Source organism: Apaloderma vittatum, unplaced genomic scaffold, assembly GCF_000703405.1.
Source record: "Apaloderma vittatum isolate BGI_N311 unplaced genomic scaffold, ASM70340v1 scaffold1527, whole genome shotgun sequence".
NCBI lineage: Eukaryota > Metazoa > Chordata > Aves > Trogoniformes > Trogonidae > Apaloderma > Apaloderma vittatum.
The window spans coordinates 1-70,599 of record NW_009724311.1 but is presented as its reverse complement, the minus strand read 5'-3'; the positions used below and the strand labels follow the sequence as shown (position 1 = coordinate 70,599).

Genomic DNA, 70,599 nt, shown 5'->3' with positions numbered 1-70,599 from the left:
AACCCCTGACATTCTGTGATTCTGTGATGGTCAATGCAATTGCTCACCACCTGCTGATGGATGCCCAAGCAGCAATCTGCGCCCTCCCCAGGCTGACTGCCCCCCTTTATATACTGAGCATGACGTTCTCTGGTATGGAATATCCCTTTGGCTAGTTTGGGCCAACTCTCCTGGCCATGCTCCCTCCCAGCTTCTTGTCCATCTGCTTACTGGCAGAGTATAGGAAACTGAAAAATCCTTAGCTTAGGATAAGTACCACTTATCAACAACTAAAACATCGATGTGTTATCAGCATGATTCTGGCACTAAATCCAAAACACAGAACTGGATCAGCTACTAGGAGGAAAATTAACTCTCTCCCAGCCAAAACCAAGTCACCATGCTAATACTTTATTCTTTACACAATACTTTAAAACTGCATCAGAAATAGTAATGAGTAATTACGTATGTTGTACTTGAGAGTTTTATGTTTGGGGAGTTCTGGATGAGTAACCTTGCTGTCCTTTTCATGTCGTTCTTCAGGCATGGAGTCGTCACTGAGCAGCCAGTCTCCCAGTTACTCTCCAAGGCAGACTGAGAGCTCTTTCAACTCAAGCTGTGACATGGTGAGTGCTGCCTCTTCACGTGTGGCTTTGCAGGGGTTCATCTGAATGACATCTGTATGCTTGAGTGCATCTAAGGGTGGATGTAGCTGGAATCTTATTAATTTTGTTTTGTACAAAGCAACTTCATGTGTGAGGAAGCCAAGAAATTATTAGCTGTAAAATTTCCTAAGTAGTTTAACAGACATGTCGTCTGGTTGCTTGATAACACAGGGCCTTATGGAATTACCATAACATGACTATGGGAAAGATGCTAGGCAAGATATTGCGCTGCTCCTTGATGAAAGGCAGGAGGGTTTGACACGCTATGTGATTTCAGCTACTGTTAAACATAAAAATGCCACAATGTAAGAATACAAATCCTACTTGAGAGTGAAGGTCTGCCTTGCACACCTTCTCTTCAGCAAAGGCCAGGAGTATGCCCTTGGGTAAAGAGTGAAAAGAAACCCAAACAACAAAAACCGGACAGTTCTCGCCTTTCTGTGTATTTCATTAACTTAGTTACTGGTTAGTCATTAACTTAGTCCTTAGTTATTGAACTATTTAAACATTTGCATTCATGCAATTCTATTCAAATAGTCTGAAGAGGAAGACACACCTAAAGAGAAGGAATATCTGAGTGAACAGTCCTTGAAGGTGGATGATGCCAACCTAGTCTCAGCCTCAGCATGCACAGAGCCCCCCGAGACCTCGCGCACCAGGACTGTGCCTGTCCAGCCCGGCAGTAGTATGACTAGAGAAGAAGCGAACTGTGTCCCGGAGAAAGTCACTATTTTATGTGCTGCAGAGCAGGAAAATAAAAAACTCACCGTCCCATCTGAGGGCAGCTCATTACACCAAGCCCTTAAAAGAGAGCCTGTCACTGGCAATGCCAGGTGTGACGTTTGGTCACAGACTGAGAGCTCTGTCACAGGAGTAGAGAAAGTGGATGTTGCCACCCAGTGTGACACCGGAGGGGTGTGCAGCTGCGGGAGATCCCTCCTCTCTGCCCACAGCCCCAGGGGGTTCCCTCCTCCCAGCGCTGCAGGCGCCGCTGGAGGGCACAAAACGCCAGCCCATGAGGCACTGCAGCCCGCAGGCACCAGCAGCACCGCAGAAATAGCGACCTTCTCTCCTGAAGCCGAGTACCTGAGTTTGGCTGGCAGGAGGACTCTGGAAGTGCTGAACTACATTGATACAATGAAGGAGAAAGATAAACAGTGACCAGCTGGAATGGCACACAGGGAATACAGATTTTGTCCTGTTCTCAGCGTGTTTCATTTAATTTGCGTAGTTTGATTTTTTTCCTAGCCTGGTTAGACAAAATATTTTTTTTCTGCTTATTTGCTTTAAATTGTTATTAACTGTGGATCTCTATCTGCCTACTGCTATCTCTATGGATTTCAATATTTCTCCAACTATTAACATAGGATTTTACAATAGCCTAGTAAATATAAACTTTAGGAAGTAGACTGGCTTTCCCAATGTATCTCCTATAGGATTCTGTGGTTTGAGACTGACTTTACTTCTCTTGAAGGTACTGGAAAGATTCTGTTTAGTTTCAAAACATAGTTGATGTGGCTCTTAGTTCAGAAGTATTGTCCGATTCATCCATTTTAACAGAAAAACTAGCCTTTGCCAAATGTTTGTACTAAATAAAAAAAAAACGGGAAACAACAGAAAATGCATGTCTGCACGCATAGACTAGAATGTAATTTTAAACAAACTAATTTATTAACAAAAGGAAAAAAAAGTGCTTAATTTTCCTTCCATAGCAGATCTGTTGATTCATTCTCTGGCTCTTAATACTGACAAATATTTTATAAGTTTCTGTATTTTGCATGTAGAGCAAAAATTCTGAAATGCTTTCCTCTTAATTTTAGTATTTGTGTGAAGCTACAAATCACAACAAATAAAAGTTTCCGATAATATTGTTTCTAGGTTATATTCTTTCCTTCAAGTATTTCTGTGCATGTGTGTGTGTACTTTTCTGCACTTGGAAGAAAATAACGTTGTCTTTCATATGTATAAATTGCAAGCAGTTTGCACAGCGGGAAGCGGTTTGCACAGCCAGACTTCTGAAATGTGTAACTATCATTTAGCCAACTCACCATCCACTTCCTAAAGCTTAACATAAGTGGATTTTCTTTTTTTAGGATGCCTCAATTCACTGTCAAAGTGAGCTCCCTAGTAATTTCCTTTTTTTTTTTTTATTTGCAATGTTTATCTTCTTCACAGGAGTTATAATTTATCTGAATAACAACTATGATTTTCTGAAAGCTCAGCCATTACCATGGTTTGTAAGGCGCAGTTGCTGTCTCAGCGTTACGAAGCCTGTTCAGGTTGTGCAGCAGCAGCAGCCCACGCTGGCTTGAGTTAGGACATCCGTCAGGTGTCTGTGGTCCCAGTAATCGCCCCACAGCCCCGTGGAAAAAAACTTGGGGGTACTGGTGGACGAAAAGCTGGACATGAGCCACCAATGTACGCTCGCAACCCAGAAGGCCAATCGCATTCTGGACTGCATCACTAGAAGTGCGGCCAGCAGCTCCAGAGAGGTGATTCTGCCCCTCTGCTCTGCTCTGCTGAGACCTCACCTGGAGTGCTGCGTCCAGCTCTGGGGCCCTCAACACAACAAGGACGAAGGAAATGGGTCAGTTGGAGGAGGGCCAAAAAAAAATTATCCAAGGGCTGGAGCACCTCTCCTATGAGGATAGGCTGAGAGCTGGGGTTGTTCAGCCTGGAGAAGAGAAGGCCCCAGGGAGACCTTACAGCAGCCTCCCAGTACCTGAAGGGGCTACAGGAAAGCTGCGGAGGGACTGGTCACAAGTGTGTGTGGTGACAGGATGAGGGGCAATGGTTTTAAACTAGAGCAGGGTAGATTTAGACTAGATATCAGGAAGAAGTTATTTACTATGAGGGTGGTGACACACTGCAACAAGTTGCCCAGAGAGGTGGTGGAAGCTCCATCCCTGGACACATTCAAGGTCAGGCTTGATGGGGCTCTGAGCAACCTGATCTAGTTAAAGATGTCCCTGCTCACTGCAGGGGGGTTGCACTAGATGACCTTTAATGGTCCCTTCCAACCCAGCACATTTTACGATTCTGTGACTCTGCTATTCTACGAAGCTGTTCAAAGTCACTGGGTCTGTCAGCCTCTGGGGGTACACTGTGGCAGAGGCCAGTGAATGGTATGTTACATCTAAAAGCTCTAGCACTGTATACTTTAGATTTGAGGGGTTTTTTTTTTATTAGACTGGCAGATGTAAAATTGCCACATGACCAGGGAGCTCGCTGGTGGTTGTGTTTGAGAGGTGCTGAAGCAACCCAACCTGAGGTAAACTGCCAGTAACTTGCAGTGGAAGTTATGTTCTTGATTTCTACGAGTAGCATCATTGCAAGGACTTTTAAATTTTGTTTTATTTTATAGTGGAGTTAACTACTCAAGTTCAGGGAGATGTTCCTGCTCTGCAGAGCTAACCTCTGAGCAGGACATATTCCCAGCTTGTTCCTGTGAACCTGTGGGACAAAGAGTGCAACTCAGAACTGGGACAAGAGAGCTAGATGCACCGTATGGATGTGTATGTAGGGGGTTTCAAAGGAAGCAATACCTGTTTATTATGTTACTTCTCATAATCTAGAGCCTTTCAATGGCTTTCAAATAACTTATTTTCACTTCAGCTACTAATAGAAGCTTTCAAAATCTGGCCAGTTCTAGCCTAGATTGCACTATTTCCCAGTAAGGACTGAAATGACATAGCTCAGTGGCAGACACACATTTTCTGACTGACTGTACGTAAGAGCTGCAGACGTGTTTCTAATGCGGTAATTCACCACTTGGGATATGTCAATCATTGTAGATAATCATGTTCCAAAGCCTCTGGATGAGAGCATATAAAATCCAATTACCTTATGATTTTTGCCTATAACTGCAAAGCAATCAGAAGAAATAAAACTATCTTTGTAGTGGTACGTGTGCTGGCAATTACAATTAATAAGACAAGCATGCACTTTTTAGACACTAGGGAACTATTTTAAAGTATTTGCATTACTATTATTGCATTAGAAGAGAACCACACTTTCTGCTTATCTCTATGTGAGTCTCCCTCTCTGCTCAGGTGCTTGCTTCCATCTGATTTTTTGGTGACTTTTGGGAAGAGCTGAGTTTGGTTTTGCAGGAATCTCTTCTCTCTCTCAGTGGTAGCCTCAAATTGCGCTTTCCTCATCTCATACTCCAGCAGCCTCTGCTATTAATTAATCTGCCGGTTTTTGTAACCTACAGTAATGACCATCATCCCACACAATCAGGCACCAGGAGCAGTATCTGGTTTTAACTGTGTTTGGTAAGCATCAGTTATAAGTTGGGTTTTGTCGGGGAGAAAGACAGAAGAGTACTTGTAATTAACCAAAACCTGGGACCATTTAGTTTAACAGTGGCACTTGAATGCTTCTAATCAAAAGAAAGTCTCTCTCACTGAAAATGTTACTTAGGCTTCAGTCCCAAGCAATTTTAATATGCAGCTGGTAACTTTTTTTCCTATAAAATCTGCTCTAATTACAGTAACCTGCAAAGTAAGGTTTTCTGGGCAAGCACGACAGATGCTTTGTTCCATTACGAGGGCAGTTGCTGGACATTGTTATGCCAAGAGCCTCCACAAACTTTGTAGAAATTCTTATTTCATTTTCAAGCAGGATTATCATTGTGGGAAATGAGAAGCTTAAGCCTTCATGAAAGTGATTATTTCTCAGGTGGAAACTGTTTGTGAATTGGCTTTTTAAAGGTTTTAGCAGGCAGCAGATTCAGGAAGGATGAGGTTTCCTGGAAAAAATATTCAGAACTCTGCATCCAACATGAATGACTTTTCTGCAACACTTCTGCAGCCTCTTCTCACTGAGAGCCTCTGATGAGTTAGAAGTGACAGCCCCAGTTACCCGTATCAGAGCTTACTTCTCCAGGGCTGGCAATACAGAACTCCAACAGGGTCTTATAACTCTGTGAGCTGAATTCTAAACACTCGCTCTCTCACTTAGCCACGCTGCTGGAAATTCACACTCTGCACCCTGACCGGTCTCTTGGGGTGTTGCAACTCCCTGAAAGCCAAGGGAGAGCAGCTTGCAGGGAGCTCCTGTGGGTGCTGATAAAGCGGTGCCATGTGAGGTGATGGGGGATCTTGGCCTGAAAGAGGGGAGCAAAGATAAGGCAGGAGGCTGCAAGATACTAGTGCAACCATTGCATGATTTCATAGACTTCAGAGAAAACATTTCCACATGAACTGTTCGAGCACACCTGCAGAGAGAGAGCTGTGACCTACCGCTGCTGTGTCCCACTCAGCACCCAGGGGGCTGACCTGGCCAAAGGACCCAGAGCCGTGGCCAGTCATAGGACAAGCCAGTACCTCAGATTGCAGAAGATTTACTCTGTCCCCAGGATGGAGTAATTCTCAGGGAACGGGAGACCTGGAGGGAGATTTGGTCTCCAGAGAGGCTGCGCTCCTTCCAAATGGATGAATTTTCAGACAATCCTAGACCAGCTGAAGCTGACAGGGATCTCCAAGCTCACCCAGTCCAATCCCCAAACAGAGCAGGGCCTGCTGGAGCAAGATGCTCTGGGCCACGGCCAGCTGCTACCACCAGACCCCCAGGCTGGGGTTGCAGGGGATGAACCAAGCCAGGTAGGTGCCCGTGGGGAAGCTGTGCTCACTCACAGCAGCTGCCGCCCATGAAGGCAGTTGGTGCCTGCAGGAGTTTCCTCCCTGTGCTGAGAGCGAGGCTGGAGCCTGGGGCTGGAGAAAAGGGAGCTGGGAGCATGTGAGCAATGAGCCTGCGTGCTTCTGCCCTGCTCTGCCCCCACCTCCTGGGAGCACCTCACCTCCTGCCTCCACTCATCCACGTTTCCCAGCAGCAAAGAAGAGCAGCAGTGTTCAGTGTTCCACCCTGGAACCAGCTTGTCTCCAAGTGCCACAGCAGCAGTGGCAGCCCTGCAGCAGCGCCTCGGGGCTGGGCTAACAACAGGCACTGATCACTCTCCCACCAGGGACCTGCGGGGAGTGCCAATGCCCTCAGTGTCTCCCTGTGAATCTCACCCACTACAAGGAAACCTGACATATAGAAAGAATGTAAAAGCTATCTCAGCTGATATCAGGCTGGGGGTGGCAGTCATCTGCCACCCAGCTTACAAAAGCTTTGCTTGTTCTTGTGACATCCTGAAAAAAAACCTCAACCTGTTAGAGAGACTTGGACTGCTTATCAAATGAGCAAAAGGAAAACCAATTTCTGCACAGATGTGGCACTGCAAGCAGCAAATACAGGCTGTAAAGGATTCCCACGCAGCTGATCTTCCAGAAGGTGACAGTGCCCAGTACCTGTCCTCCTGGCCTCAGAGGGGAAAACGAACAAGCCTCGCTGGCACCCAGGGTGAGATATCCCAGCTCTCTTCTCATTCAGTGCCCAGCTGGCAAGGAGAGACTGCCTCTGGGAAGTGATGCTGTGTCCTGACTTGCTCAGAAGCAGAAATCCATACTGAGGTGCTCAAGCAGAAGCTGATGCATCCTCAGCCCACTGTTCATCTTCCATCTTTGCTTCCCACTGAGGACAACTGGACAGTGTTCCCTGTCATCGTGTGGTGGTGTGGCAAAAGGCGCCATGTCCCAACACTGTCACTTCACTGTCCTCCATACCACATGCCCTGCTTTCTTCCTCTGGCCCCTCTTAGGGACTTTTCCTTACTTGTTCTGCCTGTATTTCCAATTTCAGTTCCATGTATCACCTTCATTATAAAGTTTAGCTAACCCAGCTCCCTCTGGCCTCAAACTGCTCGTGCATCTCCAATCATCTCCCTGAAGGGCCCCAAAACACTCACGACTCCTTCAGACATGGATTTTCCCCACCTCTCCACCCTCCTTTCATCACCTTTGATGAAATTTAATCAAGTGCATAAACTCTTGCCGGCAGGGATGGACAAAAAGTTCACAGTTTTACTGAAAGTTTTTGAGGGGGGCAGGGAGGGGGATCTTAATTTTTCTTTCTCTCATGTGAGCCCTGCCAAGGGATGTGCTCCCCAGCACCAGAACACTGAAGCTTTTGCATCCTCAAGCTGCTCTGTTTACTCAACATGACCTCCTGCAGAATAATCCAGAAGTTTTTCCTTTCCGTCGTCCCTTTTCTACTTGCAATAAAATGCACTTAAGCTCATCCATGTGTGATGATGGTCTTCACATCTTCTGAAGCCATGGGCAGGTCATTTTGGATGCACGCGCTCTCCCCTTTCTTCCTTCATACAATATACATCTTGCTGCTCTGTATAAGACACATTGCTTTTATTTTCAGCATTATGTATTCTATTAGAACTTTTACGGGTTATCACAGTACCCAAAATCAGTGTGTTAGCTAAGGCAGAGACCTCACTTGTCTGAAAAACAGATGGAACTTTGTACATCCCTGAAACCCAGACCCAAAGTTCTTCTATAAAACCATCTAACTAAACAAAACTCCCACCTCCCTCCTGAGGTCTCAGAGGGCATTTGTTCCATTTTTTTCCTATCAAAATCAATATTTCTGGCAGTTCCGCAGTTAAGTCCCAAGAGGCAAAAGCTTTCCAAATTTCAGCTCTGTGCAGAGCTTTTCAATTTATTACACACATGCACAGGTACCAGGTAGGTCAGAAAGGTTAACTGCGTGAAAATGTGTCCCGGAGACCAGCTGATGAACAGCCCCCGATGTGGCTGATGGAACTGCTTATGGGAAATACATGTGACTGTTTGCTCATGGGTTTCAGCTGGTAGCTTGTCGTGCTGAACGTGTTAATCTCTCCACCAGGAGAAGGGTTGTGATGCCATTCATCTTGGGTCAAGCGAATGTGCTGGAAGTGAGACTCCAGCAGCTGAAGAGCCCAAGCGCATTCATGCAGGGAGCTCTGTGTGGGCAGGGGTGGCTGGTGGAGGGATTCCAGCTCAGGAGATCATCACCACAGGTCTCTTCAACCAGCCCAGTGCAAGACAGCAGGGGACCGCTGAGATCAGAAAAAAAAAAAGATTTTTTTTTTTTAAGCTTACCTTTATCTTCCCCACCTACTTCCTAGAAACAATAGCAGCCTTAAAGACAAGCAGTTCGGGCCACGCAGAGAGCAAAGGCCATGCAGCACTGAATGGATGGCTTTGGTTCAGATGCAGCATTACCCAGCCTTGATGCCTGGGGGATCTGATCCAGAAAATGCTCACAAAGATTTGGGAGCGAGTACTGCTACTGCCTGCAGTTCAGTTGTGCAGAAATCAATCCATCAGTAGTTGTTTTGCGATAGTAACTGGAGCAGAGGGAAATGGAAAAAGGCAAAAAAATTGAGTGTTTGACAGCAGAGCCACCAGCTTTTCATTATTCCACAAAGCTGCCATGGGGTTTTGGTGACAAGTGATCTGTATCGCAGCCACTCATCACCTCTATAAGCGCTATCGGCCAGAAACCTAAAAACATAACCTGTCAGTGCACAGTGATTAGCTTCCTCTCTCCTCCCGGAGATAAGCACTGCCACAGGTAGAGGTTTGCTGAGCAGTCCACGGCTCCCAGCGCCTCCCCATCAGCTGTGCTGCCACCGGCTGTGATCTCTCTGCATCCCAGGCTGAAAAGCTACAGCTCTGTCAGAGGCAACTCTGGATCTGGCAAGGGTTCAATCATGGTACCTGCTGTAGGTGAGGTAACAGGACCAATGTCCACTGGGTCCAGCAGGTTCGATTCCTCTGCCACGCTGGGGAGCACATCTAGGGCAGCCCCCAGCATGGCATGGCCACAGTCCTGCTGCCCTTTGTTAACTATCAAACTGGTCTAAGCAATTTTCTTAGTAAAACACACAGAAAATAGCACCTTCTGCCCTTTCCCCTGTCGATAATCAAGTCTGAAGGTCTAAATTGCTGTTACAAAACTGGTCTGTATTTTGGCAGAGAACATTGAAAACCCATGGGGGGACATCAGGACAGTTGGCAGCTCTGCATAGCAGCATTCAGCTCTGCAAACAAATCCCCCACAAAGGAGGGGACATTTGTCCAGGGTGCCATTCTCACAGAAACACACTCTGGTTTGAAATATATCATGTCAAGACTATATTCAAAGTTATTCTTATCTTTCACTTATTTCAAGCAAGCCCATGGACTATTTTAGCTCATTTTGCTGAGCAATGCAATTTTGCAACTCTAAAAGGTGACCCGAATACCCGAGCAAATGAAACCTTGAGAAAGACTCTGTAATGAAGTATCTCACCTTTTATTTTGTTCATTTACACTTGTGGCACTGACAATTCTTTGAAGATATTTATTTTTAATGTAAAGACCAAACTTCATTAAAGCAAACAGAACAGAAGTCAATTAAATAATTTTACATCACTTAAGTTTCAGAAAATGTACAACACTTTCATATATTATAGGCTTGACTGGTTGCAAAAGGAAATGGCACGTTTGACATGGTTTAGAAACAACTTGGACAACCCAACTATTAGTTTTGCCAAAGCCAGTTTTGTACTGAATGCCGTAACACACGTCCAGTGATTACGGTATGCCTGATGGGGCCATGTTGGTGTTATTATTCAACATGGAATTATTACTACCAATTTGGTCTCCAATGATGTCTCACACATTCTATGCAGAATTTGACACAGAAAGATCCAGTGAAGGGGTTTGTAGGGGTGTGAGATTCCTAATGGAAAGCAGAGATGTGCCTCAGGCCACTTCCCAGTGATGCCCTGGACCAGCAGGACACTGAGCACATGGAGAATATCCAAGCATACGAATAATCCTATCTATTTCATGGGGACTACTTGAACGCTTAAAATCGAACTGGTGGCAGGCATGCACTAGGCAGGGCCTGCGGTGTAACGCAACAGCCCAGCACCACGAAACCATCGTTTCACACCTGCTGAGGATCCACAAAGTTTCTCCTGCAGAAGTCATGATGATCGTCGTACATTCAGTCCTCTCCAAAGTCTGTGTAATGTTTAAGGCAGCAAGAGAAGTTTGCCTTTATTTTAACACTTCTAGAAACTGACATTTCCTTTAGAAATAGGTGGACTATATTCATAATTAATCGGTACACCCCTTATTTATATAAACGTGACGAAAGGCCAAACTAAATTTTGACAAACTGCGCCTCAACAGAATTGAGGAGTGCAACCGAACCAGAGTTGAAGCTTTATAATTACACATGCCAGATCACTCCCCTGTAACATACTGTCTAGGGACAATGTGAAAAAGTGGGGATTTAGATGAAATCTGTACTCTTGAGGCCTGATGCTGGTCAAGCTTCCCCTGGTGTGAGTGAGCTCTACTGAAGTCAACGAGTGAGCACCTCTGATGGGAGGTGTGAATAAGGTTAAAAACATGCTGCTGGTTCACACTTACAGGTCATTGTGGCTAAAGTATATTCTCATATACAGAACTCTGGAACACTGTTAACACCCATTTACAAAACACTACAGTGATGGTTATTGGCACATAAAAAACTTCTTCTCTATATGAAAACATACACAAAATAGATAAGACCTGCCATTTTTTTTTCAGACTTTTAAAATCTATATATAGTTGCCTTTAAGGAGTTTTAACCCCCAGTATCACAAACAACAATATTTCTTTAACAATGTTCACCTAGATTTTACTGTGCTGACATTTGTAACACTGCCACAACCTAGACCACTTTGTGAATTATGCTTAACTGTACCGTACACAAGGCGATGAAGATCGATAGAAAACCACTAAGATTTCTGCACAAAAATGTGACTTGTTAAAATCCAGAGAACGACTGAGTCACTTTATAGGCAGCAGCTACATGTAAGCTGTAAATGTTACCCGCAGTAAAAACACATTTTGCCATAAAGCACATATTGTGGCATTATCTGCTTCTGGCCTGGTACACAAAGCGCGGTTTTCTTCTCAATGCAGAGGAATGGGTTTGGTTAGCTTGACTCTCAGAAAAAAAGTGCACAAATATCTTACTCTTTAAAGTGCTTTGCAGAACTGTCTATTCTGCCTTGAGTTCTACCCCGAGATCTCTCTGTGCTGTGAAGACTCTGCCTGTTTCTCATGTTGTGATGTTCAGCTTACGAAGCTTCTTATGCAAGTACAAGTAAAATTTCAAGAAGACCATGTTAGAAGAGAGCCGATGCTGAGAAGTGGAAAGCTGGGTATAAAGCTGCAAAGTGCAGGGTCTATCTTTTATTAGCTCACTATGTGCCTGTGTGACTGCACCCAACACCCTCGTGGCTGAAGGAAACACCCTTGCTCAGGGCCTGTAGCAGCCCCTCAAAGTCCAAACTTCTCCCCAGTGCTCAATCTGATTGAGTAACAAGGGCAAAAGAGATTTCACCAAGGAAGAAGGTACTTTGCAAACTCTGTTGCCATGTTCTCACCTCCGCGTAGGCGTTGGAGAGAGGCCCCTTGGCCTGACAGCCCCGCGGCTCCCCTCCACGGGAGCAAGCACAGTCTGTTGGTCCCACCATCCTCCCACGTGGGAGATAAGTCAGAGAATGCTCCTTTCGGCCACGACACCTGCCTCTACTGAAACAGGACCACGTGGGGCTTTTGATGCATCACTTCTCCCCATTCAACCCTAACTCCTGCACCAGTGAAAAGCCGCATTTGCCAACTCACGAGTCGGACCCATGATCCTTAGGGTGTATCCTCCCTTCTCCCAAAATTTCCAGCAGGGCTGTGACTGCAACTCACAAGGCAGCAACGTCTATGAGAGCGATCCATTTAGGGTGTGTGTGGAGTGATACAACTTCAGCCCTCCAAAGGGGTCCTGGGGCCTTGCCTTGTTTCTATGTCTATTTTCAAACCATGTTTGCTTCTCTTGTTAAAAGATAATTTGATCAACAAAGTGACAAGGGGAAGAAACAAGTGGAAAATTTACCCCCCAATTCTTTTCAGCTTCAACATGGTGAACAAACTACTATACATGAACTAATGTAAAACAAATTTGAAAAGATTAAAAATGCATCAGGATGTATTTCCTTTACTCTTGATCACAACATGTAGAGTCAGTAGAGTCAGTAGACTGATCAGAATTAAAATATCTCAAATTGTTTTGTATAATCAATATCCTCTACTCTACCAGCAATATTACTCTAACATTCCTGATGCACAGAATACCTGAATTAAATGTGCAATCTGTGTGAAGAAATTATTTCACATCTTCTGCAGAAAGCTTTCAATAAAATGATATTGTGCTTAGACCTACTATTTATGCTACTTTATAAATTAAAATCCTGTTATAAGAAATTATTCAGCTACATCGTATTTTTATTCTTTTATCTGGAATGTTACTAAGTCTACCTTTAGCAAAAAACTCTTTAAAACTTAAAATATGCACAAATATAAAAAATCTTTGCAAAATAGAAACATTTATTTAATTTTCTCCATACACTAGAAATGTTCACAGAGTCTAAAAAATAAAACCTAATTGAATAAGTTTAATTTCAAGTATTTGATCTCATTTTTATTACACATGATGCTTGGTTCAGTGTTTCTAAGGTATGGAATGTCATCTTGGTCTAAAGCAACCCTGAAAGGAAGACTTAACTCTCTGTGGGTGGGAAAGAGGGAGTGACGATAGAGAAGCTGATATATTTTGCACCCTTGTGTCAGGAGCAATGATTAATAAAATGCACGTGTTTCAATCATTTTGCCTTGAGAAAAGGGGCAGGGGATGCAAACCTTCAGACAACTGCTTTCAGCAAGATCGAACTTGTTGTGCGAGAAAAGGCGCCCGGTGCTGCGCGGAGCCGAGCGCCTCTTTGGAGAACCTCTGTGAAATAAGGCTGGCAGGGAGAGATGGTCTGCTGCTGCTGCTACAAAGCCCCAGCACTGCCTGTAAAACAGAAGAGGCTGATCTTGTGACAGGGATCCTTTCCTCGGACTTTGCTTTAGTTATGCCCAATAAATGCAGCAGTTTCCTCTCCCTGTGGACACAAGTGCAACAAGGCACAAGGGACACCCTCCCCGGCTTACACCTCGCTCCAGCAAAACACATCAGGCAAGGGGATGTCCATGAGAGGAACAGTGAGGGTGGGCTTAAGCTTTTGGGGATAAACACCCAGTAAATGCCAGTAAATACCCACTTAAACTTATCACCCACATAAGTACAGGTTCGGCGTTACACCCTTACTCACACGCTGTGCTGGGTAAGGAAACTCTTCCAAATAAGGATCTTTAAACACACATTTTTTCAGCTTCAGGAAGAAACCAGTTTCTCCTTAAACTATTTTGTTCTCATCTGTGCCAGATACCCCTTTTTCCTCATTTCAGGTGCTGCACCTTTGGTGAAGGCTTCAAAGAGGTGACAGCCTAACACGAGACATCCCATGGCGGGTGCACTGGTAGAGAGGTCTGGAGACCTGAGCGTTTTCAAGAGCTGGTGCTTTCAAGCATAAAAATATTGTGCACTTAAAAAGGAGGCAAACTGGAAAGTGTGAGAATCCAGCCACCTCACCTCACGAAGGAGATGTTCAAGGTCGAGCCATTCTTTTCTTTTAGTCCCAGTCAAGTCACAGAAGGATGCTTTAAAATATTTCCTTTCCAAAAATATTTCTTTGATAAATGAAGTAAAAAGGAAAATAATGCAAAGTACACCCAATTGCTGAAGGTCAATAATTGGAGAGTAGGAACTCCCTCCACAGAAGATCAGATAACACAATCTCAGATCTCTTTACATCAAAAAAAATCCACATTATCCAATAAAAATAATTTAGTAACAAATATCCGGTCCCAGTTTTGATAGTAATTCTACATTCAAAATATTTTTCAACCAAAGAAAAGCCCACAAAGAAATCTATAAAAGCTAATGAACTCAACAGCTTCCATCTTTACACAATGAAAAATGAATGTATTTTCGCCACATAAATGGGGGGCAGTCCACAGGCAGAGGAGGTTTTCCACATTCTTTCATGAAGCAAATGTTTCAAAGATAAGAATTTGTTTGTTGACAACTTCAAACTTGTATCTCTGAAGACTTAAAGCAGTGAGGACAGCGCAAGGGAAAAAAATCCCATAATATTATAATAGCTGCATAAAATTAAATTTGCCAAGGCAAGCAATCATGGCAGGTGAATAAAATACCATTCATATTTCCATTACCATGCTAAAGGCAGCCAAGCTGATGATTGTGTCTGACATTTTCTTGACAATTTTGCAATGCTTCAGTAAGGCAATTAACACGAGATGTAGGCTTCTGCCCATTGCTAATATTTCTCTTTAGATACAGCATGACACTGGTTGACCAAGGGCATTTGAAGGAAAAACGTGCTGGGATTCATTTACTCTGCACATACGAAGATAATCTGAAGGCAATAGGATTCTTTGCGAGCAGAAGGCGCAGGAGGGATAACCAACGTGCATTTAGCAGCACAAAACCTCTCCCCTCCTTTTCTTTCTTTTAGCTAATGATATTTTGTGTTCAAAACTAGGCACAAACTCAACCGCTGAAATGCACAAAAGGAAAACAAAAAACATTTTTTTCCAACTAATTGAAGCCTCTACATTGTACCTAACAACATATACCAGCTCATTTGGCCACATACTTAGTTGTTTTCCTGCTGTCAGGTAGTTAATTCTGGCAGTTTCTCTCACAAACACCAGCCCCTGACTTGAGAGCAGCCGTGGCCAGACAGGCCGGTGGACCACAGATGGATACCTTCCCTAATGAACCTCCACTCAAGTGTCTATGGCTCTCTAAACGTTATCTCAAATAAATAAAAATGGAAATTCTCTCAGGGTAAATTTGAGGAATGTTTCCTCCAAAAGATAAAGCAGATATTTGTATTCTCCTAATCAGTTAAACCTTTCAAATGGTTACTGTTACAGCAGCTTATGTGTTCATCATTCACCGCATTGACGGCAGCGCTATTTTCTAGGCTGCTATGGGATGGGGATTCGACAGATGTCGGCTTCTTTCTGACTAGCTACTCTATTATTTAATTATTTTTCAGTACTGAAGATGTAAGGACAACCACTGATCACCCAGGACAGCCTTCTGTACTCGTCTGGTACAGTGCACCCTACTAAATATCTCAGTATGGTGCAGTGTCACACACACTTGTTGCATTCACATAATTGTGGAATTCAATCTCTTTTGGAAGCCATTGCTTTTAGTTATCAAGAAAACACCAGCATATTGAATTTCCTCCCCAGTGGAGCATTTTTGAACATGAAGGCATTTTGAACTAGACAGTAGAAAGGAGAACCAGACCAGAAGCAGGGCAGTGAGGTCATCAGAGAGCTGCTTTTCCCCCAGAAGGCTTTTAAATGATTAAATACATCAGCAGCTGAAAATTATTCCACATCAGAAGCATCATTGTCAGAAAGATGGTAATTGCTTCCCTTCACCCGAATATACTCGATATACCTCCCTTCATCAGAATCTGACATACCACATGTACATAGCCTGTTTTCAAACAAAGATTCAATTTCCTCTAGCTTTTTCCCTTTAGTCTCAGGAAGGCAGCCGTAGATGAAAACCAGTCCCAAGACAGCAAACCCTGCGTAGAGGAAGAAGGCTCCTGCAATGTAAAACAATATGCACAGTCGGTTACAGAAGTTCCCATCCCTTCTCCGCTCCAGAGCAGAGCAAGCAGCAGGAGCAGAAGGCTGCAGATATGAAAGGAGAGAGTAAAAAGCAAAAGTTGGAGCAGCGTCGTTAAAACAACGAGCTGCAGGGCCGTGGGCGTAGGAGAAGGCTGCTTTATTGCATCGCTTCACAAAGGAGTAAATTAACAATGGCAACTTCATTTCACATGGAAGATAATATACATCTTTTTTTGGACAGGTCATTCTGCTGTTAAAACAAATAGCAATTAAACGGTTGCTTAGCCAATTAAAAATCAGATATGAAAGGCAAGAACTGCCTTAGTTTATCCTAATAGCAAAGGATGCACTATGACAACCCTCTAAAATGAGAAACTTTACAAAAAAGAAATAGTCAGGATTAAAATAATGCTTGTGACTACTACCTCTAATTATTATTTAAAAGTCCTCTGTGGAGACAATTAGCAGTGAGACAGAACTTATCCCCCCTGCCACCCACCTTACCTAGGGAGGCAGAGAAGGTATCAAAGTATCAACAAACTTTCAGTCTGCAGAAAAAAAGGCTCCAAGGAGACCTTATTGTGGCCTTCCAGTATCTCAAGGGGGCTACAAGAAAGCTGGTGAGGGGCTTGTTAGGATGTCGAGTAGTGATAGGACTAGAGGGAATGGATTAAAGCTAGAGACGGATCGGTTCAGATTGGACATTAGGAAGAAGTTCTTCCCCATGAGGGTGGTGAGACCCTGGCACAGGTTGCTCAGAGAGGGGGTGGACGCCCCATCCCTGGAGGTTTTTAAGGCCAGGCTGGATGGGGCTCTGGGCATCCTGATCTAGTGGGGGATGTCCCTGCCCATGGCGGGGGACTGGAACTAGATGATCTTTAAGGTCCCTTCCAACCCTGACAATTCTACGATTTACATGCTATGTATTCCTAGACTGATGACTCAAAGGAATGACGAGCAGAGCTGAAAGGCTCTGTACTAGTGATGATGTGAAGGTCACATCAACTCTCTAGCAGCTTAATGTAATTTAAATGATTTGTACTGGAGTGGCTGAACAGTAATCTGACAAACTCTCCACAGGCTCCAGCTGACAGGACTTAATCAACAGCTGGGAGTGGGGCAGTAGCATCTTAAATCGCTGTTTCCACAAGGACCATCTGAGATTGGCCTTGGATGCCATCATGAACCGGAAAATTGCAGATGCTTTGGGAATCAGCATATTCCATTAAGTTAAAAGTGGGTTTTTTTCCAGCATCCCTGTTTTAATCACCTGTCTAGGTTCTCAGTTAAGGACACACAAAAATATTTCTTACTAAAATTGGACCAAAGTCTACGAGCCAGGCAGGTTGTATCAGATCTCTGGTCTTATTAAACCACAACGGCTTGAGAACACTGAACTCACAGCTGACATTTCACAGCAAACCAACTGAACGACCCACAATTGGCAGAAAAATCTACCCACCGATTGCAGTACTGCATACACGGACGCATACAGTTTCTTACCATAGTAGGTCAGATATTCAGCCGTATGCAAAAACGTCAGGGACACGAGAACGTTGAAGACCCAGTTGACTCCAGAGGAACATGCGTTTCCTGTACTTCTAGCCCAAAGTGGGTAAATTTCAGAATTGACAGTCCAGGGCATAGGACCCATCCCTAAGAATCAGGAAAAAAGAACAGTCTCAGCTTAATGGCTGGACTCAAAACTAAATTTAACATGTAGCCTCAGCATTTGACATTTTACCTTTACAATTTTTAACTTAAAAGCAAAATCACACATTGCTTACCAGGTGCAAAGAAAACCAAGTACAAAATAAGGCCCAGAAGTGCTGTCCAAGAGTATGGAGTGGGGCAGAAATTGTATGCCCAGAACAAACCTTCCTTTTTGAAAACTGTTTCATTTGAACATCTGAAAAATAACAAAAAACTTTGTATTAAAGAATTTTCAGGGAAATGTGTGACACGTAAATATAAACATGGCATCTGCTGTCTTACGAAAAGCTGACAAATGTACAATTACGATGAAAAAAAACTTCATTCCTGGTAACTTATCAAGATCTTTGAGCCAAGTCCTATATTTAGAAATGTGATTTTTCCCAAGCTTAGAAAGATTAACCAGCAGAATGTTCCTGAATATAAATACCTGCCTTGTAGCTACTGAGCTCCTTCAAATGGCTAGTCTCGACTACGCAAGTGGTCTTATCAAAGCCAGTTCACATGAATATCATCACACAGTGCAAAAAATGCTGCAGCAGCAGGACTTCAACCTAAAGATGCTGCACGCAAGGATTTAAGGTCAAATGGAAGTTAGTCCTTACGTCTTTGACATGCTGCACACTTTGGGTGTAATCAGCAATGCCTACGAAGTCTGCCAAGGTCAAGTGCAGTTATAAGGAAAAGAAGTCTATACTCTCTTTTCTACATAGAAAAATAATTTAGAAGAAGGTAGCATTCCTAATTAGACAATGCAAATAAGAATCAGACCAGAGGCAAACCGTGCCTGAGCTACTGAAAGAAAAAGTGTCTCTGTTCCAAGGACTATTTCAAGTAATAGGTATGGAAACAAGGTATTTCCATCTCACTGTCAACAATACAATATACTTTAAAGGAATGCTGGCAACTTTTTGTTAGACTCTTTTTTTTTTTTAAAAATCAGCATTTGTTTAAATGGACAGGAAGTCATAACTGTAACTAGAGAAACTTTTCAGCTCCAATCACATAATTTGCTCCAGTCAAAAAACCACATATGTTTGAAAGAGAAGACTTCAGCAGACACCACCCTTTCATATGCAAACAATATTATATTCTTGAAGAGAAAAAAATCACAGAGAGCTGAACATCTGGATTATAATTTCCAGATGAGCTGAGCACTTCATGAAGGATACGACCTTCCTGACAGTAGGAAAACCAGAATGAAGATGCCTGAAATGGGTGACAGCTGCGCAAGGACTGGCAAGATGGTGGAGCAACAGACTCCTCAAAATGTTTCAGAGGACTTACCACCATTGCAGTTGACTTCCAAAACAAATTCAAACAAAACCTTCTCTAATTTTGCTACTAAGAAATGACCAGCCAGTCCCAGGTAGAACAGGAATGTGCTAGGCTCCAGTGGCCAACCCATCACCACCCTGGGGCAGAAATCTTCCTTATGCTGACACGGATGTACGAGCAGAACAACATATAAAGCAGGATACCACCATGAAGTCCCAAGCCTAATTTCAGGATGGCTGGAAATCCAATGTTCAAATACTTAGAGACATTACCTCGAGAAACCCTTGAAAAGCCCAGCCAAACCCTAATGCTGCCAAGACTTCAGCAGCATTTGTGCATTTGTGCAAGATTTGTGTATTTGAGCAGCACCGGACTGAGTGGAGCCAGCGCTCCTCGGTGAAATGCCAAGCCCTTGACGTGCTGCTGTCAAAGCGGTCGGTGCCGGTGCGCACCCTTCCACTCTGCCGCCCTTTCTGCTCTCCCTTGCCAAGGTTCCCCAGAAATCTCATCTCATCCAGCATATACAAATTCATTTCAGTCCTGAGGTGAAAAACACAGAGAACAGGCCAACTGAATGTGTCTCTCAAAGGTGCATCCCTTGTACAACAGGCTCGTGGCCTCCTCTGCTGCCTCACCACCGGACCACCCATCCACCTAAGATACCAGTGGCTTAAATGATGGAGATTTTTCACCTTTCCTCAGCCAAAAGTATTGCTGCAAATTCTCCATCTTGCTTCTGAATGTGCTGGTTTGGCCCTGACTGGAGGCCAGGAGCTCATCAAAGCCGCTCTATCACTCCCCTCTGCTTTAGATGGACAAGGGAGAGGGAAGATATAATGAGAGGCCCGTGGGTTAAGATAAAAACAGTTTAACATAGCAAAAGTAAAGACTGCACATGGAAGCAAAGATTATTCTCTACTTTCCATCAGCGGATGATGTCTGGCCGCTTTCCCAGGAAGCAGGGCTCCAGTACGCATAGCGGTAGCTCCAGGGGACAAACACAAACAGCAAATGTTCCCCCACCTCCCTCTTCCTTCTCGCTTTTATATCTGAGCTGAAGGCATATGGAATGGAATACCCCTTTGGTCAATCTGAATCAGCTGGCCCGGCTGTATTCCCTCCCAAGATGTTGCCCACACCCAGCCTACTGTTGGGGGAACGTTGGAAAACCACAGCCTTGGTGCTGTGTGAGCACTGCTCAGCAGTAGCCAAAACACTGGGCTGCTATCAACACCCTTTTAGCTATCGCTCCAAAAACACAGCACCGATAGAGCTGCTGTGGGAAGATTAACTCCACCTCAGCCTGACCCAATACACTAAGCATCAGCCCAGGTTACTTCTTCTGTCACTTTGCTCTTTCATGGCTCATTTCAGCTTTTCTTTTTATGTCACAAGCACAAGACACATATTAATTCCCTGTTAGTGTCCACCCTGATGGTTCCTGACCACGGGACGTACTCATCACCGTGCGTGGGGTTCATCAGGCTTGAGCTGTGTCCCAGGTGCAGGATGTACAGAAGGCTGAACTATGCTGGAGAACCATCCATATGTTTAAACTGGAAGTTCCTTACATGTTAAGAAATTGGTGTTTGAAACATTAATTACTGATGAATTAGTTAATTACTACACTCAGCCCTGTGCCCGCTCTGCACCTGCACCACTGCGAGATGACAGGATTACTCAGTTTTGCACCGTTCTAACATCACTTTCGCTTCTTTTGCTGTTACTCTAATTTCACTTGCAGGTGTTTGGTAATGAATACGAGCTGATTAGCATTTTAAAACATCCTGATGCTGAGACTGGTTTCTCCATTCTGCCCAGCCAGATCAGCAGCTCCTCAGAGAGGAGCCTCACACTTTCTCTCGAACACTACCGTAAACAAAGATGTATTTGTTTATTGTCTTACATCCATCTCCATCAGCGCAAACCAACCTGCTGATTCAGACAGACACCACCGCCGGGAGGTCTGGATGTTTCCTTCCCCTAACATCTTTCCCCAGATGTGTCCTACTTTTGACAGAGTGGAACACAAATGATACAAGAGAAAACCAGATGTCTCCAAAGCCTCCTGTAGCTGAAGCCATTCATCTATTCTCTGCTTTTGGCCCATAACTGAGAGGAAATTCTGCTGCAAGAAAGCAGATTCAGTGCATTGAAACAGGAAAAATGGCTCAAGAGACTATATCTAACAGAATGTAATAAACTGTGCTTTCTTTATTGTGCTTTCTTTACACTTCAGTAGTAAACCAGTACGGTACACAGAGAAAAAGCAGATACCTGCACTCGCTGGTGTCTTGCAGTGCTGGGTACATTCAAAAATCACACTCCTTCAAGGATTTGTTCAGCTCTGTTACTGTGCTAATTCTACTGCTACACTACTATTTCTACAAGATCTTTTATTTTGCTGAAAAATATACTAATAATTACGATATAATGTACTAAAATTTTGAATTTTGTCCTGCATTAAGTGAGCAGCTGTGATGGAAAGTTGATGAGCAGCTACCCATCATCGCTCCCCAAACTGAAACACACAGAGGAAAACGTCCTGTATACGGCTGTTGTGGTTTAACGCCAGTCGGCAGCTCAGCCTCACACAGCCCCTTGCTTCCTTCTCCCCAGTGGGATAGGAGAGAGAATCGGAAGATTTTTAAAGTGAGGAAACTTGTGGGTCGAGATACAGACGGCTTAATAGGTAAAGCAAGAACTGCAGCTCAAGCAAAGCAAACCAAGGAATTCCTTTACCTCTTCTCATGAGCAGGCAGGTGTTCAGCCATCTCCAGGACAGATAAACTCCGTCCCAGCCAAAACTAGCACCAAGTCTTAGGAGGGAAATGATGCAGAAACGTACCAGTGCAGAGAGTTTCTAAATACCAATGGACTGGGTAACAGTGATATCAGCATAAACTGTGAAAACACACCACACCATTTCCTCTGAAATTACTGCCAAAGTGAAAACACGACAGCACTACAGTGAAAATCTTTACTGTGAATTTCTTTCGTTATGCGTTTTCCACAGATAATTTGACACATAGCTGTTCTAATTAGTGAAAAACCGACCTGCCAACAACTGATGCAAACAAAATCAATGGACTGGAAATAAATCAGAACAGCAGTAGATTTCTAAATTACAGGCATTATATACTTGGTTTCATGATCACAGAATCCATCTTTTATCAGATATGGTCTGTAGTTCAGAAGATCTAGAGCTTTGGTCTCCACCTCATTAAATTACCCTTATACGGCACATAAAAGCAGGTAAGAGAAGAAAGGCTGGTGTGGGTGGTCTAAAATGTTATTGCTAATAACAAAAGGATGAAACAGGTTAAGACCATTTTCTTGATAATCAATTCTAAATTTTCCTAATACTTGAGCTAATTCGGCTGTAGACATTCTCATTTGCAACTCCAAAAACCACAGCCAGGAAAAAGGCTAGGCAGTACGTAGCACAGGCAAGTAAGCACAGAACAAGACAGATACCCAGCTGGGTTTCTCCTCATATTTTTGCCTTGTTGTACAGGACCGTGTAGCCCTAAAGATATGGCTTTGGTGGGAATTAAATGTTTCATTCTGAACAGTTCATATATTTTTAATATGAAACCTGCTGACTTCTCATTGTCTTTTAAGTCCTTTAGAAGCATCTTAAATGGTTTTAGATTAAAAGTCTTAAAAGGTCAAAATTCAAATCGAATCAGGGTAAGGAAATAAATTACTTTTTAAGAAAATCACTAATGTGATCATTCATCTCCTTAAAATGCTTGTTAGAGCAGGCATATTTCAAAACTACACATTCTGCTCTGATATAAACTTCAACACAAATTACTGATGGTACAGAAAGATTTTAAACCTACTTCAGTTTCACTAATCCCCTATTTCTTTGTTCTAACAAAACTACTTAAGGACTGATCTTATGCCAGACTTTTGTGTCCAGGTTATCGAGATGATGATAATCTGCAATTTACCAACTCAGTCTCTGGTGTAATGCAAATATATTGGATCTAAATAAAAAAAAACCTCCTCTAAAGAGATTTTTAATGTCTCCTGTGTAGGGCGCTGACTTTTATATCATGCCAGCCCAACTGAATGATACAAATTTATGTCAAGCTTATTGACTCATTTTTTACCTGAAAGCCTGCTCATGGAAAGGACAGAGGACCAAGCAGACAGAATTTAAAGTACCTGCTGTTTTGATTGAGAACAGTTTTAGTGGAAGATGCTTGGGAAAAACTAAGATTATATATCCACAAGCAATTATTCATCCTGTGGAAGCACCTGCATCTTAATATTTGGGCTCGTTCTCTCCAAGCCCCTCTTTTTCTGCTAAGGATATTTAGTTGTCTGAACAGACCACTAACTTTTTTTAATTACTTGAACTTTAACAAGGCACCAGATCAACTGAGTAATAATTTAGTGGCAGTCAGACATGTAACTAAGGGGAACTTTGCAGAATGTCTTGATTCTGTCCCTCAAGTGGCCTCTGTAATCCACCTATATGCATTAAAAATAATTGCATTATCATAACACACAGAAACCAGTGAGATCATAAAGTATAGTTCCACCATAAACAGTATATTCTGATTTGAAGAAAAATCTCTGCTTCTTTCAGCGCTTGATTTTTATCTATACATAGGGTAAGACACTATCTGAAACATCGAGCAAAGCATAACTCTTTCCTGAAGGCGAACAGATTAATCTAATCCCAACTAATGTCTGAATCAACACTTCCTAAGCTTTCTTGCAGTTCCCTAGCTACTGGCTTCTGTGCCTCAGAGAATATGCACTGTAGCTCCACATCTCTCTGGAGAAGTCTGCATCTACCGCTTTGACTTTGTAGTTTACACAGAGAAATAACTCATCCATTAAACCAGATGTTGCTAATAATATGCAGATGAAGCTTCTTACACCAGATGATGGCAATTGAAAAAAACCAGAAGAACAAACAGATGCAGCCTTGAAAAAATGTACCCATAAAATTTCATGGTATTCAGCTAGACATTGCTTAACCTTCATTATATAAAACTATCAGCAGCATTTTGGGACACTCATTGAAGCCATTTGCTATAACTGGAAAAGAGTTTTTAAAATATTTTCATGCACTTCAAAAACTTGGCAAAATAGTTTAATTCATAGAAAAAAAGCAAACTGCACCTCAGCAGATTGCTGAAGAATTTGCATATGACTGAAAACCAGTCTCTGTCACGCTGAGGCCCCCTGATATAGGATCTGGATTGACAAGCCAAGGTCAGTGGCATGAGGTTCAACAAGGACAAGTGCCAGGTCCTGTCCTTGGGCCACAACAACCCCCAGCAGCGCTACAGGCTTGGGGAGGAGTGGCTGGAGAGCTGCCAGGCAGAGAGGGACCTGAGGGTGTTGGGGGACAGCCGGCTGAACAGGAGCCAGCAGTGTGCCCAGGTGGCCAAGAAGGCCAACGGCATCCTGGCCTGGATCAGGAATGGTGCTGTCAGCAGGAGCAGGGAAGGGATTGTCCCCCCCATACTCAGCACTGGTGAGGCCACACCTTGAATCCTGTGTTAGGTTAACAGTTGGACTCAATGATCTTAAGGGTCTTTTCAACCTGAATTATTCTATGATTCTCAGTCATTTCAGAACACACATTTGCATGAGACTTAGTATGCTCTTCTGATTTACCTCTATTCCCGGCCATCTGGTTACAGACGAACATAATTTTTCTTTACCTTATTGTATATTTAGTTAAAAGTCTTTAGAGAGTTTGAATTAAAACATTTGCATTTTCCCAAGCTGAGACACTTCAGCTTTGCAACTGCATCAGAGTTTGCCCAATGAATAAAGTGTTGGAGATGTTATTCAGTCTGAACAGACTGAACAACAGAGTACCAAATGATTGAAATCAGAAGTATTTTTTTCCCCCACAACAAATGGTTTTCCAATATTAAACACATCAAAGGGATTCTTCACTGTGTGATGTTCTGGATGTGTCAGTATCGTTGTAGCCACGTATTAGTGGATTCCGAAGGGTGGAGAAGATAGTTGCTGTGTCTCTTGCCAAAGGCAGCAGCTCAGGTGTCTGACGGTGCCAGCCAGGACATTCGCCAGCTGCGGGTCTGAGCAAGTAGCTTTTGTGTTTGAGATTAGACAGATTTTTGTATGTGTGATTAGATAACTCTAATCTCACAACGAAAGATGTTCAGCCTGGGATTTGTTTCAGGGCTGAAGGTTCTCCTTCATGACCTTTAAAGGTCCCTTCCAGCCCAACTCATTCTTGATTCTATTGCTGTATCCTACTCCTGTCCTCTTGAAATTCAGCCTGCTACTCCATTGGACTTCTTTTACCCTGCACTGGTGGCTTCCAAGTCCTGCTGGCCACCTCCAGGCTGCTGGCTACCTTTTCCCACTCTGCTGCACGCCAAAACTGTTTCAGGCTTCATATTTCATAATATCTACCAGGAGAGGAGGGAGACATATCTCTGCTATTACCAGAACACTGAATGACAAGCATCTCTCATCGTCTTTCACACTCTCCTTACCTTGAGAAATGGACTTAAACCAGGAAAAGGCAGAACAATGCTTATATCTAGTGTTAAAGCCCAGTCACCTTAGATTTCGCAATGCCCAGTACGCACACATGCACGCCAATCCCAGCTATAGCACACTTGAAAACCAAGAGCAGAAATCAGCAAATACCTGGTTTTCTTGACAGAACATACAATTACCTTAATCACACTACACATAGACCGACTTATTTTTCTTCCCAAAGCTTCTTCATACTCTTCTGAAGTGTCAGATGGCGATAAAAGTGTCAGGAAACATCTGAACCTCTCTGTGCTGTAGAGAGTGCCCTATCCTAGTCCTAATTCTGATCCTGAGTGGATGCACTTGGTTTATCCCAGTACAAATTAAAACTAACGAGTAATCATTAAATTGTATGATTTAATAATAATTCAAACATTTTATTAATAATGCATAAACTTATTAGAGGTCACATAACTATGAAAAATAATCATTTTTTCACTTAACAAACAACTAGCAGTCATACCTATAGAATTTTAATGGCCAGACTTCAAATTAACAGAGGATCAAAATGCAAAATCTTAATTAGTTTTGAGTATAAGCATCTCAGCTGAATATCAATGCATTTCTACCTGTGATCATTTTAACTAATGTAATCTTTAGACAATAGGTCACAGTTTTGAAATATTGTCATGTGTTTCTTTTTAGCATTGGATGCTTTCAGGTACAAAATTATTTGTTCCACTGAGGGAAAAAAAAATATGGCTTATTTCTTTATTTTTTTGTTGAAAAAGTAAAAATGGACCAAATTTTTAACAACAGAGACAGAAAGAAAGATTTTGTTTTATTTTGTTTTGGTTTTGTTTAAAAAAATCTTTTCATATTGTTTTCTGGAAAACGATTATTTAAAATTTTTATTTATGTATTTAAAGAAAATGAGTAATTTCTAAAAACGATTTGAACAAACCCCTCAAATATCGATATAAATTGCTGCACAAACTGAGTGCTCAGAGGTCCAGTCCATATCCCTGTACATCCAAGTCTAAGACTATATTCAACAAACAGTCAGCAAAGGTAAATTGGACAACATCCAGCTAAGGACTTCACTGGTTGAAATTGCAGCTGTAAAATTAGATGTGGTATTCTCAAGTTAAGAAACCATGACAAAAACCAACTTATTTTGTACACCCAGGAGACTAAAGTTTGAAACTGCAAAATTCATGGACACTAACAGCAGTGAGTGACAATTCTAAGATGAAAAATGAAATACTAGTGTATATGGCAAATATACAAAAATACCATCTAGTAATTCTTTGTGGACAGACTTCATAAACTTGAGTAAATAGTTTTAAGACAGAGGGGGTTTTTTAATATATATTTTGAATATCTTTTTCTCAATTTAAAGACTGATTTACTAGCTTGATATGTTGATACTTAGTTGCATAAAATCTTTCTTCAAAATACCAGAGAAAGCTTCACTGGAACTAGATGTCATGCAAGGCTAAAGTTGCACCAAGGTAACTTTAAAGGAGAAGCAGGTCCATATCTGCAACATGTTTTCATAAGAAGACACAAGAATACATTTTCGCAACTTTAAAGATAATTTTGTGCATTTACAAGCTAATAAAAAGTATAAAAAGCCAGCGATGAAGAAGTGCACCATTTCAGGTAAGGCTCAAAAGGCAACAGCAGGCAAAATAAGTTTTCTGTCCTTTTTTCTCCTCCCAAGGACGTACTCCAGTGGTTTACAGACAACTTACATCTGCATACTTTAAAGACCAAGACCTTCAGTTGTTTTCCCTGCTTTTTCACTTGTAGAATACAAACCCTGATCTCAAAAAAATAACCACACGGTGTTTCGCAAGCACACCACTTATCTGAGAGTCTATGGAAATACTCCTATGTCATAGGTTTGAGTCTGGCAGGTTTTTGAGAAGCAGAGAGAGGAGAGCTCTGGAGGATGACTCGTGAGAAACTTCGAGAGCATCCCTGACCCCCAGGTAGGAGTTGGAGCCACCTCTGGCCAGGGCCAGGTAAATCAGTGCCTCTGTCATCAAGGTATTTAAGAGGTGACCCTATTGTTCTCAGCACCTTTTGGTTTCCTCTGTCTTGATCTGTCCTCTCTTTGTGTTGGGGAGTTTTTCTCTTGGAGGAGGGAGAGGTGAGAGGAGATCAAAGGAACATAGTCCTGAGAAGAAAGAGGGGGAGAAGGGTCCTGGAGGAGAAGGAAAGGGAGAAGGCTGCCTGAGCAGAACCTCTCCCTAGAGCCCCGCGGTGGCTGAGATGGCAGGAAGGGGACTGCCTGTCAGCTGAGGGGATCAGCAGCAGCGAGGACAGCCAGGATGTGACGGTAAGAGTAGAGCCCCTTGTGAGAGGGGAGAGAGATCGAGTATCAGTGGGGCACATGCCCAAAGTGATCTGTGGCCCTGATGGACTCAGGAGGAGGAAGAGGATTGCCTCCTGGGAGGTTGACACCATGTGGCAGGAAGGAGAGACTGCGAGGAGCCCTCTTTCTCAAGGAGGAGCTGCCATGGACCATGAGTAATTGCCCGATAGACCAAACCTCCTATGCTCTGTCCCCGTTGTACTGATGGAGGGGAGGAGGTAGCTGGGAAAATGGGAGGGGTGGGGGAGGAGTGTATTTAAGATTGAGTTGTATTTATTTCTGTATTCCTCTCACTATCCTGCTTCCATAAATGGTGGTGGTAAATTAAATCTATGTTTTCTCTCCAAGTCTCTCTGTTTTTTTTTACCTGTCCTCTTAAACAGTAGATTATTACCTTCCCTGTCCTTAATCTCAACCCTTGAGCCCTTTTTGCTTGAGTTTTTCTCCCTTCACAACCCTGTGGGGATGGGGGTGGGAGGAGGAGTGAGCTGGAGACCGCATGGTTCTTTGTGCCTTATCTGGGCAGTTGGCTCTAACCATGACATCTTTGTATGCCTATAAACCTTGGGTGTGTCCCTTTGTATCCACAAGCAGATCCTGTAACTAAAGTTTGTGCCTTTACAAGAGGTTGTGCCTGATGGCCCACAGAGATTTCACCTCTCACCACAAACCTTTGTTCATGTCCCTGAACAACTTTACTAACCTTAAATGTTTTACTTCTTTTCTTCACCTTGTAAAACAGATTTTACTATGGGCATGGGCACATGGAAAGCCCTCATAAGAAATGGCATCTGGGAATATTTAATTGCTTGTGAATTTTAAACAACACAAGCACAAAGCTATTCTTGCTCGACAACCAGCAAAAAAGGTAGCACAGAGTCATTCTGGAAATAAAATGAGCTATTATTTCCCTCCTGGCAGCTGTCAGGGTTGAGAAAGACTCATGGACTTGTGACCCCAGAATGTGCTTCAGAGTTTGTTTAGTGGCTTTCCCGTGGTTATACAGAAATGGTTCACTTTTGGAACAACCAGCCTCAGCAACGAGCATGCGTACGCACCCCCGCCCTCAGTCAGTCATTGCTGGCTTGCCTTATTTCTTGGAGGGAATGCTCATCAACGATTTGGCCGTTTCTTCTCACAGACAAACCTTTGGGGAATCTCAGTGCTGAGCATTAACCAGAAGGCGACTACCAGTTACCTTGGGGGGCTCCTGAAGCTAACCTGTGCCATGCGATGCTTTCCACCAAAAACCAGAGATTTGGTCACTCTATCACTCAGAGGTACCTGCAGGCAGGCTTCATTCTGTTTGAGCTCTTTCAGGACAAAAATGCTCATAAATGTAGGACTCTCAAGCATGTTTTTGCTCAAGGCAGACTGGCATTTAGCATCCGTGAGGTATTAGCATATTAAATATTTCGGTTGTGTGCAAACCCGTCTCTGTAGCTCGGCACTCCTGGCCTTCCACTGGGCTGGAGCAGTTCTGCTGCTCCCAGTGTTTTTCTGCTCTCGCACATTCTTTCTAATTGTATCTCCTTGCAGCATGACTACTCAATAATTAAATTACTGAAACAAATTGGTCTGAAGATTATGATTTCAAATGCCGCGTTTTATAATTTCATACAAGTTTACAATAAAATGAATCTGTATGTAATATTTAATCTCATTGGTTTTTTCACCTGATTTTACATTCAATTTACTTAATCATTAGCATTTCAGAAGTTCTTTTGGTTATAACAGGATCAACTAGCTGCCTATTCACTGTAGAAGTATCAATTCTCCCAGGAGACACCTCTTTCCTATGGTATATGAAAACAGATCGCCTCAATGAATACTGGTGGAAAGGGCTGAGCTAAAGGCTCAATAATAACAAATATCAACATTTTAATATTAATTAAAGCATTATTAGCAGAACAGTGTGCAAGAATTGCCAGCATGATGTAACAAAGTTTATTCTATGAAACACAGGCAAAGGCCAGCTGCAAATAAGGAGCAATAAGGAACAGCATCTTTTACTCTATCAGTCAAGGAACTACAGGACAGCACAAGGTCAAAACTTCAGATTATCTGATGTTAAGTAAAATGAACTCTATCCAGACTTCTTGTTCCTACTTACACATATAAGTACCCTTTACCGACTCTTGTGCCGTTCACCATGTGCCAGTAGCATTATTGAAGGAATGTCATCAGCAGCCTTTGAGTTACATCTCAAAAGCATCACTTGAGTTACAATTGCTGAAAGTAATTCTAAGCCCATGGTCAAAAAAGACTGAAGATAAAGAAATTAAGGTTTTTGTAGTAACTCAGTGTGAAGGTTAACTTAGTAGAAACATTCACTAGAATTTGGAACTTCAACCTCCAAATGAATCAAGTTCTATTTTACTGTTACAATCTCATTTTTCTGAATGCTTCCAAACATTTCAGAAAACAAAAATATAACAGAAAAAAATTATTGCTTTTAATTACTCCAAAGTTGCAGATGTACAGAGGTACTGTAAAAAATATACTTTGATGTTGAAACCTCAAATATGAAGTTAGTAGAGGATGGCGAGATTTTATAGTTCAATGTAGAAAAACAAAGGAAATCTCACCCAAGCTCCAAACTCAAGATGCAGATGGGACGTGCTGACATGCTCATAACACAGCACCCGATGTGGGACTGAATGGTGAGCATTACCAATTCAGTTCATAACCCAAATAACTTATTTGCCAAGTTCCAGTCCTGAAGCCCCCGAAAGGCTACCTGCCCTGCAAGCAGGGCAACCAGTGGGCAGCCCGGGTCAGGCTCTGCTGCTGCAGACACACTGCTGAGATTTTAAAGCCCCTTCTTTTATTGCTTATACCACACAGCAGTCCCTGCACCTTACGAAGTCTGCCAAACTGTCACCGTGCAGAAATGATTTTCCATAGAGCTCTTAAAACCACAATCAACCACATATGTCAGTAGGAAGCAAATAGGGAACAAGGTACTTCTGAAATTTCCGCTGAAATCAAGAGGAAAGTGTGTGGGGGGGATAAAAATTATTTTCTGACTTTGTTTTTTTTTAAAACCTGAGACAAAAAAATGTAAGGACAAGGAGTTCAAAATATAGATCAATATTACATATATGTGCATACCTTTTTAAGCACGTCCTATTTAATTTTCAGTTATTGACATACATATAAAGTTTGTTTTTCAATAGTTCAAACAGCAACCTTTTTTTGGCCAACTTAACCTTCCCTCTGAAGTACTCAGCGGTCACATTCAACTTCTGTGGCAGCAGTTTAGATACAACTATTACATTTTAACTATTGCCAGCAACTGCCTTTCTGCCACGACAACTGAAATCTATCCAGACTAAAAATTTGAGATCTTGCGTCCGTTGTTTTAAATAGATAATGGAAGGGTATTTTTTAAAAGGAGCTTTTCCCTGACTCCAGTAGGTGGCAATAGCTCTGCCCTTAAAAAGCTCAGAGAAACGGGCACTTCAGCAGGGGAATGAAGCACCACGTCCCTGCCCACACGCTGTCCCCGGGAGGCTCTGAATTAAATCAACCAACAGAGCTACCCAAAGAATGATGCCTCCATCAGCAGCCCTAAAATCCACTGGAAACCATTAATGTTGTAACTAAAAATGGAGCCCCAAGGAGATGTAAATAATACCCTAAAGCCACTCATAACGAGATAATCATTTCATGCCTGATTTGTGAGAGTGAGCACTTAACACCGAGTGTCACTCTGCTTTGGTTTGTGTATGCAGGTGCAATACCTAAGCGAAACCTAAGGAATTTTACAAACTACAGACATGATAAGTGGTTACACTACCTCTAGTTTATGACATTTAGAAACACGTGGTACCAAGTTCTTCACTGGTACATGAAACTCAAAACTTGGGATCTGGCAGTAGAATGACTCAGCAGAAATCAAAGTAATCATCTGTTTTCCATGGCCTCTAACAATTAAAAAGAACTTTACATAAAGAAGTACTTTTTAACAATAGTTATTTTGCCGAGAAAAATATGCTATATGGGAACATACATCATCTGAATCACAGGTCTGAAAAACTAAATAATCATGCAGAACCTCAAACTTGTCTCTCATTATCATCTCTGCAAAGCTAATGTGACAGCTGTGAAAAGCTACAGGAAAAAAGGGAGTCTGTACATCACACAAGCAAGAAAAAATACCCAAAGTGCTGTGGTTTAGAAGTATGACCTGCCATCTAACAGAATGCCCATTTCCTAGCCTGTACTAACGGATGAGCTGAGTTAAAATAAGGCCATGGCTTTAAATCAAATTAATCAATAATTCCAGCTCATCTTGTGCTAGTGAGGGATTGATGTTACTGCCTCCGTTCTCAAGGAAATGAACCACACATGCAGGCAGCACATACAATAATTTATATGAATTAAACTCATCAAACATATTGAATTATTCAGCAGTCCTAATGCAGAAATGTGTTAATTTATTTTCCCTCAAAAAGAAAACAAAACACATTCTGAAAACTTCAGCCTTTTCAGAGGGGAAAATATCACAATTTTACTCTGTCAGATGATGTGATGATTATACTTATTACAGAATAAAGGTGTGTAAGACTTGGATTAAGGATACCATTAAAAGTACGAGATGCTGTATGGAGGTCTAGGCTTGACCTTGCAGAATGCTCTTTGTTAATAAAAATCCCTAATCACATGCATATTTTAAAAATATTTTTCACCCATAAAACAGAGAAAATTTCAATTTAGCAAATCCATTTCAAAGTGTAAAAACCTCAGGAAACCTGCAGAGACAATTTTCACTGAGGATTTTTATTTAAATCTGAACTTCAGAGTCAATAATCAAATACACTTGAAAATTGGATATACCCCCCTCTCAGAAAAAAAAAAAATTCACGTGCTCCTAAATATGAGTCAGTTCCTTTTGCTTTGGCTCCAAGGGACAAGAGGAAACTCCCAGCTCTCTCCTGGTAGGAGCTCCCTGCATGCTTATACTCTCTGGTGAAGCATCCTCTTCCTCCTCCTCCTCCTCCTCCTCCTCCTCCTCCACCCCTCAATCCAGCTCCCTCAGCTGAGAAGGACACGGGGGCCACACTCTGCTCCTGCCACGACACTGCCCAAGGAGAACCCCTCAGGTAAGGCATGGATATCTTTCAGTCTGTCCCTAAAAAGATGAGCAACTGAAGAAGCTAGTTAGCAGCAGGCTCCCATAGGTAATAAATTACTCTTTTCTCCAATATACATTTCATAAGAGAGAGAGAAAAGCTGCAGGAATTACCCACATACTCTAAGCACACTGACGAGAGACTGCCAATTCTTTCATACACACTGGCATTCTTTCCCCTTTGGTTCTCTATCTGTCTCCTTTGTCAACTAGAAGCAAACATGTTTTTTTAAATGGGAAATGAGTATTTTCCTTCTAGTCCCATCTCAGCTGACCAGAGAATGACTGAAATGAGCAGAGAGAATCATAGAATCATAGAATTGTCAGGGTTGGAAGGGACCTTAAAGATCATCTAGTTCCAACCCCCCCACCATGGGCAGGGACAACCCCCGCTAGATTAGGATGCCCAGAGACCCAGCCAGCCTGGCCTTAAAAACCTCCAGGGATGGGGCTTCCACCCCCTCTCTGGGCAACCTGTGCCAGGGTCTCACCACCCTCATGGGGAAGAACTTCTTCCTAACGTCCAATCTGAACCGATCCATCTCTAGCTTCAATCCATCCCTCCGAGTCCTATCACTACCCGACATCCTCACCAGCTTTTTTGTAGGGCCCTTGAGATACTGGAAGGCCACAATAAGGTGCCCTCGGAGCCTTCTTTTCTGCAGACTGAACAGCCCCAACTCTCTCAGTCTGTCTTCATAGGAGAGGTGCTTGCTCCTTCAACAGTACGTGCATTCAAATTTAAAACACCACAGCATCTCTTCCTTGGACCACCTCTAAGTGATGAAGAGCACTGACTCAAACATTTTTCCACTTAAATAACACAAGTTTTCCTGACACAAACCATCATTTGGAAATGTTTTCACTCAAGGGCCGCTTTTGCTTTTCTGTTCCAGTTACCTCAATGCTATAGCATCCAAAGTAGTTGTTACGAGTAACCCAAATAGTTGTCAGCATCAGTCTCTTTATTATTCTTTATCAGAACGCCTCTTGAACAGTAACTTACAGTAAGATTTAGAAGCAGCCAAAGAGCAATACAAACGAACAAGTAGAGAACAAATGTAATAACAATGTTTCAAACAGACCTGTCCCACTTTAAAATCCTGTTTCGTGCTGGGATTCTCCAACAAAATGTTGTCTTCAGCATATAAACTAAATGTTTCCAGAGTCAGAAAGCATTTATTCGATAACAGGACTGGCTAGGAGTATATTTTGTCCTTCCTTTCAAGCATCTGGAATTTGCCACTGGTTGAGTAGATATTATGAGTTAGAACTATCAATAGTAATTGGTAAGTAATTACCCTAAAGGAATGTAAATAGTTTCAGTTTAGATTATCTTGTTGCTCTGCTCATTATTTTAGACCTAAAATGTAGATACAACATACAAAGGACCGTGATCATTCAGGCATTCAATTCAGTCAGAAATAAAATAATAAAAAATGTTTTTTCCCCCTTAAATGTGAAAAGAAAATAAATGAAGAGACTGTATGTTCTGTTAGAGTTCCAACAAAATACCACCCACAATATAGATTTTACCATACTTTTAAATGCTTAAAGAGATCTTATTATGGTTATCAGGCCCAGGAGGAAATAATTTCCTTTTAAAAGAACTCTAAAACGCTATATCTGCAAGATTTGTGAGGAAGAGTGGCTGAAAGGATCAGAACATTAAAATTGCACATATTTTGCTATCTACTCCTGCATCACCAATAGCACAAGCTTCATCTACAACTGAGGACACAATATTCTGCATCACTTTATCCTTTTATTCTCCCTACTTGTTCCTGCCAGTTAGCAGAAGTGACATTAAAATACGCATACGCAATTTCTTCTACCTCCCTGGCTCTCCAGAATCACATCAGTATATGCAACCATCAGACTGTGATTACACTGTCTAATATCCTCCTCCCGGAAAAGAACTTGCACCTTAGAGTTTAGGCTGACAAAGACTGCAATGAGTTTCAGACCTTTTTTACATTTCTGTTTTGGCACATCTCACAAATGTATACGCCCTGGTTTTGGCTGCAATAGAGTTAATTTTCTTCCTAGTAGCTGGTACAGTTCTGTGTTTTGGATTTAGTATGAGAATCATGCTGATAACACATTGATGTTTTAGCTGTTGCTAAGTGGCACTTATCCTAAGTTAAAGATTTTTCAGTTTCCCATGTTCTGCCAGTAAGCAGATGGACAAGAAGCTGGGAGGGAGCATGGCCAGGAGAGCTGGCCCAAATTAGCCAAAGGGATATTCCATACCAGAGAACGTCATGCTTGGTATATAAAGTGGTGGGAGTCGGTTCCTTCTGAAGTGATGAATATTTCAATTTAGTAAGCATTTAGCACATCGTCCAGAAAGAAATTTCTGTAAGACTCCTGGTAGTAATAACTGCAGCTCTTCTGAGTGCTGCTTACACACATGCTTACACACATTTTGCTACTTTCCTGAATTACTTACTCCCTCTACTACCTTTCTACTTTTCAAATGTGAGAATCATAATCCTACGTATAATCTTCATCTATTGATCTGAAGATTTAGTAAGAGAAATGGAAGTTTCTCCTCTAATTACTGCTGAATTAAGCAGCACTTTTCAATGCAGGCCCTTGTAGACTCCAAATCATCATTTCAGCAATAAAATCTTCTACCAATACTTAGTGCACAAAAAAACAAGCAATGTCTACCCATGGACAGAGGAGCACTTCATTCCTGGAAGGCTGTGCTGCTGCTAGCCTTTCTGTGGTAACAGGAAAGGTCTGTATACCCGTTCTCCATGATGCACTGAAAACAGATTCTCAGTCTTTAAATGTGTGAACACAGACATACTTTTTTTTTTTTTTTTTGGTATTAGTAAAGCAGTCACAGCAACTTTTACAACCACCACATTGCAAAAGCATCTTTATGAGACAGTGGCTAGCAAAACAAATCACAGAATCACAGAATCACAGAATCATCATGGTTGGTAAAGACCACGGAATCATCGTGTCCAACCATTAACCCTACTCGCAAGTTCACCCCTAGACCATATCACTCAACACCACATCCAAGCGATGCTTAAACACATCCAGGGAAGGCCTTATTGATGTCTATTTACAAGCAGCAAAAGGAACACGACATTTCTAGAAAAATCTAATGTCCCTACAAAGAAAAAGTATTCTCAGCATTTTAATAGTCTCATCTTCTATGCATTGGAGAATAGGCAGCATGTTATGAATGTAAAGCTTCCCAGAATACTCCCAAAGTTGTGACAGACACTGGCATCTCCCCTGTTGGACATAAACCAGGCTGTTGTCTGAGAACCCAGCTAATGAACTCCCATCTTTGTTGGTTTTTTTTTTAACCACTGGAATCTAGTTAGCATCCAGACTTGAACGCCAAGGTCATTAGGCACATTCCTGTGGTGAAAACTCTCCCGAAGCTGGGAACCAGGGTTTGACTGTCTGCCTGACCGGCTTCCTCATGTTGCCCGGGTCATTTAAATCCTTTTTTTCCCCAGGTTTCCAAGACACACTTAAAACTGTTCATCAAACTGACAGATATGAGCAACAGGCACACAGTGACACGTAACAGCTTTGCCGAGCTTCTGTAAACATCTCATGCTTGGGAGAGAACTGATCAGAGGAAAATTAAGAGCTTCCCAAAGGCAGAGCTCTTCTTACGCTCGCCTCTGCACTGAACGCCCTTAGGAAGGGGAATGCTCCTTTATCTTGACAACAGCAGGATTCTCCATGAAGCATTAAAGCCAGTGGTGGGAACATGTTCCTCTAACAAAGTTAACAGAAACAGCTAAAGAAAGCAAATCACTCGGCTCCTATCCCTTTATAGATTTCTGTTCCCAATCACCCTCCTTTGGGGACTGTGGAGACCTGCCAGCTAATTTGTGGACAGGATGGCTTCTAAGCTTGTCTCAGATCTGCAGATGATGTTATTATTTCTTCATAATTGTTTACTGTATAAAGTCAACATCCTTCTCTCCAGAGGGAGATTGCTCAGAGTCACTCAAGAGAGCCTTTTAGCTCACAGTTGTGGGTCTGCTGGGGCCTTGACAACACACTCATGTCAAGGTTAATGTCATGTCAAGGCACTATTAGCAGTTCTTTTCCTTGCACAGTTAATTCTTTCAACTGTAAGAATATTAATGAAATTTAAAGTTACTTCTAGAGCATTCTTGGCTGGCCTTTAGGGTTACTGCAATTACACCAACAAAAGTTTCAAGGTTTCTCAGAGTACTGTGGGAGTAATTGCAACTATGGGAAAAATTAGATTTTGGTTTGTGCTCTGAAGGCGCAGAACTGAAAGCAATCACCTTCCATGACCTCTCTCGTGTCACCTCAGCTTCATATTGGAACCTTCCCATTGCATCCCCATCTGTAAAAGCAAGATAATGCTTTTTATCAACTTTGTGTGGATTTTATAATTCGATGTTCATGAAGAAAACAGAACTGCAAGTCTTTCTGTGCTACTGCTAAATGCAAAACTTCCCTGTACCTTGGAGGACAGCGCCCCATGAGAGAACCCTCCAACCACACTGAGAGAGAAGACGCAGCTCTTCTTTTATTACAAAGGGAATAATTTAAGAATATTTTTGCTCACTGTTGAAACCATCCTTTATACATTCCTGGTCAGAGCTTGGAGGCAGCAAGGTGTGCAAGTCAACAGTTGTTTTGCTAACTGGTTCAGTAACACCAAGGGCAGCAAAACACCTGCCTGCAATGATACCCTGGGCAAGATGCTCCTCCAATACCAGTCAGCATTATGTAACTGACTAAATATTAAAAAATAAATCTCTATTCTTTGTCTTATGTGTATGATTTTAAAAGCGTACCCACACTACTCGTGCTGCTCCAAGGCCTGACATGGATTTGGTCAAATTTATTCTTACACAGTCTTTCTCCCCACCAGGGCCACTGCTGGCCACGAAGTTCCCCATATTCAAAAGAACCAAAATGCTATATTTCTTCCTGAAAAACATTTGGATGCTCTAATTGTCTCCCTAGGTTTCTATGACAACCACAGCAAAATAAACAGCCTTGCTGGCAGCCACGGGAGACTGAAATCTCTGCTCTCTTCCCTTCTCTCCCCAGAACTTCCCAATGCAGAACATATTGTAACCAAATAAATATGATTAACAATCATCTCAGAGTTGGTGTCTAGTACACCAGGCTGGCATTGGGGAAACTTCTTGCAAATAAAAATACATTACAGTATTTTATGATAACATTCAAAACACTGCCTGTTACGTCAGTATTATTGAAGTACCTGGGGACCGACTGTGAAGAACAGCACAAAGCAATAAATATATAAACAGGAAGGTTTACCATGTCAGCTTGTGTGGCTGCAGAGAGCTTTAAAAAAAATATGACAAAGCCTTCTCTGTTGGTGCCTCTAAGCACCTCTCACCTTGTAGGTAGATTACACATCAGGAATAGATAAGTCCCTGAGCGAATGTCAGGATGGTTGGGGTTGAGGCGGCTGCAGAGCGACGTAGCTGCGCACACATCGTGTGATGTGACTGTAGGCACCTCTCCATGGCTGCAGCTCCCAGCCTTCCAGTAGGAAAAATCATAAACATGACGCGATCACAGCAGCAGTGAAATGCTCTGCATGGCACCGTCAATCCGAGCGCTGTTTCTCTGAAGCTCCTGCATCAGGCAGGATAGTTGGAGCTGCTGCTTTTGCTAACGCTCAGGCAAACTGAGGTCCAAACAAATAGCTCAGGTCTTCCTTCTCTCCTGAGCAAACTTAATGGCAAAATAAATTGGCCGTATGAGGCCAGCGCAACTCTGGAGTTTTTAAGCCATTTAAACTCATTCAGCCAAAAAGGGATGGCACGAAGCCATCAGAACACACAGGAGCTACAAAGGGGCCGCCTGTGATAATTATGCTTATCAGCTGCCCATAGATCACAAAATCACCCTTCAAACTATTAAATGAGTTTCTGTTTGTAAAAACGCCTTGTATTTTTTTTAAAAAAGCTGCCACTGTACGTCTAGCTCGTGACAATTTAACTGTGAAATGAAAGACGGCAAGTCCAAGCATCAGCACGGCCGTTATTTCTTTGCCAGTGCTGTTAGTTTGTCGTAGGCACTTGTTCTCCCTGTGCTGCCAGACAGACACAGACAACTCCTGCTGCTCCGAGACACGCCTGGGGATGTAACTACACCGTTCACACTGCAGCATTCCTCTTGGTCGGTGGGGAAATCCTACGGCTTTGTGGGACTAATTTTTATGTAAAGCAGAGCCAGGATTTGAGGAAGGAGAGCTGGAGGCGGTGGTATGTGAATGTGAACCCTTGGAAGCCAAAATCTACAGGGATTCCCCCTGGGTTGATGGTTGGAATAGATCTTAGACGTATTTTCCAACACTTATGATTCTACAATTCCATGACCACTACACAGAAATACACGTTATCTGTGAGGAGGAGGTGGTTCCACAGGGCTCGGAAGGCACAGGAGGTGCCACCTGACATTTCATAGCTTCAAGAGCCAGCTTTTAGAAAATTAACTTATTACAGAGACCAAGTGGAGGCAAGATTAGCAAGAAATGAAAGAAACACTAGAAACGGAGGCAAACATACAATCTTTGGAAAAAGAAATGTGAATACTTCATTGGGTTTCTGTCTTAAGGTAGGACTTTCACACTAGTGACTACAAATAGAACAAATTTTAAATTGTTTTGTTTTCTCTTAAAAGATTTTGAACAAGGCCCTTATGCTATGGAATTATTGTACAATATGCAAATGTCATATTTTGCAATATGGAAAGGAAGTAATTTTTCTTTATTCATTTGCTCTAGTAGGTTGCACAGCAAGGAGTGTTACGTGAGAGTGAATCATGAATATCAAAGGACTGCTTAAAACTACAGTATATATGAAATGAATATTGACTCAGAATACAAAGAGAGATCTGTTACCTTACAAATACGAGCATGAGAGTCAGAGTGCTGCAGGGCACATCAAGATACTAAGTAATATGCAAGGTACATTGCATAATATGCCACTGAGGATAGTCAGAACAAGCAAGAGGGATGAGATTTTGTAGCTTTCACAGTTATTTATTAATAAACAGTTATAGCTCTAAAATTATTACAGAGGTTTTAAATTGGTATTACAAAGAATATAAGTTACCCTACTCTGCATCTGGGATAAACTAGTAGGCATAACATTGCAGTAGTTCTAAAATCAAAAGGAGGGTAATTTTTAGAGTAATTTTAAATTAATGATTGTCAATTAGTAGACATTCATACCTTCCAATCTCTGTCCAACAGGAATCACACAAGGCACTTGGTTTTAACTTCTGAGAAATACACATGAAGGTTTTAAACTAAATGAATTAACAAGCACAAACCACCACACAAACCTTTGTCTACTTCACAAGTATGTTTAAGGATTGTGGGTGGCACAAGTGAATTGTGGTGAGAAGGTTTTATCAGCAGTAATTAGACATTTGATCAGCAGTAATTATATAATTCCCTTGTGGCACTGAACCATTCTAAACTCTAATCCAAGCCCTAATAATTTTTAAAGTGTTGATCAAGCTTTTGCAGGACATTGATCCAACTCATAAAGCCATTCCTTAAGAACAGTCAGTACTTTAGAAAACTTGAGGATTGCTGTGTCTTCACAGAGAATCTCTGTGCTGCTTATGAAAAAGTGGTGTGATGAATTTTGCGGTTGCATTGGGACTTATCCATGAATGCAGTCATTTTTACACCTCACATACAATGTATGGCACACGAACAGAAAAACCTGTGGCCACAAGCCATGCTTTCATTGAACTTTCCAGATTTTTATCATTTCAGATTACTCAGCTACACAACTTGGTTTCTTTAGTGGGCCAATATTAAAAGTGTGGTTTAATTAAGGCATTTAAAATGAAAATTAATTCAGAGAGATTTAAGTGTATATCTAGAGCATATGCCACCTCACATGACTGAAGACATCAGGAGAAAGTATTGTTAGTGTACTTCTGCCATACTTTCTACGTGGCAGACTACACCAAACTGGGTGTGTCAGGGTCAAGATTTTTATTCAAAACAGTTGTTAGAATGTAATTACATGTTTTTGACAATGCCAAGTTATTTTTTTCTTCCAGAACATCCTAGGAGTAATATTTTTTGTAAAAGCAAAAGTGTTCTCAATAGCACAAAATACGCTGCCAGTAGAGCACAAGACTAGAAAATTTTGAAAATTACTTACCTGCCCCAAGCTGCTTTCATTGTAGAATCTTTGTCAACAGGAATGCATGAGGACTCTGCAACACTTGATTTATTCAATCTGTAGCAGAGACCACAGTCTGGATCTAACATACATCCATTACAATAACTGAAAGAGAAAGAAGCAAATACTTAGGCAACACTTTATTCACTTGCACATGTCAAAACCAACAGCATCGCCCAATCAATCTTGGGATGCACATAGTCAAGTTGTCAGGTTGGAGACAAGATAATAGAAACTTGCTTAAAACTAATACAGGCTGCTTTTGCCTTCTTCTGTACCCTATTTTGGCGGTTCAGTTGCAAATCTCTCAGTGACAGCTGATCAGGTTGTAAGAGAACTCACTCATGGAATGAATTTTAATTAAAAAAAAGACAGACTTGGGTAGAAGAGAAAGAATTGTACACCACACCTAATAACCAAGCTAGTATTTGGGCACATACAGATGTGAGAGTCAGTCTGAGATCATGATACCAAGTGTCTCCATGTGGGAACTCAGTGCCCGAGGTCTAAAACCTGCCCCTGAGACCAAACTGAGTGGGAATTTGGCACGTGAGCTGTGAAGGATTTCCAAAACCCCTTGTGCAGTGCAAGTTATCTGAAAGCTTCTGGCACAAGCTTCTCCAGATCTTGCAAATGCTCAAGACTGCTGCTACTGTGGCTGAACTACCCAGGTGTTCATCTTTCGTCTCAGAGATACATTCTCATCAGTAAAGCCCTTGATACGTTCTAAGGGATAACTTTAGGAGCTACAAATAGGAGAATGAAAAATGTAAAACATGGAGTAAGCCTTGAAATGTGAAAGTAAAATTAAACTTTGAAATGTAACATCCGGAAATGTATAATTAAGGTGACCAAAATAGCTTCAGCATATATCCCTGTAACAACAAAGCCAAGGAAATAATCCTTTCTGAGTGTGTATCTTTTTCATAACAATGACATAGTGAATGAAGAAATAATCTCCTTAAGCTACTATACCATTATGAGAAAAAGTAAAAGTAAAAAAGTAAAAGTTTCCCAAGAAACTAAATCGGTAGAACAGACTATACAGATTTAAATAGTCTGAAAGTACATGTTTAAAATCTAGTCACTCAAACTTTTCCTCCATGATGTTTCTAGAAGAGTTATGCTAAGGTCAATTCATATGGTAGCTGGCAAAAAAAGAAGGCTGGGAAACTGTTAAAACCAATGTATTTATTTGCATTTTCCTACTTCTCCCAAGTTTCAGAAATTTGTGTTCTTTGTTATATTAGAAAAAGTTGCATTTAATCAGCATTTAATAGAGAGATAAACTGCAGTAAATATTTTTACAATGAAAATAAAACAAAATTTTCAGGCAGAATTTGATTGTCTAACTGTAGGAAACATTTCTTCTCTTGCAAAGATAAATAAGACGATCATAATTCTGCAATTATCAGTTATGAAAGGAAAGGACAATTTCAATATTACATTAGTAAGACAGCTACATTTTTTTACATTAGCATTTGGACATCAATGGGCAGAAACTAAAGAGTTAACACAAATAAAAAACTGCAGATGAATAAAAATATGTTTATAAACCAAAAGTGTCTTTAAGTACGTAATTTTAATATTAAAAATGACTAAAAAGTTAAAGCATCTTCTACTGAGAAGAATCCTATGATATCAAATAGGATGCTGATATGTGATTTTCATATTGTAGAACAACTTTCATTCAAATTACGTTGTATATCAATGTACCTTTTAACAGCATGTCTAAAGAGACCCAAAGTGCTAGCACACCCAGCATGGCATTCTGGCATAGAGAATAGCCATTTCCAAACATGAACATGCTATCAAGTGCAGCAGTGAATTTTTAAGTCAACGATATGCAAATTGCATCCAATGTGAACAACATGTGCAAAATTTAACACCTTAAAGTGGTCTTTGGGAAACAATTCTCTTTGTAAAATCTCAGAATTCAAGGTCTCTCTACATTTATTCTTTTTAGGTTTTTACTTCAAGCAGAAATCTAGTCAAATACCCAACACCAAGCAGGACAACAGCAAACACAGGAATGCAGATGAATGAGAACTGGACACAGCAACGAGTGTCTTTATAGTGCTGCCAGCACAGGGCAGGATGGGGGCTGGATGCCTCATCATTTCCCTCCATGTCCTCACAAAATGAAATGGGCCCATTTCAGCAAGTCCAGAGGCGGCCACAAAAGTGATCAGAGGGATGGAACACCTTCCTATGAAGAACGACTGAGAGAGTTGGGGCTGTTCAGCCTGGAGAAGAGAAGGCTCCAGGGAGACCTTACTGCAGCCTTCCAGTACTTAAATGGGGCCTTTAAGAAAGACAGGGACAATCTTTTTCACCTGTCACAATGGGACAAGGGTTTGTGGTTTTAAACTAAAAGACAGTAGATTTAGAATAGACGTGATGAGGGTGGTGAAACACTGGAACAGGTTGCCCAGAGAGATGGTAGAAGCCCCATCGCTGGAGACACTCAATGTCAGCTTGGATGGGGCTCTGACAACCTGATCTAGTTAAAGATGTCCCTCCAGTGCATTAGATAACCTTTAAAGGTCCCTTCCAGCCCGACACATTCTATGATTCTATGACTGACAGAACTGAACTGCGCTGTCTGTTCTGTCCTTTGTGGCTCTCTCTGTGGGTAATTCCACATAATCTCAGAAGGTGTCAATTGGGAAGCAGAGGGTATCATATTTAATCCTCTCTGTGTATCCAGCAGTGCAGAAAAAAATTGGTAAATTTGATTATTGATTCCAGTGTTTGCCTACATGGCTATTAATTCAGCTGTTCCTTGGGTTTTATTGGGTATGCACAACTGTGTCTTGCAGTTGGCATCCAACATAATAAAGGCTGATGGATTTTATGTTATGCCAAGTGTCAGAGGTTACAGTTACTCATAACAGTTTAAATAATTGAAAACTACTATTTTCCATGGCTTGGTTATTTTCCACAGCTTTTCTGAAGCTTGTTTTTCAGGTTGAAAAGTTAAACAGCAAATATTTTAAAAACCTTTGCCTTTGGGTTAGGATTTTCTGCCATTAGCTATATAGTGAGTTCATACAATCAGGCTTTGACTTTAGGTTTTAGAGACAAGGCCAATTTATGTCAGAGGAAACCTAGAAATTCAATATATAAGACTTAAAGCCCTTTCAAATCTGACTCCCAGCTGACTTAGGGTAGGCGGCTGCTGTTCTGACCATCTAGCATTCTTCTGTGCCCTGTTTTATCACTGATATAAAATTTTTATGTTGACTTTGATGAGGTAGACAGTAATAGCTTTTTTTCAAGACAAAGACTGATGTCTTCTTCCTCTCAAATTCCAACATATATACATAATATACCTGTTTCATAACACAATGAAGAAATCTGTACTGGTTAACAAAGACTACTGAAAGCTGAAGATGCAGCATGAAATAAGCAAGGAAGGTTGTCTGGGGTTTTTTTACAGAAGCAGTTTAAAAGCAATGAAAAAAAATCAAGTGCTGAGGCTGTTTACTCTAAATTTCTCCCCCCAAAAACTGAAGTAAAATATACAGTCATTTCAGGTTTATGCTCCTCTTCACTCTAGCCCCATTATTATTTGCTAAACAAAAATATTTAAACAATTTGAAAATGAACACATAATCTTACATACATGCTCCTAGTGATGTAAGTAAATAAGGAGACAAGATATACCAGGAAAATAAATGTGCAATATTTATTGACATGTAACTATCTACTACAGATCTCCTTCCTGTCCTTAATTATACCTTTTATCAGCTCTACCCAGATATGCACAAATGTATGCCAGAGGATAAATCTTTAAAAACACTGATAATTCTTCAAATCTACACCACAGCTCAGTTATGGCCTTGAAAGCTCTACACCAGAACACTCCATGATGCCTATGTAGGAAAGGAAATTTGCATCTAATTATAAATGGGAAATGTGTTTCCTGTACTTTATCATGAAATATTTATAGCTGTGCTAAGGTTATGAGCTAGTATCTTGGAAATAGGTTCCTCCATGAAGAGCGAGTTGAAAATTCCCAGGCAGAATGGTTCTCAATCGGACTGACAACTCATCAAGATTAAAATACCCAAGAGAGATGATTTGATGTTGATGAAAGCAGGCAGCATTGCAACAGAAAGGCTTTACAACACGCCCAGTTCTCTCCCTGCTTACCAGCTGGGCTCCTCAGCAACCCAACAAGAAGGCAAGCGTCTAGACTTCAGATGCTTCAGCCTACGCAGCAGAATAACAAAAGTCAGGAATGGGAGGCTCCAGAAGTTCAAAGCCGCCCAGCTTCTCTGCAGCTCAGTGGCATGATGTCTACAGAACAAAAGTCTCAGGAGCCTGGACCCTCAGTTTATGGGGAACTGTCACAGAATGGGGTTTTGGGGTTCCTGCTTCACTGTCAGACCAAGCTGATGGACCATTAGGATACCAGATATCCCCAAACCTGAAAGTCTCCACTAGGATTCTCTCAGTATAGTCAAGGCTTCCATGTTCTTATGTCCCCTTCATCTGATCAAAAGGGACTATATGACAACAAGAAAGTCTAACTTAAAGGTTTCTTGCTAGCAATTTCTTGCCAGTCTGAGTCCCATCTGCTCTCAGGATGCTCTGCTCCGGAGCAGCCTGCTCCATCAACTATTCCTGAGCTTACGGGTTGATCACAATGTCTTCATCTTTCAGAGAGAACTTAAAGTACACAGGTGAATTAATAACTGGCTAGCTGTGCACATTTTTCTTGATACCAAAATTACTGTTTTCTGTACTTAGTTTACTAGCTTCTAGTGCAGTCTCTAAAAAGAATGCATAAAATCTCTGACCTGCTAAGGTGACCCTCCAAATACAAATGAAAGGTTCAGAATTGCTTCTTCCCCTGCTTTTTCCCCACTGCTTAGGATACTCTGTACTTACATTCAGTTTGTGATTATATTTTGTGCTTTGAATTTGTAAAATGACCTTGTAAGTAATGACTTTCCTGCAATTCTCAGGAGTCTCTTAATTTGAGCTGCAAATTGTACCTTGCTACTTTTTTTTGAGTGATTTAGCAGTAAAAGACCTTTGCCCGGTGCCTTTGCTCTGCAAGTGCCATTTCTCTTTTTGTCAGATTACTTTGTCTTTTTCAAGTTGAACCTCAGTTTCTAGATTGTTCATTTCAAAACATTTTGCCAGATTTCCCTTTTGCCACATTTTAAGGAAATTTCAAACCTTGCTTTCCATATCCTGTTAATCCAACTTTAAAACTACATTAATATGCTCCTATTATCCAGTTACAGAAATACAAACTTAGCTTGGTAATATATTATGGAATGTGCAGTTCTTTTCCAGAATGTAACTTTACAGAATGCTCCAGAATGTGATTTCATCATATTCTACTACATGAGTAGCATGAAGAGCCTCCCCGAGTAACAAAATGTCCACAGATACGGACATTTCTGGGGGTGAGACTGTCTCCACTTGTTTTGGATTCATCAGTCTCACTGAGCACACGCTGCACAATCAGCCTTTGTATGTGAAGAAGTAGCTATATGTGAAAATCTGATACACTCACAACATGCAAGGTATTTTGCTCATGCCCTGTCTTCTCCACAGAGTAAGTTCCACTGTTGTGAGCTTGTTGAACCCACTGCTCCTGCTCTGCAGGATGCAAGTATTTGTATTGCTGAACAAGGTTTCCCTCACAGAACTGTAGGAACGATAAAAAGCATCTTGGGCAGGAAAGGCTCAATGTAAGGACAGGAGGATCCTGCGGTATCTCCTGAGGCTTAGTGCCAACCACCCAAGGAGAACATAAGCTGCAAATCATCACAAGCTGGAAGGGAACTTCGCTTTGATGGTGCTGCCTCCTACTCTTTCCAGCCTGGTATTTGTCACACTGGAGACATGATTCTACATGGATCTTTTAAACTAGCTGATACACCCTCAGGTTCCCTCTTTGCTCTCAGGACTGGTTACGCACACAGTCCTCTACCTCTCTTAGCATGCAGTGTAGTTGCTTTGCAGCTCCTTAGAGCAAAACAACAGACTGGAATCAAGCTTTCCTTGCTTCTGTGCTTGTACTCTCCTATCTGCAACCAGAAAATGCTTCTTCCTCCAGCCTCAACTGAAAGAAAATGCCTGTGATAGTTGAGCTGAGTATCACCAAAGTGTGCAAACCCAACTGGAATCAACGAGCGACACTGGCAACTGATGAATCCAAACAAGAGAAACAGCCAAGATATTCAACTCAACAAAAATATAAGGACTTTTGGACAAATACTGCAGTAGATTTATCAGCTCTGTTGACATGTGAGGACATCAGTGCATTTAGCTTTCAGCCAGCTACACAATTCAAGAGCTTAGTCTTTTTTTTTGTAAATGACTTACTTCATTTTTATACACAAACTCATTTCAGTTAGTTACAAGGCCCTCGTTTAAAACTGACTGCTGCTTGTGTCCGAGGTCTTGTGCTGTTTGCACATGCCTCACTGCACCTCAAGCATGAAATCAAGCACTTCTTTATATTTCTGATGATTCCTGTGTTGCTAGCAGAAGTAAACCATTAAATTCTAATTAAATACCACTGGCCAAGAACATAAGGGACGATTTAAGTAGTTAAAATGCATGGCTACTGTAAGATACCGGTTCAAACTGTTGTATCTGGGACACAGTAAATACAATATTTAACAAAGAAGGAGAAAAAAGACACTCAGACTTCAAGAGCACTTTCCTGCTCTTATAGGAAACCAAACAACCAAAGTTTATTTGCTGAGATCTATTGGCACTCTCTTAGGTAACACATCTATCCACTCAGTGACGTCCATAACTAAAAGTTACTATTTATAATCACAGTACTCATATGCTACCTGCAGTTCTGTCATTTACCATACAGCTATTCCAATAGATCTAAATCTGAGTTGTATTCAAGTATGATCAATCCTTCCTCACCTTCAAATCAGACTCCTACTCCATTTAGTCCACTGAGACTGTTCTTCAGTGACTCCTTCCTAGGTACAACATTATACTATACTACATGAGTACCACCTTCTTGCCTCAGTAATGCAGAGTTTGATTTAAAGACAAAGTAAGCACAAATGTTAACAATGGTTACAGGGTCTGCATTCTGCTCACAGACGTTACAACTCAGGTACGTCACTTTTCAGATCTTTATGTTCAAATTGATGAGAGGAGTTTCTCCTCATTGACGTTAAAGATGTTTACTACACAGAATTGATACGTTCCTTCCTATCCCTTAAGATTTTAAATTAAATTACAAGTTTTCAGTGGTAGAAGCAACATGCCAGTAAACAGAAAATGATTACTGTCATAGGTTTGAGTCTGGAGAGATGTTTGGTATTGGGGAGAGGGCTGTGGAGGATGACTTTTGGGAAACTTTGAGAGCCTCCTCCAGCCCCAGGTAGAAACCAGACCCACCTCTGGCCAAGGCCAGGCCAGTCAGCACCTCTGCCATCAGTGTGTTTCAGAGGGGACGGACCCTACAGAACCACTTCTTCTTGCTCTTTCTCTTCCTCTGGCTCTGACTCTTTCTCTTTGTTTCGTTACCTCTCTTCGTCTGTCCTGTCTTTTATGTTGGGGACTTTTTCTGTTGGGAGGAGGGGAAAGTGTGAGAGGAGCAAAAGAATATGGTTGGTGAGGAAAGGGGAGGAGAAAAGCACCAGAGCAAAGTGTTTCCCCAGAGGCCTGTGGTGAGTGAGACAGCAGGGCAATGATTCCCTGCAAGTTGTGGTGAGAACATCTCGGATGCAGCAGTACGTGGAGAACCCCATGTCAGGGGGCACGCCTGAAACAACCTGTTACCTGGGTTGGGACGAATTCACATGGAGGGAGAGGGTTGCCTCCTGTGAGACAGACACCACGTGGCAGCAGAGGAAGACTTTGAGGAGCCTTCTTCACCAAGAAGGAGAAACTGCCATGGACAATGAGTAATGGCCAGAGGGACCACATCCCCCACCCCCTGCCCACCCTTGCACCGATGGGGGGAAGGACGTAGCCAGGAAGATGGGGGAGGGAATTAAGATCGAGTTGTATTTATTTATATTTTCCTCTCACTGTCCTACTCTGAACTAGTCGATAAATGGTGGTGGTAAATTAAATTTATTTTTTTTCCCCAAGCCTACTCTGTTTTTTGCCTGTGACCATAAGTGCTGAAGGAAGCCTGCCTGTCCTAGTCTCAGTCCTGGAGCCTTTTTAGATGAATTTTGTCCCTCCACATCCCTGTGGCGATGGGGGTGGGGGGAGGAGTGAGCAAGTGGTTGCATGGTTCTTTGTTGTCAGCCCAAACCACAACAACTACCAAGCAATAAATCCTTATATTATCTACTTAATATATTTCAAGACTATGTCACAGCCATTTTATAGTTCTACTGAGTTCTACAGAATTTTAATTACATTTCATAAGAGCTGACAAAAGTATTGTGATACATGTTTATTTCTTTGTATACTCCAAATCTTCTGACCTTAATAGCAGAATAACTTTACTACATTTATTATTGCAATCCTCTGTTATCAAAGTGACCAGTAGCTTGGTCATTTTGATATTCGAAACATAAAATGAGAATCATATTTTAAAAAATATTGGTTCTATGATACAGTGACAGGAGGAAGAATACTGATATCTAGTTTGAGATGAATCAAACTCTCAATGAGTTCACAAAGTAGCTAAGATACTTACACGCGTCCTATGGCTATTAAATACAAAAAAACCAGATTCAGCTACTAGGTTAGCTGAGTTTTTCAGGACTGATCACAATTATATACTCTTGCCAAATTCATGATGAAAACATATATTTCTGCCTATTAGCTATCTTGTAAAATTGCTATGTAAGAATACTAAATATTGGTGCCTTCATCTCAGTGGTGTGTATTTGTACAAAGAGCTTGGGAACATTAACCATGTGAGGGTGACTAATTCAAAGACGAACAACAGAGCCCTTGTGTGTCCAGTACAGCTGGCACTACTTGTATTATTTTAATCAAGCTCTGAAGACAATCACAGGGAAGGAAGGAACCTGAGACAGTTCTTGTGCAGAGGTATCACTACCCTAGGGTATGAGGGTTAATCTAAGCTTAATACAAAAGTTACTATTTTCATATAGTAACTGAGATGAAGAACATTGCTTAAGCTGAACAACTTCACCTTATGTCTTCTCCAGCTGACCAGGTCTCAAGAAGTGCAGTAAGAGAGGCAAACGTGAATGAAAGGAGATAGACCAAAAATACAAGACAACAGGACAACAATCATTCTCCAGAAATGGGTGAATGTCCCACGGAAAGGTAGAGTGGGACAGTCACACTTTTGATTCTTTAAAAATTGGGAAAAGGTGCTAGGGTAGCTAGTGCACATGCCCTAACCTCAAACTCCTTCCAGAACCAGGCAAGTGCCCAGCAAAAACCTTGTCCTTCCTCAGTGAAACACCCACCCACTTCCACCTGTGAGGAGGCAAAGCAAATTTCAGTGTTCAGGGTGTCCTGCTGGGTTTGCGTTATTTCCATGATGTCCTTGTGAAACATTCAATTTCTTTTTCAGTGATTTATGGATTATTTTTCAGCTGTTGATTTACTATGATATTGTACATCTCTACAGAAAATGAAAATATTTCACTTGATAACTGCAGCTTATCTTACTGGTTTGTTTTCTGCAAACACATGCAGGTAACTTTTAACTCTATTTGCATGGCACAACTCTTTTGGAAGGCAGTATTCAAGCCCTAGATGCTTTTTTGAATGAGGACAGTGACTGTGTTCTTTATCGGCTAGTCTGCCCTATCTTCATTGTTATTCTAGCAGCAGAAATAAATATGTGCAGAGGAATATGGATCTGAGGGAACAACAAACAAATAGACTCTTTGTAGTAGCTCTAAGGCTTCCATAATGGACACCTACACTTACGCTAACCCAACAGACCTGCAAAGATAAAAAGCACTTTTACTCCTCATAGTATCAGTGAAACTTCTGTCAGCAAAATAGATTTTATTTATGTTTTTATAACTTATAAATACATCTTGGCAAAGACAAATACAAGTTATATTTAGGAAACACCTCCATACTCTGAGATGGCCAAGCTGCGAACAGGTTTAGATGCTAAGTATGCCTCACCTCACAGAAGCACTGCATCACCATTAGATGAAGGAGACCATGAGCTGCATTTGTGTAGGCGTGCATATTTAAAAGTGGTTACAGTGCCTACAGGGAGATGGCATTATGTATTGAACTTCTGAAGTCCGTCTCTCTTTTGCTTTTCCAAAACTTTTTGAGATTTCTTCAAGGCTTGCAAGACACAGGGCTAAGCAATATGAGATACCAGCAGTTATACTGAAGCAAGTTAAAATATAGATTAAACAGCAAGAGACCACTGCCACTCACTTTAACTGGGTATCCTAGCTGTAATTGTCCCTACAGTAACTTTTGCTTCCCTACATGGTGGCTATCTGTACCGCTCCTTTAGTGCCGTTATTCTTAGAATCACAGAATGGTTTGGATTGGAAGGGACCTTTAAAGATCATCTAGTTCCAACCTCCCTGCCATGGGCAGGGACACTTCCCACTAGACCAGTTTGCTCAAAGCCCCGTCCAACTTAGCCTTGGGCATTTCCGGGGAGGGCCCTTCCCCAGCTTCTCTGGGCAACCTCTGCCAGTGTCTCACCACCCTGACAGTAAAGAACTTCTTCCTAATATCTAATCTAAATCTACCCTCTTTCAGTTGGAAAACACTACCTCTTGTCCTATCACTACACTCCCTGATAAGGAGTCCCTCTCCTTTCCTGTAGCCCCCTTCAGGTACTGGAAGTCCTCAATAAGTTCTCCCTGCAGTCTTCTCTTCTCCAGGCTGAACAGTCCCAGCCCCCTCAGCCTGTCCTCATAGGGGAGGTGCTTCAACCCCCTGATCATTTTTGTGGCCTCCTCTGGACTAGCTCCAACATGTCCTTCTTGTGTGGTGGGCACCAGAACTGGACGCAGCACTCCAGGTGAGGTCTCAGCAGAGCAGAGCAGAGCAGAGCAGAGGGGCAGAATCACCTCCCTTGACCTGCTGGCCACACTTCTCTTGTTGCAACCCAAAATGTGATTGGCCTTCTGGGCTGCAAGTGCACACTGCTGCCTCATATTCAGTTATTCTTAGAACAGCAGAGAAAATACACAGGACTGGCATTATGCAGAGTAGACTTTTACTTACAGATCCTCAGGGCTGAGAATCTTGAACTCCATAGCTACCACGGGGAATACCTCCAGGGCCAAAAAAGGAGAGGCGAGTCTCCCAAAATACAGCCCCACCACCTCTAGCTTTGCAGTGCCCACCTCTAACACTAATAGTCATGACGCTAAAGGAATATTCTTCCCTTGATTCAAAGGATCAAGCTTTAGTGATGTTATGAGGCATGAAAATAGAGATCCCAGATATATATTTTTAATACACATGTGTGAAAGTTGTTATTAACCATACAAATCCCTAATGTTTAAATCCTTTTAAACAGTGGGTGCTGTAGCTGAAGCCTGTGATTTGTGGGCAACTGCATACATTTAGTAGTTTTAACTCTTCTGGCTTTTGTGTCTCTTTACTAAGGTATAATAGAAGATTAAAACAGAAGCACATAAAGCTTTATCATATGTTGCTCATTATTTCACGCCCTTCCACATGTTCTTTAAACTAAGAGAGCTTCTTCTATTCCAAAATATTCTCAAATGAAATTATTTCAAGTCTTTGATTGCTTTTCTCTAGACCTTTCTATCATATATGGTTTTGCTCACTTGATGTCAGAAACAGAAATCATGACAGATTAAAATATCCCAATAATTCATGTAACAACATGCCTTTACTAGAACTACCTCCTTTAATTTTTCATGCTTTTTCTCAGAAGCACACACTAAAAAAGTCAAAGTGAGTCTAAATTTCCTTCCTCACTAGCTGTAGTTAACCAGAAAATGAAAACCATGTCAAATAATTTTGCATTACTTCTTAAAGTGGACTATCCATATGTCTTCTAGGCAGATTTTATACTGTTTCAGGTTATACAGCCATCGAGCTTAATTAGATAACTAATAACGAGTTCTGCAAATGGTGCATCTGCTCTCTCCAGACATCCTTTCCAAATAGTTAACTGAAGTCCTGGGCAAATCCTTCTGACATCCTGCTATTAATGTTATCTTATTCCAAAAGTAAAGCATTTAGAAGGTCTTTCTTTCCCCCTTTGCAACTTTTAACCAGATTACTCGCCATTTGAGAAAGCTGTATAGGCACATCTCAAAAATAGCAAAACATGGTTGACTGCAGCAGAAAATAAGTAGAAATATAGTTTTTTACATGTAGGGATCCTCACATCTGGCAGTATCTAATATTGCAGTTATTAGCATCTGTTCATGTTCTTCTGAAGACCTTCCATCCCCTCCCCAGAGAAAAGATCCTCAGAATCTTCCACCTAAGGCATTGTGCTGGCATATGAAAAGCCATGAATCATATTTCTAACCAATATGACTGGGAAACTAGAACTATACCTCTCATTTCTTGGTGTTTCATCTATTGCAAACACATATAAAACAGATTTCAAACATAACTAAGAATTTCTTTCGCTACTTAATTAGTCTTGTCTCAATAGGGAATTTTCCAGTTTGCCAGCTAAATGAACATAAGAGCAGTCACACGTGAATAAAACCCACAAAATATAGAAAATGACACATTCCTAACACCCCAGAAGTAATGTTATTTGAAATTATGATTGCAAATCAAAGTACATCTTCTACTTACTATGGAAAAAAGGGCCAAAAAAATCACATTTATTTTAATTGTTAATTGTTAATTGTTAATTGGTCTGTAATTATCTGAAGATTATTTTTTTCCACTCAGGAAAACAAAAGGCAAAGAACACACCTTCTTGAAGAGTTTACAGCTGTTACCTGACAAATCTACAAGTAGATGAGGAACAGCAAGCATTTTTTACAAATTACTTTTGATATATTCCTAATTTTGGGTCCACTATAAATTGCAGCAGGTGTGACATAACAGAGATCTCAAGCGTGGAGTTTGCTGCTTAACACCTTATTTAGCTCAAGAAACTCCAAAGGATTGATTTTCTCTATGGAGGAAAGTTGGGATATTAACTTTAGACATATGGTTTAAATCCTTGTACTAAACTTTGTGAATAACGGTCTATTAGTTGTAAAGTTGTAAAACTCAATTAAGTTGTAAAAGTTAAGTTGTAAAACTCAGGTTGTAAAACTCAATTAATTGGAAACAATCTTCAAGAAGTTTGGATGAATGATCATGAAATCTCACCTGTATTTTGTGCAGGTAGAGTTTTGATGTGAAGGATCTGGTGGATTAAGAGTGATTCTTGGCGAGACCTGAGCTGAGAGCAAAAATCCCGAAGCTAGGATAATGAGCGCTACAGCAGTACCTAAAAATACAGATAAAGAACAATGTGATAGTTTTCGCAGAGCACATGAAATAATTCTCCGTTTAACTGAACTATGCTTGGGAAAGCAAGGCACATAGCATTCGTTAAGGAGTTATGATAAGATCCTAAGAAAAATACCCCCTGCTACATCCACACCTTGAATTAGGTTAGATGTTAAAGTCAAGTGCATCACGTTTAATGGTCAGATATCAAATTAATGGGTTGAGATTTTTATTTTTTAAGATGTGAAACTGAAGATTGCATTAATGAGCAGATATTGGTATTGGAAATAAGGCTGCAAAGGTAAAAGTTAATAGTGACTTTGAAATCATCACACTTCTTCCCATCCCCACATACAGACTTACAGTTTTTCCTGTAAAATAGAAAATAGCACTAGATTTTTCATTGACTCTGCTTCCCTTTGTGAAATGCAAGAAATTTGACTTTTCATAAAAACGCCACCAAAAAAACTCAACAGTGATTTTTTATGTTGTTTCAAAGGGTACACCTAACAACTGCTAGGAAAAAGCCCCCTTCCATCCATTTGCTTTGTCCCTAGCCCAACAAATTCCTTGTGCATGAGCAGGGCAATATGACAAGAGGGAAGATGTCAAAAAAGGCTCATGCTTTGTGCAACAGGCCATTACTAGAACATAACTCATAGTCTTCCTATTTCGCCACACACATACACAATATGCTGTATCATTTTAATGAAAAATCAATGTACTTCACTACTCATGATAGTACTGCAATTATCCCAAACTCAGACCTATAAAACCTTTACATCTCACTATTCAACAAGTCATTAAGTTGTACATTGTATAAAATACCCTGTCTACCTATTTGTATGCTCCTTATTTATGTGGCATATTTTATTTGTGAGGTCACGTATAACACGTATAGCCTGATCTAAAAATACAAAACTAGAAATGACATTATTTGTGAGTTAGTTACTATGATCTAATAATATTACCCATACCACACAAAACCAGACTCACAAAGCACTGAAGCACATCCCAGTTGGATGGCAGCATACATTTAAAAGTGTGCACTGATACAGCCTAATGGTTGAGAGAAAACAAAGGATACTGTATTCAATCCCAAACACTCCTCCTCACCCCTTTGCTCTGTAAGAAGCATGTAAGTAATCTTCTCAGAAAAGCACCTCTGCAAACCTTTAGAAATGCCACTACATTAAAAATCCTAACACATCATTCAGGTATTCTTTAAGCAATTACATGTTATCTGGTTTTTATTTGGGTGTTTGTGGGTTTTTTTGGTGGGTGGAAGGCAGAGGGGATGTTTTGGCAGTTTCAGGGATGGGTTTGATGGTGTTTTTAAAGAGAAAAGCAAGAGTTTCCTAGCAGGCAAACCCACTGAGTATGTGAAAAGCTTTTTTTCTGAGATATAAAAAAATATCTTAAGTACCAAGATCCATGTAATAAAATTATTCATGAATGTGTCTGTGCAGCAGCCATGGCTAACAGGCATGAATATGTAAGAACTGCAGCTGACTGAACCAGACATTTACCTGAGCTGAAGTAACTAAGACCTTAAACTCAGATCACAAACTACATGTAGAGAAAGCACCTACCCACCTCAAAAAGTGCTTTCAGTTTTTTCTCTACTTGGCTTTGTACTGCTACGGCTGGTACATATACTAATAATCCCAGTTTTCTGGGCAGCCTGGATATCGCACTAGATTTACTGTTCTTTCAAAATGCCATAAACCAGAGAGTAAATATCTTTAGACAGAACCTATAATCATATTTATATTCATTCTAAATATACCTTGTCTGAATTTTAACCAAATACACTAACACTCACTTCCAGCACCTCTGCAAATGTCTTATTTCTTTGGACAAGTACTGAAAATGTAAACTTGATGAATTAAGTCTATAATACATCTTTATCCTGCGGGAGGTTTGTCTTTGATGAATAAACCCCATACAGTTACGTACATCATTAGCTGAGATGCAAAACCAAAAACCTGAGATATCCTGAAAATACTTGCAATCTCTTTTACAAAAAAGACATACAAATTGTCCACTGCCCAAATACCACCATACTTCCAAACTGACAATCTCTGATGGGAAAAAAGGAAAACACAAATAATATGGATGCTGCACTTGTCAAAATTCCTGCATGTTTCTCAATTAATAGCTTTGAAGAAAGAAATTAACAGAAGAAAAAGAGCAGAAGAAAGATAAAGAAATAATGCCAAGATATAAAATGAATGGGAAATTAAGAAGAACCAGTAACTGTAGTAAAGAGAGCAGAGAGATGTGATTTTTTTTGACAGAAGCAGTTTACTATAATTTTCATAATGCTTCTGGATCTATCAAAAAGGCTCAATTTTTCAGTTGTTACTATATTCTGAAAATTATAAAGATATATTAATTGTAAAATAGGTCTTTCTCAAGTGCTTTCAGAAAGCAGAAAAACCTGTACAAATTTACAAAATTGAATTGCAGTATGTTGGGTTTTAATAAAAATGTTGCTCTCTCTCTGCTGATTATTCTTGTAGGTCATCATCTAACAAATATCAAATTAATTAACCTTTACCAATAAAAAACTCCACATCCTTGCAGCAGCAGACAAAGGTAGTATTAGTTTTGTCTTAATTTTATATAATGGGAGCCTGTGGCATACCTAGCTCCCCAAAGACCAGAGAAGTAGCCAGCAATAACTCACTGTGAAAGTCAGCATCCTAAGAAATGTAAACTAAAGTAGACTAGTAAAATATAAGTTTATCTCCTGAGGAAAACCATCATGGAAAACAAATCCAACAAGAGATTTAGCAATTATTATTTTATTAAACAGCCCTCTTGCTAAGGAAAACACATTGTATCCACTGCTACTTAAAGTGTCAAATGCTGCATAAAATAAATTAAATAGTACATAGAGAGGACATATTACTGTTATTATTTGTATTTTCCTTAAGGAAGGGTCATACGATAAAGAACACAGCATGCAATGCAGCATGGGTCAAGTGACACTGCAGACTGACAGGCAACAATCCATCAGGGAAGAAAGATCATTTTATCAATCAATTACTTTGTGCCCAAACACCCTCAACCCTGTTATGCTCCTTTGATAATTCCAGAGCCAAAAAGTAGAGTTCTGTGATTGTATGAAAAGTCCACGTGGGACTCACACCTCTACAGCTAGGTCCAAATTAGCAATAAACTCCTGAGGGGCTGGCAAGACTTAGGAAGTTGTTGAGACCAAATATATACATATATATATGAATACTCTATTCTAATAAAAGTATAAAGGAGAGGCAGCACCCAAGAACCAGAAGTAGCAGCGCAGTGCCAGAAGAGATCCACCACACAAAAAGACAAGAAAACAGACAAGTACCGCAGGAGAAATAAGGCACTGAGCACTGGGAGTGGTACCAGACTGGGTCTTTCCCTTCTGAAAGGCTTGGCTCTAGCTGGAGGCATAGAAGAACTTACAGGGGGCATGTATTTTAACTGTTCTGGAAGTAGACTGTGAAAAAAATAGCGATTTGAGATTTTTGTTTATAATTTTTAAGATCTGAGGAACGTGCTTTTCCAATCTCCTCTGTCCCGACCACATTTCTGAACTTGGATCAAGAAAAACGCTTTAGGATTCTTCACTCCAAATCAAAACAGTAACATACCAAATACACATGTATTGTAACTTGGAACACCAAATTGCCTTCAAACTGCATGTTTTAAGTTACAGATTTGGGTAACTGTATCGAACCAGGTGCTGCGCTGTGTCATCACTGTTCTGCCTCCATAAATGCATTCAGATACTGCGAGTGTAGATTAACCTCTGTCCCTTGGGAAGTGCAGATGGCCAGTGACTTGGCAGGTGGTCCCCCACTCTGCTGTGTTGAATTAACTAGAAATTCGGATCACTGACAGCAAAACCAGAACAAAATATGGAGACATTAAACCCTTCCAGCTAAACACTTGTAAACTTTATTTCAAAAGCAGCAGGGACTGTTTTACTTCTCCAACCTCTGTCCTTGGGAACATCTGAACCACGCAGATGTTCAGGCAGAGGCAGGTATTGGTTGCAGATCACTTCAAACAGAATGAGCACTTAATGTGGGAGCAAGGAGGGACCTACTGGGCAAATGGCAGAACACAGATGAGCACAGGTGAGAATGCTCGCTCTGCCTTTTCCTGTTTCCAAGAGATGGCTATGTGATGAGTTATGGTGTTTGAATATTTGGACAAAATGTACAAATGCAGAATTCTGTCTCTTACTATCTCATACAGGAGATTAATTAAAATCATATTAGTGTAGGCAAGGTATTGACTGTATTTGAGATAACTATGCAAAGAACTGCATTACTTTAAAAAGTGCCGCAATGGCTGTGCGATACACTTTCTCCCACGGTTCTTGAGAAGATGTTCTGAATTCCAATTAATGACCCAGAAATTACATATCACGTGTAAACACATGAGACTTAAATACTAAGCAGCCGTGAAGTTCCAAGCATATGATTCCTTATACTGAAAAAAGAGCATAAAAATCTAAATAAAAACACCACCAAACATGGCTTGAGGGAGAACCTCCACCTGCATAAACAACATGCTATACCTCTTGTTTTTAAATTATCCCTTAGCTGTGATACTATCCTACTCGTCTTGAAAAGCTACATGATTTCAGGTAGAAGATGGGGTCAACACTGTTATTTAAGAGAACGACTTTGAAAAAAACAGCACTTGAAATTTAATTTTCATTTTGTTAATAATTACGAGGGAAATACAATACCCTAATAAAACACTCACCTGTTAAGCTCCCAAGTGTAAGTTTCCGGCGACCCATTCTTTCAACAAGCCAGACCCCCACCAGAGTAAAAATGAAGTTTATAAATGCTGTCAGTGCAGCTAGCCAGATTGCAAGCCTGTCGTCTTCAACTCCTGACATCTGCAAAATGGTAGCACTGTAGTACCTGCAAGCAGAAGGAGAGACAAATATAAGCACCATTGATTTAAATTTGACTCCTGTTATTGCTTTTAATTTTAAATCGAAAAAGATCATAGAAAATATCAAGTATGACCTCCTGCATAATGTAGCTGCAGACTGATACCCAATTACCCTGGGAAATCAGGCACAGCCAAGGCATAACTTGCGCTTGACTAAAGTTTTGACTGGAGGACCATCCAGAGATGAATTGCCACTCTCTTGGTTGTTTATATTTTGAATGGTCAATCATATTCCGCTAAAAATGGGGTTTGCATTTTTAATTTAAATGAATCCAGCTTTCAAATCCAGCCGGTGCTTTGTGCTCTATCTTTTTTCTGCCAAAACATGTGCGATTTTAGCACTCTGCGTACTGTCTAGGGAAAGATAGTTCAAAAATCAAATGCATTTTCGCTCCCGTTAAAGGTCACACAGAACTAATCTATGGCATTCAACATGTTGCGTGTGACACAAACAACCTCCTGGGTTTAGGTTTTGAAGTTTTGTTTCACTCCCACTGAAGCACCCAAAACCATCTCTATCCTATTACTTTTGTCTTAACCAGAAAATGATTGACTTGAAATGCCTTAGCACCACGTTGCAGGGATGTGCATCTGCACTCAACAGGAGCATCTGACAGAATTTTCTACTTCTCTCTAAAAGGAATCAATCGTTCCACACAAAGAGTAACTCATAAATAAATCAACTGAGCAAAATGAAAAGGGAAGAAAAAGAAAGCCTTCTACCCATTTTTCACAGAGAGCAAGCCAACAGAGATATTGTGTCTATGTTCTCACGGAGAGCTATATAAACCTTCAAGAAAACACATGAATAGTTTTGTTCACATTGTAGAAGCACTTTTTATCTTGTTCTATTAATTTGTGCTGACTGAAATATTGAATAGTCAAGTGCTCAAACACCTAGCAGCCTAAGGGCTATCACACAGTAATAACCATTAAAAATGTCAAAGCTCACTTATTTTGTCCCCTCCCTGGATGTGTCCAAGGCCAGGTTGGACGGGGCGTTGAGCAACTTGGTCTGGTGGGAGGGTGGGAAGCAGATGATCTTTAAGGTACCTTCCAACCCAACCCATTCTGTGATTCTGTGATTTATCTTTTTGCTGGTCAAAATGCAGCTTGTTTTAAATACCATCTTCTTGTCTTAATGCCCAGATGTGTTACCCTCAAAAATTTTAGTGATCCACATTTTTCTATAGTAAGCATAAACCACTTTTGATTTCAAATAAATAATCCATGACCAACAATACACTCAACAGATTACTCACAAAAGTGATTGAGCCATTTAAGACGCTGCCATAAATGATTGTGTCTACACAATCTGGATATCACACACATCACCCACTGGCTAAGACAAGGTATATAGATGCTCCCAGCTCCCTTCCTCAGCTCCTCTTCCCCACCGGTACAGCTATTCGTGAACTCGTCATGGTGGAGTATGTGCCACGTGCTCCTCGCGGCCATGCCTACACAACCGACTCGTGGTGCAGCAGGAGAGGACTTACAGAGTAAAACTGTTGGTACTGAGGACCCAGTATCTACATGCACATGGGTTCTGAGCCTGGCTACATGGTCTGCCTACCCGTCAGTGACGGCAGCTCCTCATCCAGGCTCATTTTGTCTGAAAGAGCTGCAAACACCAAGATTCCAGCAAAGGTGCAAGTCTTGGAGAGATGAAGATTCATGAAAGATAGACGCCATCTGAATTAAAATGCTAATGTTAATGCGTCCTCACTTCTTAATTAAATTGCCAACTGCCTGTCAAAATTTATATTGTGCTGCACTGTTCTAGCCACCAAAATCATCCAGTCTCTGATCTCCCAATACTCCTTTCTTTTTATTCTTAGGGATAGGCAAATAACAATAAATGCCAAGTCTTGGCCTGCTGACACCTAACATGAAACTCCTGTTTACTTCCACCAGACAAGGCTTCAGGAAGCCCCATTTAACTACACACATCTAAATCTTCTCAAAATCCAATTGTACCGATAAGTCAGAAATTGACACTTGTCAGCAGTGATGTATAGCTTGCTGATTCTATGTGGTTAATAAAGCAAAGAATAAAGAATCACATAAAAACACATAGATATCTACTGCCTGATATATATAAACAGGCATCTTCTGCCTCCAATGTTCCTTCCAGTTGCTTGTTGCACTCACTGGTTATATATTCTCAACTAGAAGCTTACTGTTACCCATAAAAAACCAACATTATTTCATTCCTATGGAAAAGAAACCAGGGAAATGTAGATTCTGCGAATCCAAATGCCAAGCTACAAAAACAGGGTGCTGGGCAATGATGTTCATATTTATTATGGCTTAGCAATCTAGTTCCAAAAATTGTAAAGAACACTTGCATAGATTACGATAACTATGAAATACATTTGGTTATGTTCACCTATTTCAGTATGTTCATTTTTTATACCAACCTTGTGAAGCCCTGCCTGCCTATTAATGTAACAAGATGACAGGTCTTTTTAATTTCTCTCTGACAAGTAAAAAAACTATGTAGCAGGAAAAGGTCAAGTTGTGATATTATACAACCACAGTAGACACTGTAGCTTCTGCAGAGAGTGCAGTTTCAGAGACTAAGTTGTAGAGTCCTAGCTTAGATTCTAAAATATAAAGAAAACTACAAAAGCACATGTATGTCATTGGAACCTTTAAGAAACACTGCATCTTAGAAAGGAAGTAAATGCAATTATGAAGACATACAAAGTAACTGAGTAAGACATATACAGAAAGAATTTTAATATTGATCATTTCTGAGGATATCAGACTCATGAAGTTGTACATTACCAAAAAAACCACCCCAAACAATAAATAAAACTGAAACATTTCTGCATCTGAGAATCCTCAGACTAATCCTCTGAGTATATACTGAAAAAGCACAGAACTGGAAGAAACGAAGCACCCCAAACACTTTACTTCCTTGTCTTTAAAGAGTCAATATTTCTTTTAAAGCAACAACAGCCAATGTTTAAAGAAAATTAGAATTTTCCCCCTTCAAGCATCTCTTACAGACAATTCCAGATGGATCAGGGTTCCCAGGTTGGCTCATTCAGCAGCAGAGAAGCTGCCCACCATGCTAGGCTTTGCAGCTCTCAATCCAAAAAAAATGTGGATAACCTGCCATCACAGCTTTGGTTGCCCTCATCTTTCACAAGGGGCTGCTCCAGCCCATCTGTTCTAACAAGTGCACACCACTGTATAAGGATGTCAGCCTTTGCATACAGAATTTGTAATTCTGGTAAAACTAACTAATGAATAAATCTAAGTAACTCAGAAGTACTTTTCAACATCGCGAAACCGTTTGAAAACATACCTTTACAACAATCTTGAAATCTTGAAGGCATCATTTTTGCTTTTAAGAAACCACAACAGAGTACTTTGATGCTGCTTTGCAAGCATTTGTTAACATTTTCTAGCACAATACTCTGGAAATCACTGTCCAACTACTCAAACTACTCAGTCCAAGAAAATTAGTCCCTAGAGATAACTAAACCCACTGTTTATCTCAAGTCATTCAAGATAATTCAAAATGAAATGGTTACTAGTGCAATAGCCATTAAACAAATAATTAAATGTTGAAGAAAATCCAAAATGGTGGATATTTTGACAGATTTACATGCTCTTTTTCTGCAGCTGTGCATGAACAAGACCCTCTCCTTCTGCTCTGTTTAGTATATTTTACAATTATTGGACTAGGGCAGACAAGAGTATTCATAACAAAACTTGTTCCACATTCACAAAATCCCGTTTTGTTTATACTTTCAACCTGTTTCTCTGTTCCTTTAGGAATTACTAAAGCTGATTCCCATCAAGTTTGATGAGTTCCAGCACGGGAACGGCATTCGCTGTGCCCAGGTTGGGCCAGGCACGCGGCGGTATCCAGCCGAGGTACCAAGGGTGCTGCAGCCCCGAGCAGTGGGGCTGTCCCACCCAGGGAAGCCCAGTCACAACCTCCTCCTGCCCAGAGCCTTAACTAGAGGGACTCATGCTGTGAAGAATGAGACAAAGCATGGTTATTTCAAAAACAGCACTGTATTACAGCCTATAAATACATGGAATACAGAGTCTTGTCCACTAGCTGACTTTTGAAGCGTTGAAAGGTTCAGGTGGGAAGCTGGACTATTCTGACAGTGTCCCACTCCACTTAAAAGTCTTCCAATTTGTTTCATGTTTCTCTCATTTTGCAATCTATCCCAAATCCAGCTTGTTGTTCTGACACATGCTTTGAATACATACAAAAAATAAATATTTTTTTTTTATTAGGTTGCACAGAGAGGTGGTGGAGGGTCCATCCCTGGAGTCATTCAAGGTCAGGCTTGATGGAGCTCTGAGCAACCTGATCTAGTTAAAGATGTCCCTGCTCACTGCAGGGGGGTTGGACTAAATGACTTTTAAAGGTCCCTTCTAGCCCAATGCATTCTATGATTCTATGATTCTACACACTACAACACCAATGAGGAAAACAAGTTAAGCCATGCTTCACGTCACACATTGGGGTGATAAAAGATCATGATGATTCTACACCATGCTAACCTGAACAGCAACAGCAGAACAAATGGCACTGCCCCGGGGCAGAACACAGGACCTCCACAGGAACACCACGCTTGGCAGTGGCTGGCTTAGCTTGCTGCCTCCCGTTTGCTGCATGAGGAGGGGCTGGGGAAAGATCCCATGCTCCTGCATACAGGTCCTGAACTATTCCACCTAGTCAAAAGCCTGATGTGAATTTGTATATGATCTACTTTTGCTGAGAACTGAAAATGAATTTGTATAATAGTACTGTTGTCATTGTTTCTTAATCCTGCAGACATATATACTTTCCTCTTTAGTCTTTTGCCTGCATTTTGAACACAATCTTATAGAGTTTGGTATTTCTGAAGATTCTGAGGTGCTGAAGAATCAAGAAATACAAGCCAGGAAACACCCATTGGTGTTACCACTGCTGGAAAGAGGCCAGGCACATCAAGTAAGCGCAGTTTACTGAAAGATGGACTATATAAACTTGAGAACACCTTCTAGAGCAAAGCAGGCTCGTAGACAGAGCAAGCTTGTATCTGCCTGTCTCATCCATTTACACCTATGTTATGAAAGGGATTTAATCAAGAAAGTTTAAGTTGACACTTTCATCACTAAAGGGCCTGCAGAATTACCACGGCTTCAGCCATATGTTAAACTGTGGCAACTCATCCACGCAGAGAAACTCACAGAAACAGCAGGAGAAAATAAGAGCAGCATATGGGAGATTGGATGCCAAAGTATTGGGAACAAAAACAAGACAGGAAGAAGTTGATATATCTGGAAGGAGCCAAAGACAGCAGATGCTCCAGGTGTGGAGGCTTCTAGAGAGCTGGGCTGTTATTGAAACTCTGTTGCTTCCCTGTCTACATCTCTAACCATGTCTGCCTAATCTCTCACCTCACTTTTTAACACCCTTACATGAGCAGGTAGATTGGACCAGATGACCTCTGGAGACCCCTTCCAACCTCAATCAGTCTGTGATTCTGTGATTCTGAACTCCTAAAATATAAATTAGTAATATTAATATCAACAGCAGCACTGATATTATGAAATATCTGAGCATAGATCTACCTTTCAATGGGAATTGCCTTTGCCAGACAAAACTTTGTTGATGCTGAATCTCTATTAGCTATGGCTAATGAAAACAGAAAGTCACAGCAAGGATAAGAACTAACCTTATCTTTGACATTAGACATATAATAAATTTGATCACAAAAGCTGCAAAAATCCACTCCATCACAATGATTCAGCATCAGTCCAAGGACTATTATATTAGTCAGTTTACAGCCTTTAGATTCCTTATAAAATTAAAACCTTAAAACATCAACTGCTAATTTGAAAAAGGGAGTATCAAAAATCTCAGCCACATTCTGAAAGTCAGTATAGTGAGAGATGGGGACAGCCAAATCTGTTCAGGCAAACTTCTGCCAGGTTTGGTACGTCCCCTCACAATCTCTGCTCTCCTCTGATCTGACTTGATCGTAAACTTTTTAATCACCTTTTCACTTATTTACCTTTTGAGAATTATGCAGAAAGCCTCTTGCTTGGAATTGCATGATTTCATCGCTTTCCACTCTAGCCTGTGTACCACTTTTCTTCAATTTGTGTTTTGAAAACTTGCCTCGTGACCTGTACTTGTGCCCTACTGCAGACTGGCAGCACCCAAACCAACACAATCAGCATGTCTTAAGGTTCTCCTCTGCACAAGCCTGATTCGGTGCCAGCCCTTTCTGACACTCTTCTCTAAAATAGTAACAATTATTGTGATTCAAAAGCATTAGTAAACTTGGTTCCATCTTCTGCATTTAAATAGCACAGAGAATGTGAACAATGAAATTTACACACACACACAAAATCTGTATAGTTAAATATATATGACTCCAAACGCAATTATATACACACGTGTACACACACAAACTTTCTGGCTAATATTCTGTTAAACACAGTGCATCTGGTTTTACTTCACACGATGAATTGCTTCAGCAGAGCAGCAGGGGACATTTTGTCATATCTACCATTGTCTTCCAAAAGATACTTAACAATAATTTTAATCAATTGTAAGACATCGCTGTTTGTGCATGTCAGCCGCACCTCTCATGACAGTGATGAGACGTGCCTGTGTGACAATGTCCAAACAAAAAGTCTTTTAGCATCTATCCACTGAATGTCAATAAGATCCTTCCACCTCATTAGCTCCTAAGGTGACCAGACTTCAGCTGTAAAACAGGACTATTGGCTACACACACCTTTATTTTTAGGTTAAGAAGGCAAAATATCCAAGGACTAGATCATTAATTTTACTGAAGCCTTCAGATTCATATTTGACTCTGCTGCTTTATAGGTCTCTAATTTAAGACCAACAGTTGAGTATTCCTTCCCATACTTTTGAAGTCCTGAGGAGCTCTCTAAGGAAAAGGCTGCTGTATCATCTCAAAGTCTATACTTGATTTTTCAAGTACCTGGGAGGCAACCTGGCGGACTGCCACTGTACACTTACCTACAGTAATTATGCTCTCAAATTCCCCATTTAGCAGTAAAGATGTATGGTGTCATAAATGCTTTCAGCACAGAGTGAAATGATCGCTGATGGCATTTATTACAACCCATATATTTTCATAATAAAAAACCTCAGCATTTGGAACCATTTGACAGAGAATTCTATACACTCAGTAGGTCTTCTGATTCACCACGTTATCCACATGCAAGGCACATGAAAAGGTTTTAAGGATTACCATATTAAGAAAACAAAGGACATTTTAGTGTCCAAAGACATTAAATTGTCTAGCTATTAAGCAAAGTAAGCTTACCAGTGTTTGACAGGGATTAAAAATACCTTTAACAGCTTAAGATCACCAAGATACAGAAAGGAATTCACTTCTCTAATTTAATGGGATACTGTCACAGAGCTACTGGGTCATTTGAAAATACAGTTGCAGTATCTGCTGAGAGATTGAAGAAAATGTATTTTTTTTTCCCTTTTCTTATTTGCTCTGCACACAGACAGAATGCTTTTCACATTCATTCCTTTCACCTGTTTATGTGGTTCCTTCACAGCTCTCACTTGAAACTATGGGGGAAGGAAATTGTTTCCTTCATCACAGAAAAACGGCAAAATACGAGGAGTTAGAACTGTTATTTAGAAGAAGAAAAAAAATCGGGCAGAAAAATAACACCAGACTCCTACATAAATCTGTAACAAAGTGCTCTGCAGAACCCTGTAGTTAAATCCATTAAAGAAGTAGGTTGAATTTAACTGGACAGTTAAATGGAGGAGTAAAAGGCAGAGGCAGAAAATAAATAAAAGCACTGGGAGGAACAAGATCTTGACCATCCTCTTCCCACAACAAGACGCAGTTCCAGGACAGAACAAATAGGCTGTTTTTAGTGTCTTCACTCAACATATAAGTGCCTAACTCTTCAACAAAACCTTTACGAAAGAAAATCACCGCCATCATCCCTTTTTTATAAACAGGGGCCATTGAGGCATTTGGGAAGAGGAGGAAGACAGATGACTCTTGCCAGTTATCCAGCAGTACTACCTGCAGCAGAATAATGACAGCCCAGAGTCTCACTGCAGATAACTTCTCTCTGCAAATTAGTAAGCATAAAAGCACGCAAAGAAAATCCCCCAGGTGTTTCACAAAATATACCTCTCTCTCAATTATTCATTTATTCTGACAACTTCAGTTTAATTTAAATTATCACAGAATCATAGAACGGTTGAGCTTCGCAGGGACCTCTGGGGATCATCTTGTCCAAGTTCCTTCTCGAGCAGAGCCACACAGAGACACAGTTGCCCAAGACTGTTTAGGCTTTCAAAAATAGCTCCAAGGATGGAGACTCCACAACGTCCCCAGGCAACCTGTGCCAGTGCGCAGCCACCCTCACAGCAAAAAAGTGTTTCCTGATGTTCAGAGGGAACTTGAACACAATAAATTATATTACAATTATGTTTAATATTCCAGCATATTTTAATGCTGGAAAGTACTAATGTCTGCCGTAAGATAAAAAAAAATATTGAAATTAATGTAGCATTAACAAAAAAAATTTAAAAAATTGAGCTAGTCCCTTTTCTTTAAGCCAAGGCTAGAGGAAAAAAAAGGGACTATAAACACTATAGTCTCATTATGAGAGCTAGTTCGCAAGATAGGAGTAATGGGATCTCGAAAGCTAAAAAAAGAGTAAATGAAACAGGCTTTCTTATGAACCTACTTCATGGATGCTTTCTCAAGAAAGAGCAAGCTTCTATGCTAAATATTTATTTACCTTTCAGGAAAAAATGTACTACTAATTTTTGCTTAACAAAAGTTTAACCCCCACCTTTTCATCTGTGATTTATCATCTGAATGGAATCACGCTAAATGTTCCAGCCTTCCAGGCAGGCAGAAAGAAAATCGTATGTTAATAAATGCACTATGAAGTGTTTTTAAAAAAGCAATTTCAGCGTTGCTTACGGGATCTGATCTTTCAGTAATTTTTCAGTTAAGAAAAAAGAGGATTTTTTTCAGCACAGCAAGACAAAATGTTACTCACAGTACAGCATTTCTTTTCAGAGAGTAGCTCTTCAAAACATTGCACGTATAGGTCTTTTACACAGCCCAGCAGGGCAGATTCCCCATATATGCTCTGTGGAGCTTTATTTTAGTAACCCTGATGGTGGGTCTTCCTGTGTAAAACCATTTCACATATTATTAGACTGCACTGAAATACCTGCCCAAGGTACCCTACTGTCACCTGCCATTGGAGTATTTGAACTTTGTTTACGTTTTTCTTAACTATAAACATATGGCAAATACATCTGTATTTACAGCAATAATTTCAATATATACTACCGGGAACTACATAAAATTGTCATTTAAAAATAGCCTTTTCCATGGTGGAGACACATGACTCAATCCTGAGAGCATTAGCTCTGCTGCTCCCTTTAGCAACAAATTCATAAACATACATACAGTTATCTTGTAGAAGGACATAAGCATTGCACAACTACTTGGGACAATGCAGCTGGTTCAGAGTGATGAGATACAAGTAATATGTCACAAATGGCATCTCCAACATTTTCTGCCAATTCTTCAAGGGCCATGGTACAGCGATGGTACTGCATCTGCACAGAGAAGGCAGGCTGTATGTACTTATAAGCTGTAGAATACACATTAAATAAATGAATTGTACAGCCACAAAGCTGCAAAGCCCTAATTTGACCTTTGATGGTGTAATAAAATACAACACAATCTTTACAGATCTTTACGGATGTGACCATATTACTGTCCACCTACCCTGCTACTGATATCTCTGCTCATGTACAGAGTCATAGCACGCATTGGGTTAGAAGGGACCTCTAAAGGTCAACTAGTCCAACATCCATGCAGTGAGCAGGGACACAGAATCATAGAACAGTTTCACTTGTAAAAGACCTTCAAGATCATTGAGTTCAACCTTTGTCGTACCTATCAACACCACTAAACCATGTCCCTCAGCACAATATGTACCCATCTGTATTGGGTCAGGCTGAGGTGGAGTTAATCTTCCCACAGCAGCTCTATCGGTGCTGTGTTTTTGGAGCGGTAGCTAGAAGGGTGTTGATAGCAGCCCAATGTTCTGGCTACTGCTGAGCAGTGCTCACACAGCATCAAGGCTGTGGTTTTCCAACGTTCCCCCAACAGTAGGCTGGGTGTGGGCAACATCTGGGGAGGGAAGACAGCCGGTCCAGTTGACCCAAACTGACCAAAGGGGTATTCCATGCCATACAACATCAACTCAGATAAAAGCAAGAAGGAAGAGGGAAGTGGGAGGGCATTCGCTGTTTGCGTTTGTCCCCCGGAGCAACCGCTATGTGTACTGGAGCCCTGCTTCCTGGGAAAGCGGCCAGACATCATCCGCTGATGGGAAGTAGAGAATAATCTTTGTTTTGCTTTGCTTCCGCGTGCGGCATTTGCTATTGCTACATTAAACTGATTTTTTATCTTAACCCACGGGTCTCTTGTTACATCTTCCCTCTCCCCTGTCCATCTAAAAAAAGGGGAGTGATAGAGCGGCTTTGGCGAGCTCCTGGCCTCCAGCCAGCACCAAACCAGCACACCATCTCTTAAACACCTCCAGGTCCCCGGGCAGCCTGTTCCAGTGGCTGACAACACTCTCAGGAAAGAAATTCTTCCTAATATCCAACCTGAACCTTTCCTGGCACAACTTAAGGCCATTTCTCCTCACCACTGGGGAGAACAGACCAACCCCTGCCTCACTACAACCTCCCTTCAGGTAGCTGTAGAGAGCAACGAGATGTCCCCTCAATCTGCTCTTCTCCAAACTAAACAGCCCCAGATCCCTCAGCCTTTCCTCATAAGCCCTTTCCCAGTTTGGCAGCCGTCTCTGTACCCTCTCCAGCACCTCAATG

At 41.1% G+C, this 70,599-nt stretch overlaps 1 protein-coding gene across 1 annotated transcript; it reads right to left on the bottom strand.

Moving 5' to 3' along the window:
• Positions 1–15,880: 15,880 nt before the first annotated feature.
• On the bottom strand, positions 15,881–61,142 carry LOC104276189 (proton myo-inositol cotransporter-like). The gene is made up of 7 exons (XM_009872415.1): positions 61,024–61,142; positions 59,487–59,650; positions 54,591–54,711; positions 41,322–41,447; positions 17,920–18,041; positions 17,636–17,788; positions 15,881–16,107 (listed from the first exon to the last, which is right to left on the bottom strand). Exons 1-7 carry the CDS (start codon positions 61,140–61,142, stop codon positions 15,881–15,883), a joined length of 1,032 nt encoding a protein of 343 aa, XP_009870717.1.
• Between the last annotated feature and the right edge of the window lie 9,457 nt (positions 61,143–70,599).

What these genes read in the sequence shown, in the direction of transcription:
- LOC104276189 (XM_009872415.1), bottom strand. Translation starts at nt 61,142, where the DNA reads ATGGCCGCGAGGAGCACGTGGCACATACTCCACCATGACGAGTTCACG. An exon ending in TCTACCTGCACAAAATACAG is followed by an intron (nt 41,448 to 54,590) that starts GTGAGATTTCAT and finishes TTTCTCTTTCAG; the next exon opens with TTATTGTAATGGATGTATGT. An exon ending in CTTGGTTTTCTTTGCACCTG is followed by an intron (nt 17,789 to 17,919) that starts GTAAGCAATGTG and finishes CCTGATTCTTAG; the next exon opens with GGATGGGTCCTATGCCCTGG.